The sequence below is a fragment of the Mirounga angustirostris genome, unplaced genomic scaffold, assembly GCF_029215605.1.
Source record: "Mirounga angustirostris isolate CCGP_5_RB_7025 unplaced genomic scaffold, mMirAng1.0.hap1 SCAF_3, whole genome shotgun sequence".
NCBI lineage: Eukaryota > Metazoa > Chordata > Mammalia > Carnivora > Phocidae > Mirounga > Mirounga angustirostris.
In genome coordinates, this window is record NW_026991711.1 from 27621154 (window position 1) to 27687926 (window position 66773).

Here is a 66773-nt window from a genome sequence, read left to right on the forward strand (position 1 = left end):
TATGACTTTATCTCAAAATACAGTTTGGAAAAACTGCCTTTCTGATTATTTATGTCTTGCCTTAATACTGTTTTGCTACCTCTATGTCATGAATATTAAAGTTCAAATTGGTTGACACTAACCCTCAGTGTCTAAGATCCATGCCCAGTGGAAACTCATGTACATGAGCTCTGATTCTGATCATAGCATCTCTCCTTATGGTAGTAGTTCACAGAAATCAAAAAGATATCAGGACAATTCACTCAAATAATAGCACAATGGATACCCTAATGAAAGAAAGAAAGAAAGAAAGAAAGAAAGAAAGAAAGAAAGAAAGAAAGAAAGAAAGAAGAAAGAAAGAAAGAAAAAAGAAAAGAAAGAGAAGGGAGGGGAGGGAAGGGAAGGAGAGAGACAGGAAGGAGAGGGAAGGAAGGAGGAAGGAAGGGAAGGAGAAAGGAAAGGGAAGGAAGAAGAAAGGAAAGGAAAGGGAAGGAAGGAGAAAGGAAAGGGAAGGAAGGAGAAAGGAAAGGGAAGGAAGGAGAAAGGAAAGGGAAGGAAGGAGAAAGGAAAGGGAAGGAGAAAGGAAAGGAAAGGCGAAAGGGGAAGGAAAGGAAAGGAAAGGAGAAAGGAAAGGAAAGGAGAGGAAAGGAAAGGAAGGAGAAAGGAAAGGAAAGGAGAAAGGAGAAAGGAAAGGAAAGGAGAAAGGGGAAGGAAAGGAAAGGAAAAGATAGGAAAGGAAAGGAGAGGAGAGGAGAGGAGAGGAGAGGAGAGGAGAGGAGAGGAAAGGAAAGGAAAGGAAAGGAAAGGAAAGGAAAGGAAAGGAAAGGAAAGGAAAGGAAAGGAAAGGAAAGGAAAGGAAAGGAGCCAAAATAATAATGATGATGATGATGATAGTAGTAGTAATAGTGGTAGCAACACAGTGGCTTTATTTGGGAGGTGAGGGGGGATTCTAATCTCATTGGACTCAAATTCTTAGGCTGTTAAAATAAACGAACTTAAACATCCCTTGACCTCTCTTTTATAGAGCATGAATCAGGTATGAACATTGCTGAGTACAAATTTAGCAACAGTCTCTCCAGGGAGAGTTTGCAAAGTACAGTACACCGCTGTTAACTCCCTCTGAAGAATGAATTTCCATTTCCGTCTCTGGTGCTTAAAGTTAAAGTCAGCCCAGTAGAATCCTCATTCCCCTTCCCTCATGGGAAAGTCACATTTCCTTCCAATCTCCTGTAAAAACTTTTCTAAACAACTGTCGACATTAGTTAGTGAAACTTCTAAACCTTCGGGCAAATAGCAGAGGACATGGGGAAGCTTTCGAACATCCTTATTTAAAATGTCACTGGAATCTTTCCCAGTTCTTTCTATTCTTTTTTTGTGTGTTTCTTTGATAACATACCCTGGAAATTCACAATGAAAAGCATTTTAATATTAGTGTTTCTGAAAAAAAAATGTGTAATATTTGATGTGAAAAACACAATATAATGGAAGAACTTCTTTAAACTGCTTTAAGAAAACTTAATAGCATTAAATAAACAGAACTATTTCCAGGAATAACAACAATTCTTAGATGGGTTTTTTTTCTCCTTTTAAAAAAATAAAATAGGGCGCCTGGGTGGCTCAGTTGGTTAAGTGACTGCCTTCGGCTCAGGTCATGATCCTGGAGTCCCAGGATCGAGTCCCGCATCGGGCTCCCTGCTCAGCAGGGGGTCTGCTTCTCCCTCTGACCCTCCCCCCTCATGTGCTCTCTCTCTCTCATTCTCTCTCTCAAATAAATAAATAAAATCTTTTAAAAAAATAAAAAAATAAAAAAATAAAAAATAAAATAAAGCATAAAGCTGTGTTTCATAAATCATCAAGATGTGTAAATAAAAGAAGCTATGTAACTTCCTGGATTAGAAAAAGAAGTCTTTTAAAAAAATTTATCTATTTGTAAGGATAAATATAGCATACCTGAAGTATAAATAATTATAAAGTCACAATTTATTCCTCGGATTGGCAATTTCCAAATTTTGAACAATTTCCAAATTTTCAACATTGTAAATAATATATAATTGAAGACTCTTTTCTTTAAGTTACAGGGATGATGAAAGGTATTTTTCTTCTGAAATGCTGTCATAACTAGTTTATAAATTTGAAGTTAAAAGCCAGAGATTTCATAATTAGATGATTAATGAGTTTGTTTCTTTAGTTCATGGGTCAGATAGGGGTCTGAGTTAAAGATTTCCTAGGGATTATGAAAAAAAATTCATCCTTCCACCTCCTTTTCTGCCTAAGAAAACCTAAGACACCCCTCCCTGTTTCCCAAACACAGCAGTCATTTGGAGATCTGGATTGAAAAAGGTCAGAGCCTCTTATTTTCCCATAGAGAACCTTCTACAAGCTTCCTTCCTGAAACTCAGAACTGATCACATAACTTTCCAGCTCAAATTCAGCCACACCAATATAACCTCTACAATCTCTACAAGTTGGCCCTTTCCGTATTCAGCTACTACACAACATCTCTCCTTCCTCCCGCCATCCCCCCCACCCCGCCCCATTGTCCTGACTTTACCCTTCCCAAGTACATTACAAGTTCCTAAACTGGCGTTCATCAACTACTATTCAAAACTGTTTTCTAAGCCTGGAATTCCCATCTTACCTTATGCTCCTTAGCTGCACCTTAAATTCCACTGTGAATCCCTTGCCCTCTAAGATGCCTTTGGTGATGCCCTTAGTCAGAATTAAATTCTGCTTTCCTTAAACTCTCATAGCACCTGTTTGACCACTGGTATACCTTGGATCTTCCCAGGATTCTAGGCTGTTTCATTACCTCCTCTTACCACAGACTCTCTCTGTGAGTCAAGTCCATCCATCCCCATGGTATTAGCTACTATTGAAATAAAACTGATTCCAAAAATTACATTTTCAGCTCCAAACACTCCTCTTAACATCCCAGTTAAAAGCTGCTCCTTGGGGACACCTGGCTGGCTCAGTAGTAGAATGTGCTACTCTTGATCTTGGGGTTGTGGGTTCAAGTCCCATGATGCATGTACAGATTACTTTAAAAAAATAAAATCTTTTAAAAACCAAGAGCAACAAATCCTGCTCCTTGGTCTGCATGCCCTGTATTGAATGCTATTATCTGCCTAGTCACTGGAACTATACTCAAAATCACTTTGACTTACGCCACTTCCTTATCCTTCCCATCCAATGGGTGTCCAAATCTGGTCAATTTAATCTCACAAATGGCTCCAGTATCTGTTCCCTTTACTCCATTCCCATGGTCAGACACCAGACTTTGTTCATTTCTTGCCTGTAATATTGCACCGAGCTCCTGGATTGTTTTCTCTTTCCAGTTAGCTCGTGTCTGTTTTGCCTTTCACTTATTGTTAGTTATCTTTCTGAAACAACAATATCACTGAGAAGGTCATTTCAAAGATGGGTAGAATTCAAGACCTGGATATGCAAGTAAGGATTTGCAACTAAGTGTATAGCCTTGGGAGAGAGAGATGTATCTCTTTAAGCTTCAGTTTCTTCAAGGGCCAAGGAATAAAAATGGTACCCATCTCATAGGATTTTTGTAATAACAGAGCAGTATAATGCACATAAAGCTTTCAAAATAAAATTCATTCTACAAAAATACTCTGCCAAAATCCTTCAAATATGAGCTCCTATTATATTATTATCATCATTATCCTCACTATCATACTGGCTAACCTCCTTAGTGTTGAAAGGGTGAATTATTAACCATCATTAAATAAAAAAAGATCTTTATTAAATAAATAAACTAATAAGAAGCAGGTTGATTGCAAATCAATGCTTGCAATTTGGAACATTTGCTCTTAGAACTCATAGTTGAAACTACTATTTATTCCTCTGTCCACAGTATTTTAATTTGTTGTTAGTTCTCTCCCAATGGGCTACACACAAGCCTCTTTTAGCTGTACTGATGGTGCTCCTTTGACATCCAAAGTCAATTCAACACATGTCAAGAACTTTATGTTTTAAGGCCCATCAATCCAAATATAAATTCCAAATTTGATAAAGTAAATTCAACTCTTTTGCTATGGTAAGGTAAGGGGCACTCAGAGCATTTAATGTATATTACTCTGCTGCCTTAAAAATCTAAGTTTTTCATTACCATATTCAAAAAGTTAAGACACTTCATGATCTGGCTTCATTGTACGTGTCCAGAGTTATCTCTCTCCACTACCCCAATTCTCCTGCCCAGTGCAAACACACTTTAACATGTCAGCTATACTTGTAAGATCTTATGTTTTCTTAACTTAATGTCTTGCCTTATGAGCCTTATGAGCCCAGAATCCTCTTCTTCCCTTGCTTTGCCTAGTAACACATTGTCTTATTCTCCTAGATCCATCTTAAATGTTTGTTCTACAATAAAACCATTCCCATGACTGATTTCCCTACCCACCTACAACTTTCTTTTGGACTCCCACGCACCATTTTATTCATCACAAACATGAATAAATCACATCACAGCATAGTTAACTTTATGTATCTGAGTGTTCCCTTGGTAGATCATTAGCTTCTTGAGGATCACTAATCTTTGTGCAAATAACGTCTAGGATAGCACCTGGTATATAGATATTAACTGGATGTTTGTTGAATGGAATAAATACTGTAGTGATATTTAGTACCTCTTTTATAAATTGACTTGAAGCTACTTCCAACCAAGTTTTCCCAACTAGATTGTCAGTTCCTAGATGGCAAAGACCATGTCTTATTCTTCTTTGTATTTCTCAGTGGGCCTATAGTATTTTCACCATAGTAGGTGTTCAACTTATTTGGATTAGTGGCTTAATAGCAATTGTTTTGACAATTTGGGGATGTTTAATTGTCAAGGATTTGAACAGATAAATGGGTATACCCAAGGTGGGTGGTACAGGAAAGGTAAAGAAGATAAACAAAATACCTGGTTTCACAATCCACTAACCGTACAGAAAATGAGGAAACTCTTGGCCCCATTTGGCAGTGTCAGTATATTCCCTTTTTGAGCATTCAAAACATCTAACTCATGTGCTAGACCCAGTGGAGGAAATAGGCATAATCTTCCCTTCCTACTCCCCCACCCCAGTAAGATACCTTCAAAGACCTTAGCACTTCTATTTCTTCATCAGATACACAAGTTAGCAATTCAATTTTGTTATACACAGGTAATTTCAAAGTACTTTAATTCAATTTAATATAGATGGGGAAACCAATGATGCTGCAAGCAAAGAATGTAATTTTTACTGAGGTGGGGTTAATTATTAAGCAATCTGAAGATCTGGATAAAATTAATGCTCTTCTAAGAAAATATGAATTAGCAAGATTTATTCAAGGAGAGTGAAATATGAATAAATGGGCAACCATACAGGCAATTGGAAAAGTTGCTAAAGATTTATCCCTGAAAGAATGTCAGGTACCAGTAATGTATAGGCTATTTTATCTATACCATAATTATAAGAAATTGTCATTCCTATGTTACTGAAACTATTCCAGGGCACATGAAGTGTTCTGGGGAGTAAAAGAATAAAGTTTCTCAATTAATTTTATGAAGATAGCAAAGATGTCTCACAAAAGAAAAACATAGATCAAACCCATTTATAGAGATAAATGCAAAAATCTTCAAAATAATATTAGAGAATTAAATGAGGTAACTGATTAAACCAAATGAATCATTACCACACAAGTTTTCTGTCCAGAACTCAAGAATAGGTCAACATATTTTAAAGGACTAGAGCATGTGATTATTTTGATATTTATGAAAAAGAGATTTAGTAAAATTTAATACCCATTTATAATAACAAATTTAAGTTAATTGAGAGTCAAAAGAAATTTCCTTAATAAAGAGTATATATCTAAACAGATGATAAGCATCAGAATGAAAAAATGAAATCTTAGAAAATTTCCACAGAATCAGAAACATATCAAGGATACCTTCTACATCCATTTGTTCTTTCAGTGATTATAGCCCACTATGTGGCTAGCTCTGGGGTGAACTGAAAACCTCTGCCTTCATGGAGCTTACATTCTAGAGACGAAGACAACAAATAAGATAATTAAATACAATGTATATTAGAAAAAATATATATTAGATAGTGATAAGTACTCAGAAGAAAGATAAAGCCATGAAGGGTTGCAGGAAGTGCTGGAGGGTATAATGGTTATAGTTTTAGAGGGGTAAGACAAAGGCCTTGCAGAGAAGATAGTATTGAAGTAAAGATGTGTAGGAAGTGAGGAAAAAGATCATAGATATTTGGAGGAAGAAGTCCTAAGAAGAGTGAAGAAAGGCCACGAAGAGGAGCAGAGAGGTTGAAGCAGGATGAACTACAGGAGGAGTTGAAAGAGACTGGGCTAGGGAGACAGTGAGGACAGATCATACAGTGAGTGCCTTGTAATTCATGGAGTGGACTTTGAGGGGAGCTTTTGCAGGGTTTTGAGTAGAGAAGTGACAAGAAAGGAAGAGAAGCATTCATGTGTTGTACACAGACCACACAGGGTCAAGGGCATAAGAAATTAGACCAGCTGGAAGGCTACTGCAATAAGGCAGGGGAGAGATGGAAGTGGTTTGAACTTAGAGTGGTCACAGTGGAAGTAAGTGATCCAATTCTACCTTAGAGTTTAAGCTGACAGGATTTCCTGATGGACTGGATGTGTGGTATGAGAGAAAGAGAGGAGTGGGCGCCTGGGTGGCTCAGTTGGTTAAGCGACTGCCTCCGGCTCAGGTCATGATCCCAGGGTCCTGGGATCGAGTCCCACATCGGGCTTCCGGCTCAGCAGGAAGCCTGCTTCTCCCTCTCCCACTCCCCCTGCTTGTGTTCCTGTTCTCACTGTCTCTGTCTCTGTCAAATAAATAAATAAAATCTTTAAAAAAAAAAAAAAAAAAAGAAAGAGAGGAGTGAAGAACCTTCTTCAGATTTTTGGCCATAGCAACCAAAAGAATAGAGGTACCCTAAAAAAGGAAGAAGAAGGAGGAGGAGGAGAATACAGTTACTCTGAGATAGAAAAGAATGAAAGAGAACCAGAATTGGGAGGAAATACTCAATGTTTAGTTTTGGACATACTAAGATTGAGATATCTATTAGATTCCAGGGGGGAGATATTGAGAATGCAGTTGAGTATAGGATTAGGTGGCTTAGAGGAAAAGTCTCTGTTAGACATATACTTGGGGTCATTGGCATGGAGACAGTATTTAGTCATGAGGCTGGATGACTGACTGAAACTAAATAGTACTGGGAGGCATTATGTTGTTTATTGGTGATAAGGGGAAGGAACAAGCAAAAGAGACAAGGAAGGAGCAGCCAGTGATAGAGGAAGAAAACTAGGACAGTGTGGTGTTTTGTAAACCTAGGAAAGAAATTATTTCAAGGAGCTAAGGAATAATCTATAGGGTCAAACGTTGCAGATGGGACAAAGAAGATGGAGTCTGGGAACTGACCACTGGATTCAACAATGTGTTGGTTACTAATGTTGACTGAAGCCATTTGTGGTAAAATGTTGGATTTAAAGAGAAAAATGGGAATAAAGACATTGGAAGCTGTGGGCATAAATAAAAGAAGCTTGCTTAAAAGGGAAGGAAAGAAACAAGTTGGTAACTAGAAGGAGAATTGGGGTCCAGAAAGGTTTTGTTTTAATATATGAGAAATGATAGTTTAATACGGGAGAAATTTTACTGACAATGATCCAGTTGAGGGGAGAAGTTGTTGAGGCATGGCAAAGGACTTCTAGATCATTGCTCATAAGCAGTGAAAGGGATTTAGAGAATAAGAAAAGATGCTGACCCTAGCTGGGAACAGGGACAGATTATTCAAAGAACTGGGAGAAAAGGTAAAGAATGATGGTGCCAGACACAGGTGTGTAGTTTACAGAAATTTATAGAACTTCTCCCCTGATTACTTCTCTTTTTTCAATGAAATATGAAGAAAATTACCAGCTGAGAGTGAGGATGGGGAAGTAGTTTTTGTTAAAGTTTGAGGAGAAGGAAAAGTTATGAAAGAATCATCTGGTTTCCTAGGTAATACAGAGTGAACATTGCTGGGCAGCCTTAAGAGTCTACTACATGTTAGTGATCATGCATTTTGTGAGACTAGACAACAGGGATATATGTTTTTCTCCAGTTCTGTCCAGATGTGCTGGTGCAAAAAAAAAAAAGAGTAGGTGGAGGGCTGTATTTAACCATGTTTATGGTTTAGTTGGATGAGCACAAAAACTGAGAAGGGGGCAAAGGAATTGAAGTTGTATGCAATTATAACAATTGACCAGGATTTAAGCTGAGTAAGAAGGAAAGCAAATACTAGAAGGACATAGATGTGCTGAATTAAAGTTGGCTACAAATTCTTTGCTACTCTGTCTTTTGAGCAGTGGAATTAAACCCCTCCCTCTACCATATTGAACCTAACCTGGCACGAGTGGTAGAAGTGGAATCCTAGGACTCACGACAGTCCCAGGGAAACTTCCAACCTGTAGTCAGCAACAACTGACTTGGATGTCCAACCCAGTCGAGTGTAAGATGATCATGGCCCTAGTCTACTTACATTTGCAACTGAATCCAAGACCACAAGTGAGAACTGCCCAGCTGAGCCAAATCCAATCAAAGAATTATGAGAGTAAAATTTTGTTTTAGGCCAAAAAATTAGGTATAGTGAGAAGGTGATGGGATCAATGGATTGTTTATCCCTGTGAGGGTGGAAGGATTGCTGAGGTTGGAGTACTAGAGGAAAAAAATTGGAAAGGTTATGGCTTGGTAGTTGAATTTATGAAACTGACATTATAGAGGGTTTCAGTTATTGGAAATGACAAGGTCTAGAGAGCACCAACCATAGAAATGTAGAAATGTAATACTAGTCACAAATGAAATATAAAATGTTCTAGGGGCCGCATTTCAAAAAGTAAAAAAATATATTTATATTTACCCTTATAACACATTTTAATTTGGACTAGCCACATTTCAAGTATTTAATAGCTACATGTGGCTAGTGACTACTATGTTGCACAGGGTAGGTCTAGAATAAGACCTTGGGGACCAGGTGGCTGAGTAGCGTGAAAGCAATAGATAGGATAAGTCAACAATTATGAAAAAAGTAACTTTGGAGAGAATGGGATATAAATATCCTATTAACAACTGCAAGAAAAATTGGTCATTAACTTAAAAAATATATAAAATATGTATGAAGAAAACTATAAAAGCGTATTAAAATATTCTAAAATTGGATTTTTTTAGGAAATGAAAAAAGCTACCATATTTATGAATGAGAAGCCTAAATATTTTTAGAAGTCCAATGCGCTATCCATTGCGCCACAGAGCCACCTGAGAAGCCTAAATATTTTTAAACATGTTTTCTTCATGAAATATTCGTCAATTTCTTTCTGTTCTGATAAAAATGTCATTTTGTTAGAGTTCTGTGCATTAATCCTAATAAGTACACAAAATTAGCAAAAAAGTTTTGAAACAGCATATAATGAGAGGAATTTGCTTTGCCAGATATAAATTATGGCATATAAGTAAGGTAATTGATTCTGCTGATACTAGTGCAGTAATAAAGACAAGGCCAACAAAGCAGAAGAGAATACAAAAATAGGCCATGCATGTATGAGTATTTATACTATATGTGGGGGAGAAAAACAACAACAACAAAAAGCCCCTCTTCCTCTATCCTCTTATGTTCAGTAACTAGAGCCTGTAAATTAAACTGACAAATGATAGATGAAGAGGGGAAAAAGTAGACAGCTTTTATTTGGTGGTAATATTTTAATTATTACATTTATGGAGGACTTCATAGGAAAGAAGTGAAGACCCAAAGAGGCTTATATGGAGAAGATAAAGGAAAGGGGGTTTGGGTTTCTAGGGTTGGTAAATTATGGGAAGGTAAACTCACGGGGGGAACTGATAGAGGATAAGGGTTATTTCAGGAAAGTTTATTTGTGCAGACCCATCTCAGTGCTTACTTTCTATCTCCAGTGATAATGGTTGTGTTACCTCCTCCTGGTGTGGGAATGAGCAGGGGGTAACCTGTGCCCTATTTTTAGGCATATACAGTCAGAGCTCATTTTTATTGCACTTCACAGATATGGTGTGGTTTTTGTTTTGTTTTGTTTTGTTTTTTACCAGTTGAAGATTTCTGGCAATTATGCATTGAGCAAGTCTATTGGTGCCATTTTCCAACAGTGTTTGTACATTTTATAACTATGGATCACATTTGGTAATTCTCACAATATTTCAACATTTTCATTATTATGTTTATTATGGTGAACTGTGATCAGTGACCTTTAATTCTACCATTGTAGTTGTTTTAGGATGCCATGAACCACACTGTGTAAGACAGCACACCTAATCGATAAAGGTTGTGTATATTCTGTTTCACCAACTTGCCATCCCCCCATCTCTCTCCCTCTCCTCAAGCCTCCCCATTCCCTGAGACACAACAATATTGAAATTAGGCCAGTTAATAACAGTACAATGGCTTTTAAGGGTTCAAGTGAAAGGAAGAATCACACATCTCCCACTTTAAATCCAAAGCTAGAAATGATTAAATTTAGTGAAAAAGGCACGTTGAAAGCTGAGATAGGCCAAAAGCTAGGGCTCTTTTGCCGGTTAGCCGAGTTATAAACACAGAAGAAACATTCTTAAAGGAAATTAAAAGTGCTACTCCAATGAACACCTAAATGATAAGAGAGCAAAACAGCCTTATTGCTGATATGGAGAAAGCTTTAGTGGTCTGGACAGATCAAAAGAGCCACAACATTTCCTTAAACCAAAGCAATAGCCTTTATCTACACAAAACAAGGCAACCAAACATGCACACCTTAACATACCAGCGGCAACCAAGAAATGTTACTGTGGCCCATTGACAGAAGGCTGTATGCACTATCAGCAAGATCCAGAGTAGATTAAACCAGCTGAGTCCAGTAAATGGGGATAGCAAACTGGAACAGGGAAAAAGGATTCCAAACGTCTGGGGAATTTCAGACTGAACCAAAAGCAAGGGACTCGAGCTCCAGATGGAACTGTCTACCAGTTCAAGCTGACCTACTAAGCCCTGAGCTGGAAAGCCAATTAGATCAGGAGCTCAACCCAAAAGCAACAGAGCTCAGAACTGAAAGAGAATTTACCCACAGCCCTTGGAAGAAAGACAGTGAACTCAAAGGGTTTTCAGGGTATCACGCCTCTGTTTCTCACATCCTGGAAGCCATCAGAAGTCTCTATCAGTCCCGCTGTTGCCACCAAATCTATTAAACAACAAACATTTAACTGAGTAAAGTTAGAGCTCAAATTGGCTTTATTCAACAATTTATGAATTGGGCAGCATCCCGGCTAGTAATAGAAAAGAGCTCTGCCAAGTTGTAGAAAAGGAAAGGTTTTTAAAGGAAAGGGGGTGGAAAAAGAATGTGTTGTTTCAGGCAAAGTCATCTTCCTAAGAGGCATGGAAGGTCTCTATCAGGCAGGTTAGCTCACTAGAGCTGATTAGGTAATTCCATGTGCACTGTTAAACGTTATATTCCTGTGGGTTTGAAACTACAGTTAGACTAGGGATTATGTCTTAGTTTGCTGACATGGGGTTTTACACAAGTGACTCCATTTTGGATCTGCTGTCTCCTTTTTAACATGTGATATTCTTAAACTGCTAAATATTTGTTTAAGCCCTGATACTGTAAACGGTACTATTCAAGACACCAAGAAAGGGAAGACCATTTTTGTCCTCAAAAATTGCATCTATCTTGAGAAATAAGAGGAAAAGAGGAACCCAAGGTCATGAATTGGCTTTACTTAGGGGTGTCATAAGACAAAACAAACTGTCAAAATGTTCTGTGGTCCCACTTCCCCTTCTATGCAATGGAAACATCGTGCATATAATTCCACAATACATGTAATGAATCATTCCATGCATGCCCACCTACAAATGTGTCCATCTCCTAGGCACCCCCACTCAGTACCGCCATATAAATGCCCACCTTGGATATAAATGACCATTTTGGATTTACAAACTGTCTCTCTGCTTTAAGGACATCTTCTGCAATTATAACTTGTTTGTCTAAACTAGTCTGACCCAAAACTGAAGAGATGAGCACGTGTCTGGTTGCAGGGCACACAACACAAATTGAAGGCATTTAATAAATAATTATAGTACAAGTTTTATGATCTTTATCAGCATCAAAGCAAAGATTGGTCTCTCCAAATTAGGAAATGCACTCTTAAATAAAACAAATAAAAATTAGCTCTAAGTGATAATGTGCTGTTGTAGAGCCCTCAGTTTTATTTGCTAAGCTGTACACTTACTTCGGTGTCCCTTGTTTGGTTTCTTTTTTTCTTTAAAGAATTTATTTATTTATTAGAGAGAGAGAGACAGCGAGAGAGGGAACACAAGCAGGGGGATTGGGAGAGGGAGAAGCAGGCTTCCTGCGAGCAGGGAGCCCCATGCGGGGCTCGATTCCAGGACCCCAGGATCATGACATGAGCCAAAGGCAGATGCTTAGCGACTGAGCCACCCAGGCACCCCACCTTGGTTTTCTAATAAGACTCTAAGACAGCTTCCAACTCTCTAGTTCTGCTTCTAACCGCTGAGGTAGCATCATGCTTAAACACTTAGATTTTAGTTTGAGAATGTGTATGCACATTGCTGCTTGCTTCGCTTACAGTATTGATTTTGGGATATACACATTTCGGGTATCCGAAGCTTCTGCAATCTAGGAAAAGACGTGCTCCGTCATCGATCTCATAATTATTACAAAAAGCTGTGGCAAGTCTCCACCGTTGATTGCTAGATAAGGTAGAGCTAATTAGAAAATAAGATTCAAGCTTCCAGCCAAACTCACCTCCCAAGTCAAAACCCAGCCAAGTGTAAATGCAGTAAAACATGATTTGCATTGAGCTGGAAGTAGTGACCATGATGGGGGGTGGGTGGGGAGGAAATGCACTGTCAGCTAATGTGGACCTCTTCTTTTTTAAAAAAATAAAAATAAAAAATCGGTTACTAAATTTTTCAACGTCACAGGCTCTCTACCGTTTTGTTTTTGTTTTGTTTTTTTGTCAGACATAGGCCCTAGTGAAACCAATATCTAATTTTACCATTATATCTTATAAAAGGAAACTTGATACCTTTTTTTTTTTACCCGGGAACTCTTGATTGCAAAGCTCTATTATTTGGTGAGGGGTAGTTTCTAGAAGGCAAAGAGTTAAAGACGTCACTTTAAATGACAAAAGCTAAACACTTTACCCCACTTTCAGTCTCTCATCTATTCATCCTTTTCATTGTGAACGATTTCAGCTTTCTAAGCTCTTCAACTACCTGCCCCTAATTTGTATTCCTAGGGAGAGGCCTGGCTGGTTATTTTGCATTTGTGTGCTAATGTTGATGAGCTTCCTTCTCTGGGGGAAGGGAGAGGAGGAAACCACAGAGCTGGATGGGGGTGGGAGTGAAGGTGCAGGCTTTGCCCAGAGAGTCATGCTGAATTTTAACCTTGAATGCCTCTTACAGAGCTTCTAACAAAGTCTTCCCGATTTTGAGAAATAGTATACCCTATTCAACTCCTGTGTATACACACATTTGAACCAAATGTTAGCCAAGAGTGAAATATGGATTTAGAAAAATTATGTGGTTATTATAATAATAACTAAAGGATAATAATATGCAAGCCCTTTCAAGCAAGATGCTTCAATGCTTCAGGAGAGCTCTTATAAGTCACGAAAGAGATAGACTTTACTGTTTTTGGTGGGAAAAAAAGGAAAGAAAGAGAATGGTAAATATTTTTTCAAAATAAAGGCAGAGCATTTTTTTCTGCATTGTTAATAGACTATGGAAAACAAAAGTTTCACAGAAAATCATTTTAATTAAAGTGATCATATCAGACATCTTTGGAGTTTACAAATATTAATGCCCTAATTTATTTCAACCCACTGTTTCATTGTGTTTCTGAGGGCACACCCATCAGACTAAATGAATTAAATACTTCTGATCTGCTATTTGTAAAGTGAAATAACAGTGTACTCTCATATTTATAATGGGGTAAATAACAGTGCAAAGAAGACAGCTCCACAATGAATAATTAGTACCTGTATTCTAGCTTTTAATTTACTCAAGGGGGTGCCGAAACACCCACTGGAGGAGTGGCTGTGACCCATGATGGAGGTGTACTCACTAACCAGCAAGTTAGGGGAAAATTTGATTTTTCTACCAGCTTTATCCAAATTCAGAATTCTAGTAATGGCATAGAGTATCACTGCTTTTGCCCGGATCAGTATTGTTAGAGGTCATTTTGTGTACCCTTTTTGAAAAAGAGAATAAATCATATCATTCGACATAAAAAACAAAATTTAAGATGTATTCCTGACAATGTTATCTGAGGGAAAGTGCAAAAGAATCTCGGGGGGAAGGGGGTAGACATTAGTTATAGGATATCACAAATTAGTGAACAGAATTCTGGAGTACAGATCAGAAACCAGAGATCAATGTTCAAACTTTGCATCTAATAGAGGATCCTCAAATAATCCTTTGACTCTGTGACTTGGCATGTCCTTGAACTCTCTGTCTCAGTGCTTTTATTTCTCAAATTAGGCCAACTGTAAAAGGCAGACTAACAAAAATGTTTTAAAAAGATTTAAATAGCTTTAAAAATATCAAAAAGGGGATTATTGTCTTTCTTCTACTAGTGCAAATAATTATTGGTTGATTTACTCCCATTTCCTCTATAGTTTTACTAATTTAACATAGTAATATTTACCCTCCATGCTGTGTTTATTTTCATCCTGGGAACATGCTTAATGGACTCATCTTGCAATCCCAGCAAGCTACACACAACAAATACAGTAATTCACAATAAATGAAAACAAATAACGTTTAGGTCTCAAGTCTCTGGTTAACCTGACATAGTCATCAAAAATACAAGAAAGAAATGTGCTTCTTATCTGATCATTCTAGTGTGCCCTGGGATGAGAGTCTAGGCAAAACTCTAAAATGGATCTTCCCAGTCAGATCGAGCCAAATGTCTGGCGTGTGGTCCTTTCCTCCATTGAATGAACTAAAAACTGACCATCCTCTTCATTCATTATTTATTCCATTATTTATTCAATAAATACTTGTTAACAAAATTTTGCCAGATAGTATGTCGCGAAGATCTATACTTTCATGGCATTGCAAACAAGTAGAAGAGGCACATATGTCATACTATTACAGACTACGTAATAAGCAAACCAGCAGGTGTGTGCCCAAGAAACTATGGAAGTTTACAGGATAGATAAGGAAAGAGCAAAAACAAAACAAAGCAAGACTCTGGAGGTGACAGAAAAAGTTTGACAGAGAACATTCTGAAGCTAGCAGCCCAGACATTCCAATATGGAAATTTTGATTCCTGGGCACATACAATCTCCCAAGAATAAAGATATTAGAGAAGCAAGCAAGGATAGAGAATAACTGTTTTCATTGGCATAACTGTTAGATTTGTAAGTGACCATCTGAGAAACAGTTTGCATCATTTGAAGTGCTTTCACGAAAATGAGCTATTTCCTAAGACCTCTCTTGGTCAGCATTGAACCAACACAATAAAGTTTGTTCCCATGTACCTTTAAAGCCTCATCCTCGAGGGAATACGGCTATCAGAGAGTGTTTATGGTAAATATCATGGGTCCATGCGTTGAAGTTACTGTCCTTTAATGAGGAGGAAAACACGTATTTTAAATTACAATTCGAGGTATATTAATAAACAGAACAACCATGTCCAGTGTTTCTGCCTACTTTTCTATCCCCATAGCGAGGTTCCATCTTACATTAACTTTGCTACACAAATTATGGTGACCTTTCAAATATATTCCCACTTCTTTTCTCTTTCCCACTATAGTCTATTCTTCTCCTGCTACCTGCACTATCTTTAAAAATAACAAATACAATACTCTCCTCTTCCCAGACCTCAGTGGGATCTCTGCTTTCTAGAAAATCAATCCCCAATCCCTTTACATTGATTAGCCTTCCCAGCCTCAACCCACCTGTCCCCCAGCCTCATCTCCTGAACCTCGCCACCAACTGCAAATTCAAGTCCTGTCCTCACTTATAATCCCTTTTCTTTCAGGACCTGCGACTTGAACAAGTGCTTTTCTTCACTGAAAATGCAGCTGCATTTTCCCCTCAATCACATCACTTCTATGAGGATTTCCCTAACTCCCTTGCCCTAGTTAGTCATGATTTCCTCATACTTCAAACATGACTCTATCAGAAAATTAATTTACAGGATAGCCAATAATACTTGCTTACGTGTGAGATTAAAAACAGCAAAAACCCAAAACCATTATCCGGTTTTTGTTCAGGTTCCAGGCACAGAGATTTAAAAACTCTTGGAATTTTATGAGTCTAGGAATGACTTTTGTTATTCATAAGGAGCCCCCTTTGCCATATCTGAGTTTATGCTAATGAAGAGACTCAAGGTGGGTCTTTAGTTTTAAGGGAGGGGCTGATCACAACACAAAGACCAAGTAGGTGATTCAAAGCCTACACTTGCAGTCTTATTTTGAACTCCAGGGAGAGTGGAGGGAATGGAGGTTGCATTCAATCTCGTGGCTGGTGACTTCATTAATCACACCTAATGAAACCTTGATAAAAACCCTGGGCATCCAAACTTAGTAGAGCTTCTTGCTTGGTGAACACATGGACGTGCTATGAGAGTACCATGATCCTGCCACACTGTTTACCATAGCAGCTGCTCTATTTCATGTTCCCACTAGCAACATGCATGCTCCAATTGCTCCGCATCTTTGCCAAGACTTGTTGTTGTTGTTGTTGTTATTTTAATCCTAGCCATTCTAATAGGTGTGAAAAGGTATTTCATCGTAGTTTGATTTGCATTTCCCTAATGATTAATGATGTCGATCATCCTTCCATGTGCTCATTGGCCTTTTGTATATCTTCTTTGGAAATTGCCTATTCAAATTATTTGCCCAATTTTAAATTGAGTTGTCTTTCTGTTATTGAATTGTGGGAATTCTTTATAGAGTCTAGATATGAAACCCTTATCAGATATATGGTTGACAAATATTTTCTACCTTTCCATGGGTAGAAACTCTTCTAAGAGTTTTGCAGTTTTAGTTCTTAAATTTGTTTCTAATTCATTTTGAGTTCATTTTTTATATGTTATAAAGATCCAACTTCTTTTTAAATTTTTTTTCAGGTGGATATCCAGTTTTCCCAGCACCATTTGTTGAAAAGATTGTTCTTTCCCCCATTAAGTTGTCATCATTGTTGAAAATCAATTGATAATTGAAATGAAGGTTAATTTCTGGGCTCTCAATTCTATTTTATTGGTCTATCTGTTTATCCTTATGCCATTACCATACTGTTTTGATTACTATAGTTCGTAGTAAGTTTAAAAATTGAGAAGTGTGAGCTCTTCAACTTTGTTATTTGTTTTCAAGATTGTTTTGGTTATTGAGTCTGTTGAAATTCCACATGAATTTTAGGATGGATTTTTCCATTTCTGCAAAAACAGTCTGGGGATTTTGATAGGTATTGTACTGAATTTGTATATCTCCTTGGATAATATACCCATCTTAACAATACTAAGCCTTCCAATCCATTAAACACGAGATCTCTTTCCATTTATGAATATTCGCTTTAATTTCTTTCAGTAATGTTTTATAGTTTTCAGTGTACTAATCTTGAACCTTCTTGGTTAAATTTATTCCTGAGTATTTTATTCTTTTTTGATGCTATTGTATATGGAATGTTTTAAAATTTTTCCTTTTGGATTGTTCACTGCTGGTGTAGAGAAATGCAAATGATTTTTCATTTGATTTTGTATCCTTTAACTTTGCTGAATTTATTAGCTTTCACTTTTTTTGGTGTGTGGATTCTGTGGGTTTTCCACATGTAAGATTAAGTCATCTACGCACAAAAATAGTTTTACTCCCTTTCCAATTTGCGGGACTTTCATTTATTTTTCTTGCCGTATTGCTCTGGTAGGTGTATAATTTTAAGAATAATTGTTATATCTTCTTGATGGCTTGTATCTTTTATCAGTATATAATGTCATTCTTTGTCTCTTAAGTTTTGCTTTTTTTTTTTTAAGTAATCTCTACACACATTGTGGGGCTCCAACTTACAACCCTGAGATCAAGAGTTGCATGCTCTACCAACTGAGGCAGCCAGTACCCCATTTGTCTCATAATCTTTTTGATTTAAAGTCTGTTTTGCCTGATAATAATATAGCCACTCCTACTCTGCTTTGGTTAATATATGCATGGAATATTTTTTTCAATTCTTTTCTTTTTTTCAATTTTTTTTTGTATTTAAAAAATTTTTAAGTAAGCTCTATGCCCAAAGTGGGGCTTGAACTCATGACCCTGAGATCGAGAGTCCCATGCTCCACTGAGTGAGTCAGCCAGGCGCCCCTCCATTCTTTTACTTTCAAACTCTTTGTGTCTTTGTATCTAAAGCAAGTCTCTTAGAAATAGAAAATCTTTTTTAAATGAAATATCTATTCTGCCAATTTCTGTCTTTTAATTGGAGAGTTTAATATGTATGTCTAAAGTAATTTGCTGATAAGGAAGGGCTTACTTCAACCAGTTATCCATCTTCGGTATGTCTTACATATTTTTTTAATTCAATTCCTCTATTAATGACTTTTTTGTGGTTAATATTTTGAAATGTACAATTTTAATTACTTTCCTTTGTTTTCTGTTTTGTTGTTGTCATTTTCTTAATGATTACCTTGGGAATTACAATTAACATCTTAAATTTATAACAATCTATTTAGACTAATACCAATTTAGTTTCAATAGTATGAAACTCTAACCTTACATGTCTCTGCCCACTCCCTTTATGTTATTGTTGTAACAGATTACATGTTACTATGTTGTATGGCTGTTAACATACATTTATAATCATTGTTTTACACATTTGCCTTTTAAGTCATAAAAGAAAAAAGAGAAGTCACAAAAGTAAAATAATATAGGGTTTTATATTTATCCATCTAGCTATCTTTAACACTGTTCTATATTTTGTCACATGGCTTCTAATTATTGTCTGCTATCCTTTCATTTTAGTCTGAAGGACTCCCTTTAGCATTTCTTTTAGGGCAGTCCATTGGTAACACACTCCTTTAATTTGTTTATCTGAGAATGTCTTAATTTCTCCTTTATTCTTGAAGGATAGTATTGCCAGATACAGAATTCTTGGTTAACAGTTTATTTTCCTTCAGTAGTTTAAGTGATATTATTCCATTGTTTTATGGCCTCCATGATTTCTGATGGAAAATCAGCTGCTAATTTTATTTATGATCCCTTGTATGTGACAAGTCCCTTCTCTCTTGCCACTTTCAGGATTCTCTTTTTGGCTTTGTCTTTTAACAATTTGGCTATAATCGATGTCTTGATATGGATCTCTTTGACTTTAATCCTGTTCAGAGTTTGTTCAGTTTTTTGAATGCATAGATTAATGTCTTGCATCACATTTGAGAAATTTCAGCCTTTATTTCTTCAAATATTTTTTCTCTCCCTTTTCTCTCTTTTCTCCTTCTGAGACTTCCATGATGCATATGTTGGCATATTTGATTGTGTCCTACAGGTTTTGTTCATTTTTCTTTATTCTTTTTTCTTTCTGACTCCTCAGACTGGGTAATTTCAATTTCCTTATCTTCAAGTTTACTAATTCTTCTGCTTGTTCATATCTACTTTCAAACCCCTCTAGTGGATTTATTTCAGCTATTACACTTTTCTGCTCCAGAAGATCTATTTCATTTCATCTTATGATTTTTATCTCTTCATTGACATTCTCCATTTGTTTAATTATTGTCATCCTAATTTTGTGTAGTTCTTTGTTCATGGTTTCCTTTAAATTAAGCATATTTAAGACAGTTGACTAGTCTTTGACTAGTAATTCCAATGTCTGAGCTTTCTCAAGAATAGTTTTGTCAAATTATATTATTATTATTATTATTGTGAATGAGCCATGTTTTCTTGTTTCTTTGTACACACTGATTTTATGTTGAGGACTGGACAGATTGAGTATTAAAATGCAGTTAAGTCTGGAAATTGGATTATCTCCCTCCTCAGAGATTACTTTTGTTCATTGTTGAGGGCTATGGTTGTCCATTTGTACAGTGGCTTTTCTTATTTTTGCAAGATTTCTATTCCTTGTTATATGTGACCACAAAACATTTTGTTCCATTATCTCTGTAGTCAGCCTATGAGCTATTTCCTTAAATATATATATATATATATATATATATATATATATATATATATATATATATATATAAAGGGTATATGTGGCTAAATCTTCCAGTAGAATCAGTTGCCAAGAACTTCACTGCAGTCTGAGTGGGACAAAACAAATTTAAGTATCTGAACTTGTTCCCCTGGGGAACTTCCAGATTTTCCAAAACATACAATCCTAAATATGTGAAAGATAATGTCCTTACTGCCCACTTTAGAATTGGTCAGTTGCTCTAGTATGGGCTGCCATCCCCTTGTCTGAGTGGTGCTGAAGAATGAGGTAGTTAGCTGGTTCATACAAGTCACTCTCTACCAAAGTTCAACAGCCTCTCCCTTTATCAAGTACTCCTCTGGTTATTGTAATGTCTGATCATGTTCCCAAGTTCCAAAATAAGTGATCCTGATGGGGTTTTTCCAGTCTAACTTATTATGCTTTTGGTGAAAGGATTAACTTTTGGGGCTTCCTGGTTTGCTATTTTTCATGACATTGCTCAATATATAGCATCTTAGATGTACATTTTACCATAATCTTAGGGTCAGTAAATCAATTTAATTGGTGTACACGGTGTGTGTTTTTGTGTATGTGTTTCTGTGTGTGTATTTCCCCAAATACCTTACCTTTTAAATTTCCAAAACTTTTATTAAAAGCCATTTTTAAGTAACCTCTACACCCATCATGGGGCTTGAACTCACAACCCCAAGATCAAAAGTCACATGCTCTACTGACTGAGCCAGCCAGGCACCCCTTTAACACTTTTTATAGACCAATTCATCTAAGAATCTTCAAATCTGTAAGTTTTAGTAAAATTTACAATAAATTCTTCTTGTAAACCCTAAGTGTTATTAATTTGCCTAACCATTAAGTGAAAGAGGTCACTTAACTGGATAGTATAGATATATTTCTTTTTATAAATCTTTCTTCATAAATAGAAGCAATAAGCTTTGTCTTGGTTTTAGTTTGGTTATACTGTGGTTTGAATCAGTCAAATGTTAATGCAGTTAAAATATATGTCAATCTTCATGCTGATGCAGGCTAAATGATTTTCTGTTTAGCACTCATTAACTATGCAGATCGTATCATCAATCTGTGGGAATTTTGTAGTGAGTACAAGATTTATTAATTTCTAGATAGCTATAAACAGATTTATTTGATTTAGAACTGTATATGTGTATTGAAAGCATATAAGAGATTTTGATAGTTTGGGAGCTAGAGTTAGCAAATCTTTATTCAGTACTGTTTGTGTGTTAAAGCAAAAATATGCCAATGTTTGGCTTATTGTGCCCTTAAACCTTGGGGAGATGATCTTATATGCTTTAATGTGTGATGTGGAAGGAACAGAGGCAGATATGAAGGAAAACTCTGTCTTATAATCATAAACAGGATTGGGCTCAGGTGTTTTAGCAAATGAGAAAGAAGTGGCTTTGAAGTTATAATGACTCACATGTCACCCTGGTTCTTTCATAAAGAATCTGAGAATTCTTATCCCTCATAGCAGCATGTGTTGGAGGACAAAATAGGATATATATATTTACATGTAAACCAATAGTTTGGTAATAAAGCCCTTATTATTTGTTTGCACTATGATAAGGATTGAAAGAAGTTTCATTTTATAGCTCCTGCTGTTCACTCATTTACTCAATTATTCAATCATTCATTAAAAATTTATTAAGAGCCTATTGTGTTTCAGGCATTAGGGATACAAAGATGAATACAATATGGTCCTTGAAACTTCTAAATTAGTTGGGAGCACAAAGTGGCACAAATGAAACAATTAGCTAATATGATAGTATTGAAGGGTGACTTAGAAGTGGTGCCTTTTTATGTATGAGAGCTTAACACCAAAGGAATCTATCCATTATGTAGGCAAAGTCTGAGCTATTTATAAGAGACTAAAAGAGGTGAATGCTTCAGCATTTTCTGGAAAAAAAATAAAATGAAATCTGTCTTGCTCATTAAGCCTAAATTTGCCTGATGCCTTATAGAAGCTACTTAAAGAGAAAGGTCCTGGAAAAGAGAGGTGACTGAACAGGATGGAGTCACTGGGAACAGAATTCTCTAACTTGGTTATTTTCATTATGGTATCTCTGAAATCAAAGGGAAATGAATTACCTAATCCTCTCTGTCTTTTCCTGGGCAGGTAGATTCAGTAGCAGCTGTTACTCATCATGCCAGGTGCAAATACTTATAAATGAAATTATTATACGAGTGTCATGGCTTCATTCTTCTCCTTGCTCATGTGAGTGCATAAGAACCAGATTTGGTGTGAAGAAGGCTTCCCAAAGGAGAAATGCCTGATGAGGATAATGGGAAACCAAGTAGGGTGGGCGAGGTATTCACCTGTGTGGTGGCCTGGTATCAGTGTCACTGCCTAGGAAGGGTTTCAAGTTGGGCTAGCCAACTTGTTTAGCCCCAGTAGGGTGAGGATAGCACCTACATGGTGATGGTGGTTGGGTGGGGGTGAGGGGTGCGAGTGGGGAAGATTGTCAGCTTGGTGTAAGGTGTAGAGTCCAAGCAAAGTAATGAAGTTTTCCATATGGAGAAAAGGCCTGATGCTGGTTTTGGAGCTGAAGCAGGTGAGGAGGGCTTCTACATGTGGGGGTGTCCCAGAGGGGGTATTATACCCTGATAAGAGGGATTATAGTGGTGATAGGATTTTTGTTCCATACAGTGTGATTGTTCAAATACATAAACATATGGCTAAAGTGAGATAGATTCTTACTTTCTGAAAAGGAAGTTATAAATAATGAAAGGGGAAAATTACAATTAATTCTGTGATGTTGGATTGGAAGAGGAGGTATTGGTGTGGACTCATGGATTTCAATGTAGAGAGACATATATAGAAATAAAAATGGATGTTAATGTGTATGTGTATCCATACATACATATATTCCCTACTTCTGTGAAAGGACCTGAGGATAATACCCCACAAGCAATGAATACATCTAGCACCCAAATCTGGGCTTCTAAATATCACTCTCTACACAAAGAAACCAGAGAGCCTTGAAGAAATAGCTGATTCTAGGACTTTTTTTCCAGAAAGCAATTGTACCAGAAGGTAAGGAAGTGATAAAAGAAAAATAATGTTAATATGTCAAATGAATGGATACAGAAGCCAGCCTTCATGGCCTCGCATTGGCCAAAATAAAGATAAAAATACATAATGATAGTAATGGATTATAAGTCATTGAACAAAGTAGAAATCTATGAGATGACACTGATATAATAAATGAGTAAACTGAAAATTTAGTGAGGAATAGGATATTTCCTACCTTCAAATAGTCTTTTTAATACTTTTAATTGCAAAGGAACAAAAATAACTTTATAGCAGGAAAATCTGTCAGATACCATCTTGATCAAGAGATTAAAGTGAACATCATTGTATGCTACTAGATAAGGTGCAACGAGAAATCAGAATTATTTTGTGATATGCCCATCAAAAATGCATAACTTGAATATAATGAAGAAGAAACAACAGCAAAACAGAAATTGAGGGCTATTCTGCAAAATAAGTGGCCTAGAATTTTCAAAAGTCTTGACAATTAAGCAAAAACTGAGGAACTCTTCCAGAATGAAGATGAAAGCGAAATGACATGTAAGTGAAATGTGTAATTCTGAATTGGATCCATTCTCATAAAGGAGATTATTGGGTCAGTTGACAAATTGAGGATTAGATGGTGCTAATGTACCAAGGTTAACTTCTTAATTTTGATGACTGTATTGAGCTTATGTGAGAAAATGTCTTATTTGTATGAAATATACACCCAGCATTTGGTGGTGATGGGATAGCAGATCAGCTACTAATTCTCAAACAGTTCAGGAAAAAAATTCTCTGTTCTGTACCTGCAACTCTTAGATATGTTTGAAATTCAAAATTAAATCATATTTTACTTTATTAAAAATAAGATCTGGGACTTTGTTGTCAAATTACCTTGTTTCATATCCCAGCTTCTGCTGTATGAGCTTGGTTAAATCCTGTAAACTCTCTGAGCTGTTGTTGCTTCCTCTGGGAAAGGGGTATCATAATAGTAACTTCTTAAAAGGGTCATTTTAAAATTTCAATGAAAAAGGACTTCACATAGTTTCTGGTTCTTAGGAATTATTTTTCTTCATTAGAGGTTATTTTCCTTACTCAGTTTTTTTTTTTTTTTAAGATTTTATTTATTTGACAGAGAGAGAAACAGCGAGTGAGGGAACACAAGCAGGGGGAGTGGGAGAGGGAGAAGCAGACTTCCCGCGGAGCAGGGAGCGGGATGCGGGGCTTGATCCCAGGACCCCGGGATCATGACCTGAGCCGAAGGCAGACGCTTAACGACTGAGCCACCCAGGCGCCCCTCCTTACTCAGTTTTATGGAATAAAATAAAGGGCTTAATTGGTTTATGTATAATTCACTACAAATTAGAACACATGTAGAGTTCAATTTTTCAAATTAAAGGGTGAAGCATTATGCATTCTTTAGTCACTTAATAAAGAATCTTATCTTTCACCTTCAATTTTGGATCCAAGATATGTTTTGGTTAGAATCTATCAGATGAATAATATAATTTAGTTTAACCATAATATAGTTTCATGTACTTTAAATGCCTCTATAATAACAATGTTGGATGCCACCAAGTTCACACACACATTTAGTGTCAGAAATATTCAAGCATTATGGATGTCACAGTGGCAGAAACTATGTTCAAATCAACAACAATAGATGACAAAATAAATTTTCATATTTATAAGTTTACATTTGCAATTGAGAAAATTCAACATACTGAAGAAGAGGAAAGATGTCTTTGGGTTTTGTTTTTGTTTTTGTTTTGCTGCCCTGACAAATTACCACAAACCTGGCCTTATCTCACAGTGCTTTAGATACAGATTTGGGCTTGTATCAATGGGCTTGGCTCGATTCTTTGCTCAGGGTATCATAAGGCTGAAATCACAGTTTTCTCCTGTATAGGATCCTGATTTGGAGGCTCTGGGGGAAAATTCCCTTCTAAGCTTGTTTAGATTGTTGGTGAAATCTGGTTCCTAGCGAATATAGATAGGACTGATGTTCCTGTTTCCTTGATGGCTAGTGTCTGGAAATCACCCTGAGCTCCTCTGGACCACCCACGTCCCTTCTTATGTAGCTCCTTCCATCTTCAAACAAACCTTGGTGGGTCAAGTCCTTTACACTTGGAATCGCTCTTATTTTCTCTTCTGCCACATCTAAAGAAAGTCCTTCCCTTTTAAAGGACTTCTATGGTTAGATCAGGCCAACCTGGATAATCTTTTTTTTTTTTAGGCCAGTGGTGCCATATAACATAACACAATCATGGGAGTGACATAGCATCACATTGACAGGCTCCAGCGACTATGGTGTGGAATCTTGAGGACCATCCCTAGAAATTCAGCCTACTGACAGAATTTATTCTGATTAAGGTCTACATACATGGGGGAAAACAAATAATGCATTATTCTGTAAGATGATACTTAATTTTTTACCGGCAATTTAGAGGCATATATTCTTTTTTTTTTTTTAAAGATTTTATTTATTTATTTGAGAGAGAGAGAATGAGAGAGCACATGAGAGGGGGGAGGGTCAGAGGGAGAAGCAGACTCCCCGCCGAGCAGGGAGCCCGATACTGGACTCGATCCCGGGACTCCAGGATCATGACCTGAGCCGAAGGCAGTCGCTTAACCAACTGAGCCACCCAGGCGCCCTAGAGGCATATATTCTTGACATGTTGGCAGCATAGGTATATATACATAAACGATAAGTGGAAAAAATTGAACCAGATAGGAAGAGAATCTTCCTCAACGTTATTTCTCTTGTATATCAGTACGACATAAGTAATTTTGAGGACATTTGAAATTATACACTCTGCATATATGTATATATGCTTCTACAGACAATACAAAATTATTTCAATTTTAACTTAGAAATTTAGGTTTGGTTAAAACAGAACTACACAGTATTAAATATTTAATGTATTTATTTCACATCTTCTCTGGTTCCCATTCTTAACTGTCAAATTGGCTAATTATTACCTATATGGATATAAAAGTCAGTGGAGGAAAAGAAAGATGGTTTACTGGAAGAGGCTTTTAGATGATTCTAGAGTTACTATCATCACAGTTGTCTATACCAAATTTGCCTTTGTTGCCACAGTGACTAATATTTCAAAATATTTCAGAGAATTGTATATTAGAAAGTGGAAAATGGTAACTCAACCAGGCAATTACAGATGCATGAAGCAGCATAAGCAGTGGTCCTTAATATAAACAATAACCAGCATGTCTAGGGGCTTTCATGCACATACCCCCAGGAGTGCCTGAACCTGGCCAGCCCCTCCCCCATGGTACTATAGCTCAGAGGCTTGGCTTAGGTGGGGTTGGAAATGCCCTAGAACGGCTCTTTGTTGATTTTCCCTCGTGCTAGAGCCTAGTGTTGCTGTGAAGCAAAGTGCTATTGAATTTGCTCACTCAGGCAGAACACTCAACAGGAAGGAAGGAAGCAGCCATTCTTTCTGGTCCTATTGTCTGACCACCCGGCTTAAGCAATCAAACAGCTCTGTGGCCATAGCTGGATGCTTGCAAGCCTGTCTTGGGTTTTTTTTTCTTTTACCCCTGGTGGGCACTGGGGAAGGGGGGCAGGGATGGATAGAAACTGGCTCTTTATGGTTTTCACTTATTTTTGATGATTTGATGACATCTTTTCATGACTCACTCTCAGGTACCCATTTTCTAACAGCAAAGTTTGAAAAGAGAGTAGATGAGTGTATGTTTTGGAAGTGGAGTAAAGATAGCAATATAATGGGCTTTCTCTACGGATGTATTCTGAAAATGGGAAGAAGTAAACATTTTACATCACTAATATATTTTGAGATTAGTCATCTTTTTTTTGAGATCAGTCACCATTTTTGAATAAGTTTTCAATGTGCTGCCAACTTTATGTCTTTAGACAAGTCATTTGTCCTCTGTACTTCAGTTTTGTTGTCCTTTTTAATTAATAGAATAAGGATAACAACCTAACCTTGCTTATTTCACAAGGATAGTATAATAATCAAATGTGTGAAGAACTGCTTAGAAATATATTGCATTATCCTAAAATATAACATTAGGATTCTCCTGAAGAAAAGAATGCTGCAATTAAAATAAATAACCAAGATGAGGAAGAAAACTTAATAACTTAAGAGCAACTGAATAAAAATAATAAATTTTGTCATTGACATATCTGTTTCGAAATTATTGACAGTTACTTTTAAAGTTTGAAAAGTTTCTCCCAAAACCGATAGCCTTGGGATTACCATAAGGAAGTGGTTAGTAGAAATCTACACTTGGCAGCATACTTCTTTGCATAATTCTCAATTTCTAAGTGCAGTTTTAAAATGCATTAGAAGGCCAAAACTTCATATGATTATTCTTCTTTTACATATGAATTTTAGGGGAAATGAAAATTTAAAAATCAAATACAATTTGAAGAGTAATTATAGTTAAATTTCGTGAGGGAAATGGTGCCTTCATTAACATGAGCTTTAAATTTAATTTCTTTTTCTTTTTAATAAGAATCCTAAGTAACTATAATGATTATAGTTATTCAGAAGTCATGAAGAGTTTAAATTACCCTGGGTTATTTGGGGACTTTCTGATAGTTTCTGAGGAAACCATTCCATAATCTCTCACAGAAGTAATCACTTTTAACATTAAATGGGGAGAATGGCAGTGGCTTTTGAGGAGTGAGGCAGTCATCAAGACTGGATGATATCCTCTAAGGAACACAGTTGAGGAAATATTCTCATTTGATTTGAATGGATTTTTCCCTTTTAGGGGCCAAATGTCAGGGGAAATCTGTGGCTAGCTTGTTAGTCTAGAATCGGAGGGTCTAGAGCAGAGTTCAGAAGGGAACAGTGAGATAGCACCTGCTGATTTTGATACCTCACCTCTTTGATTTGCCACTTCTATAGGATGGCAATGATGCCAGGCTTTCTTGGCTATGCCCACTATTCTTTACATTATCAATTCAGTATTTGGCACCATCCATGTAATTTTCCCAAGTAGAAGTCAAAGGCAGGTGTTTAGGAAAAAAACGGAGAACCCTTGAGTGGAGAATCTGTTTTACCTACTCCTTAAGGATATCTGGGCTATCAGAACAGTGAAGGGAGCTCATTGAAACTGACAGTGTTATAGAGATTAAAAGAGACTAGTAATTCCTCAAATGTAGGTTAGGCTTAGATATTCCCTTGTGCTATGATTTATAAGGGGGCTTGGAGAACATCCAGAACCTATTTACCCAGTTAACCCAGTGTCAAAACTTGATCATTTTGAGGTTATTCACATGGGTTATCATTCCTCTGGGTTAGGGTCACTTCTTTTTTTAGAATGAATTTGTTTCCCAGGCTCTCTTTCTTAGGGGTGAGTTGATACGAAAACACCAAAGCCTGCAGAGTAGTGAAAGAAAGTTGTACTGAAAAAGGAGAAAAGTTACCAGAGAGAAGAGAGAGGCATTGAAAAAGAGATTTTTTTTAAAGTAGGGTCCACGCCAGATGTGGGGCTCAAACTTACCACCCTGAAATCAAGAGTCACATGCTCTACTGACCAAACCCACTATGCACTGCAAGAGGTTTCTTTAAGATGCATTACAATGTACCTGGAGAGGCACAAACCGATTCTAATTAACTTGCCCACCAGAACAAAGTGTAATATATTTTTAAAAAATATTTTATTTATTTATTTTGACAGAGAGAGAGAGACAGCGAGAGAGGGAACACAAGCAGGGGGAGTGGGAGAGGGAGAAGCAGGCCTCCCGCTGAGCAAGGAGCCGGATGCGGGGCTCGATCCCAGGACCCTGAGATCATGACCCGAGCTGAAGGCAGACGCTTAACGGCTGAGCCACCCAGGCGCCCCAAGTTGGTTGCTTTCTATTACTCTGTCCTCTCAGGTCGCTGATTCATTCTTCTGCTTCCTCTAGTCTGTTATTTATTCTATCTAGTGTGTTTTAAATTTCAGTTATTTTGGTCTTCATCTCTGATTGGTTCCTTTTTATCTTTTCTATCTAATTGTTAAGAGTCTCACTAATGTTTTCCACTCTTTTCTCAAGGCCAGTCAGTATCTTTATGACCGTTACTTTAAATTCTCTATTAGACATACTTATCTCCATATCGTTAAGGTCTCTTGCCATGATTTTTTTCCTGTTCTTTCATTTGGGACATATTCTTTGTATCTTCATTTTGTTTAACTCTTTGTGTCTGTTTCTATGTGTTAGGAAGGTCAGCTTTGTCTCCTGTTTTTGAAAGTAGTGCCCTGCAGTGAATTGTTCCCTGTTCTCCAGACCTGGTGCTTCAGGGGTATCTCCTATATGTGCTGTGTGCACCCTTCTGTTGTGACTGAGCTGCTTTTACCTTCACTCCAGTTGTCTGCAATAGTCTTTCTTTGCCTGTTGTGGGCACGGTTTTGTCCCTGTGTTGTTAGTGGGCCAATCTAGTGCCACCCTGGGCTTGAGTTGAGTCAGACCAGGCATTTGCCAGAGGTGCAGTAGCACCAAACTGCAGATGCTTTCCCTGTGTTGTACCCTGAGAAGCTTTCATTGGTCAGTGCGGCCTGCAGTCAGACCAGCTGTCTGCTCTGCACCCACTACTGGGGCTACAATTGAAATGGTGTGTGTAGTTATCTTCCCCTCTCCCTGGGTCAGGAGTCACTTTAGAGTGGTGCTGTTCCCTGTCAGGGCTGCTTATACACTGCCAGGCTTGTGACATCACTTTGGATGGGCTCTGGTCAAGAGCATATTGGAGGGGGTAGTACCACAGGAGAACACGTGGGTGGGGGGCACAGTTAGCAAATTAGGCACAGCACTAGTTCCTGCAGGTGTCTGTGTGCCTAGGCTGGGAGAGAGGGGAGAGAAATGGTGCCTGTCAACTCCTTCATTCTTGGAGAAGTCTCCCAGTGATCCCTGGTCACCTACCACAAGCTCTGAGATTAGTTAACAAATCGTCCTGTATACCCCAGGTGTTTTTCAAACTGCTGCTTCTGTGCTGTATCTCTGTGGGGCTGTTTGTTGTGCTATCTCTTTAAGTGTGGGGACTTCACCCTCTTGGCTGTCCCAGAGCCAATCTCACTGATTTTTAAAGTTCTGGGTGTTAAGCCCATCTGATTGTAATAATTCCAGAAATTAGGGGATGCCTAGGTGGCTCAGTCAGTTAAGCAACTGACTCTTGATTTCAGCTCATGTCATGATCTCAGAGTCCTGGGATCAAGTCCTGCATCAGGCTCCACACTCAGCAGGGAGTCTGTTTGAGGATTCTCTCTGTCCTTGTCCCTCTGCCCCTGCCCCTGCTCATGCTTGCTCACTCTCTCTAAAATAAATAAATAAATGATAAAAAAAATTAATTCAAGAAATTAGGACCCTCTTCTTTTCAAAGCCAAATGTTATGGGGATTTTTCCTCCCTATGGAGGTTCCCTGTGCTGGGGTCCTGATATAAGGGTCTTTTTCTCTCCCCATTCTGTGCCCACAGTGTCCCTCCCTTCCATGGACAGTACTGCTGGTCTTTTTAGCTACCAACTGTCTCTGCCCTTCCTACTCTCTTCGATGTGGCCTCTTCTCTACATTTAGCTGTGGAGAGTCTATTCTGCCAGTCTTCATTTCACTATCTGGGTTATTTATACAATGTGGATGTTACCTAGTTGCATCCCTGGGTCAAGTTGAGTTTAAGGTCCTCCTACTCCACCATCTTCCCCTGAAGTTCTGAATGCTCTTTTAATACATATATTTAATATATATATATGTATATATATATATGATTTTGGGGGGGTGCTGAGTACAGTATACTTTATTGATGGTACATGACAAGATGGGGCTCCTCAAGCTCCTCGCCTTCTTCAGGGGGACTGGGATAGAAACTGTGGAGGACAGGAGATTCTCAGTGTGTTGGGGGATGAGTTGAGGCAAGGACTCTCCAGCAACTGAGGGCCTCTCTCTTCCTCTTGTTCTCGCTGGGGCTGGTGGTCCAGGGGGCTCTTACTCCTTGGAGGCCATGTGGACCATAACGTCCACCACCTGGCTGCTGTAGCTCAATTCATTGTGATACCAGGAAATGCGTTTGACAATATGGTCATTGAGAGCAATGCCAGCCCCAGCATCAAAGATGGAAGAGTGGGTGTCACTGTTAAAGTCACAGGAGACAACCTGGTCCTCAGTGTAGCCTAGGATGCCCTTGAGGGGGCCCTCCGATGCCTGCTTCACCACCTTCTTGATGTCATTCTATTTGGCAGCTTTCTCCAGGCAGTAGGTCAGATCTTTTTTTTTTTTTTTTAAAGATTTTATTTATTTATTTGAGACAGAGAGAATGAGAGAGACAGAGAGCACATGAGAGGGGGGAGGGTCAGAGGGGGGAGCAGACTCCCTGCAGAGCAGGGAGCCCGATGCGGGACTCGATCCCAGGACTCAAGGATCATGACCTGAGCCGAAGGTAGTCGCTTAACCAACTGAGCCACCCAGGTGCCCCAATAGGTCAGATCTATAACTGACACGTTGAGGGGAGGGACATGGAAGGCCATGCCAGTGAGCTTCCCATTCAGCTCAGGGATGACCTTGCTTACAGCTTTGGCAGGGTCAGTATAGAAGCAAGGATGATGCTCTGGGCAGCCCTTCAGCCATCACACCACAGCCTCACAGAGTGGCCATCCATGGTCTTCTGGGTGGCAGTGATGGCATGGACTGTGGTCATGATGCTGAAGTTGTCATGGATGACCTTGGTCAGAGGTGCCAAGCAGATTGTGGTGCAGGATGCATTGCTGACAATCCTGAGGGAGTTGTCACACTTCTCATGGTTCATGCCCATTACAAACATGGGGCATCAGCAGAAGGGGCAGAGATGATGATCCTCTTGGCCCCACACTTCAAGTGAGCCTCAGCCTTCTCCACAGTAATGAAGATCCCAGTGGACTCCACAACATACTCAGCACCAGTATCACCCCATTTGATGTTGGTGGGATCTCACTTCTGGAAGATGGAGATGGGTTTTCCACTGATGACAAGTTTCCTGTCCTCAGCCTTGACTGTGCCATGGAATTTGCCATGGGTGGAATCATACTCGAATATGTAGACCATGTAGTTGAGGTCAGTGAAGGGGTCATTGATGGTGACAATATCAACTTTGCCAGAGTTAAGACAGCCCTGGTGACTAGGCACCCAATACGGCCAAATCCATTTACTCTGACCTTCACCATCCTGACTCAGGGATGCAGCTGGCACTGCACCAGAAGATGTAGCTGTCTGTCCAATGGGGAGGAGTGAAGAGCCCTAACATGATTTTTAAAGTTAAATGAAATATGCAGAGCCCTCTGCTACATCACTGAATCAAATCTCTTTCTCTCTAGTGACAGTTGAAATATTTCAAGAGTTGTTTTGTTTAAGCTGCAAAACTCTAGTTTTCTCATCTCTGCCCTCCCATTATTGCCCTCTACATGCACAAAATGTCAATGTTCCTTAAAAGAATGCATTGAGGATTGGATGTAGTGATTTGGATAGGATTTTTCTATTGTGCCAAGGACAGCAAACATCCTCCTCTGTGGATGTGGAGACCACAGATCAATTCAGCAGCCCAATTGAGAGCAATTTGTGAATCTCTTATGACTTGGCAATTCCATTTCTATTGAATTGTTCTTTACAGTAACTTTGCACATGATTCACAGGAAGCCTGTTTTCAACTTAAAAGACTCTTAATACAAATTGCCTTCATCTTCCATTTCTGTTTCAAAATAGAATTTAAAAAATAGAAAAAATTAAATACTTTTAGCTATTTCTCCATATTAGTTAGCTTCACACCAACTCCCCTAAGCAAAACTTTTGCTGGGGGCAGAAATAAATTAAAATAAAATAAATTAGATTAAAACATTGGATTGGCTGCTTTAACAGAGTTAAAAAAGAAAGAGCCTGTCTGCCCCCATATCCAGTTGCCTCCCTCATGTAAAACCCCAAGATGGTGCGTAGTTCAGGGGAATAAAGTGTTCTGATCCATGAAGTCATATAAACATTCTCTGACCTCCAGTAGTAACTTGTTACAATAATCTCTTCACTGGCCTTCTAACATCTCTCATCTCCTTGACTTTTTACTATGCTCCCTTCCTCTATCCCCATTATTAGCAACTTTCTACAAACAATTTCTGTGCTCTGGCCCCCATGTTGCAGAGCAATGCTGGAAAGTTATGAGAAAGTGTTGACTGATCTGTCAAAATTCCTTTTCTGCTTCTAAAAACCTTTTATTAATAGTTTCTCTTCTATGTCTATAGTTTTCCTGTTTTATACCTCTCCTATAACCTTTTTTTTTCATTTATACATTTTATTTATTTTTAAATTTAAATTCAATTAATTAATATATAATGTATTATTAGTTTCAGAGGTAGAGGTGATTCATCAGTCTTATATAATACCCAGTGCTCATTACATCACGTGCCCTCCTTAATATCCATCACCCACTTACCCCATCCCCCACACCCTCCCCTCCAGCAACCCTCATTTTGTTTCCTATGATTAAGAGCCTCTTATGGTTTGTCTCCCTCTCTGATTTCCTCTTGTTTTATTTTTTCCTCTCTTCCCCTATGATCCTCTGTTTTGTTTCTTAAATTCCACATACCTGTCCTATAACCTTTTAGTCTACAATCCTGTTCTCTACCCTGTTGGCTGTCACTGAACATGTGTAATTTGTATCTATTTCTGAAATTCCAATGATTTTCAAATTTTGTTCCTCCTTAACTTTTCCCTTTCTGACTTCCATTCTGCCAATCTATTGAATGTTATTAATAATTAAGGAGATACCATAATTTTTTCTACTCTTCCTCCCATACACTTGCATATATATACAGAGACTACAACACTCAACAGGATATTCCACTAATGGAGGATAGTTGGAAAAAAGACAGGCAGGGGCAAGGGGCCCCTGTCCTAAGAGGAAACTACACTTAAAAGGAAAAAGACCCCATCTTGTTATTCTATACTACCCCGAAAATAGCCCTCTACCCTTTCCCATGTAAACAGCTACCTAATAGATAGATGAGCGCGTCAACCAAAACCTGATTGGGTGATAGGCGCATGGAGGGTTAATTGATTCAAACAGCCCACCAACAATCTCATAAAAACCCTTAGATTTAAACACCTGACTCCCTTGCCTTGTTTTGGGACACTGAAGGGCCACCCAGCTCCAAAACTCCAGGTAGGATTGGCTGAGGCCTCTGTTACAACTCTCTCCTGGTTCCATTTCTCCTTTTGTTGGGTCCTGATTTCTTCACTCTGACAGTGTTTTTCTCTCATGTACTTTCCAACAAACCTCCTACATGCAGATATATACCTTAGAATCTGTTATCTTGAGAATGCAGCCTAAAACAAATATTGAGTTACAATCCTAACCAGGTGAGAAATACATATTCCTTTGCTGATATAATCATTTGAGAAAGGACAATTTTGCCATAATTCAATTTTGACAGCTGGAAAAACTAGATTAGTTTTATTTTTAAGAATCACCACCATTAATTTACTCACTTATTCATTTGCTCCTCTAATACTTGTTGACTACCTCCACATGCCAGACTCTGTGCCAGGAAAATAGCCAAATAAATGAGAAAGTCTAAAGCTGCTTATTAAATAATAATATATTAGTATTCTTCCAGAAGAAATTATATACAGTAGTTTCCTCCAAGTTTAATGCTGCCAAAGTAGTTATAGTTATTTGTTTCTCCTAATTCCACAGGGGATATTCCATTAAAGTGATCTGCTGTTAGAAAACTCTATCAAGGATGTATAATCTAGACAAACCTAGGGAGAGACAAAATCATAAACACAAAGGACAATAATTATTAGAGTATTACTTATTACATATTTTTTCATTGTTATCACCAGAACTAAACTTGGACATCATATAATTTTATTCTGGTATCAGGAAAAAGAAGAAAATAATTTCGTGTTTTTGTATAATGTATACACATTAAAAATACTTGGCTATGACAAATTTCAAACATACACAAAAATTGATAGGGAAACATAAGCAATCTTCCTATAACCTTCAACCATCTTCCTTTGTGGCCAATCTTGTTTCGTCTATACCCATATCTGCTTCCCCTCTTCTCATATTACTTTGATGCAAATCTCAGCCATTGTATCTTTACATCTGTGTTTCAGTATATCTCTGTAAAAGCTAAGGACTCTTAAACCCAACATTCAGAATAAAGTTATCTGTCTGTAGAAGCAAGATATAGTGAGAGGATTGCTAAGGAATTGCCCAGAAGAGTTAGAAATTTTCCACATCCAAACATGTTCTTAATGAATGAGAATTGTAGGTATTGAGTGCCAAGAGGTAGCAGGTATGCTGGTGCTTATGCCAGCCCCTGTGAGAACTTTGGCTACTACTTGTAGCAAGATAGGAAGATAAGAAAGCTTTTAAGCAGAGCCGGGATAGAATATTACTCTCATAATTTTAAAAGGATTCCTCTGGTTGCTACTGTGTTGAAAATGGACTGTAGAAGTTCTGGAGCAGGAACAGAGAGACCAGTTAGGATGAAGTTTCTCATAATTTATTGTGCATATAAATCACAGAGAATCTTGTTAAAATGCAGATTATGTTTTACTAGATCAAGGATGAGGATTGAGATTCTGCATTTCTAACAAGCTTCCCGGTGATGCCCATGCCTGTCGTATACACACTAAACGTTATTTAGCGAGCAGTTAGAATATTACAGACATCCAAGTGTTAGATAATGTGGCTCAAAGTAGTAGAGGTGGAAAGTAGTAGGGTTATAAGAAATGATGGGATGGTAGGTTTATTTTTAAAATGTAACTAAAAGGATTCCCTGGTGGTTTGGATATGAGGCATGAAAAAAGACAAGTCAAAGCTCATTCCAAAGTTTTTAGCTTGAGACAACTGGAGGGGTGGGGAACATGGAGGAGGAGCGTTTTGGCAGGAAATCAGAAATAGGATTTTTGACATTTTAATCTTGAGACACCTGTTAAACCCACAAATGATGAAGATGAGTAGGTGATCGGATACATGAGTCTGAAGTTCAGGGAAGTGGTTAAGATTGCAGCTGAAATTTGTGGGTTTATATACAGTATTTAATGTCATGAGAATGCAGATCAGTTAGAGAATGAGTGCAGATAGAAATAAAAAGAGATTCTAGGAGTGAGCCTTGGGACCATCTGACATTTAGGGGTTGGAAAGATGAAGATAAACTAGCAAAAGAAACTAAGAAAATGCAGCCCCAACTTAGGAGAACCAAGATAGCGTGTGTCATGGAAAATAGTGATGAAAGTGAAATCAGCAAGACTACAGTGAGACTAACAAATACAACATCATTAGGCACAGATACAGGATGCCCCATAAATTTACATTTAATCTTGAGCATTTTAAATTAAAATTGAAATTGAAATTTCAGGTCATGAAGCTGTCTCAGAAACAGTCTGGAAGGAGGGACTATGTACTTTATAAAGCTGACATAGTATCTATATAGCGTATCATTTGTACTGAATTAGTCAATTCACTGAAACAACTAGACTTCAGTAAATAATTGGCTTGCATTTTCTTCTTATCTTGAAGAGACTGTTTAATTAAATAGTTATTTTGGCATTGTGCATAACTTAAAAATAAAACATATTTGTCCCATCAGGAAACATGTAACCTTTTATTGTTGGGTATTACATGATGTTTTAGTACTAATCACCTGGGATCTCTCTTGAATTCTACTGTGTGATCTTTGTCTGATCATCTGCCTCAGTTTCCTCACTAATAGGAGAAATTAATCCCTATCTTACCTAGGTCACAGAGTTGTTATAACAATGACATAAGATAACAGGCTTCTATGGAGATATCAGTATTACAGGAATAGTATATGTTTATGGAAATAATAATAATAAAAGAATCTCCTTTACCCAGCTTCTCAGTTGAGGTGATTCATAAGTTTATCTTATGAAATTTGTATTCTTTCCAATGTTACATGAAGGGCTCACAGGTGACTATCTTGAAGTTCTTTTACCATTACTTAATCATCTTGACTCATATGAACGCTAATTTCACATGGTGCAAGCTAATTCCTCAGAGTTTTTGATAGTAGGAAAGAGAAGATATTTGATATTCTAGAGTCAGCTGCTTTTTCTCATCATATTTCTAACATAACAAATAAGAATATTTCTATTGAGTCCTAAATAGGAAGACTCCATGTTTCTTTTCCATATCCAGAAACAAACTCTCTCCACTCCTGCCCCTGAGTCAATAAAATTCCATTTTAGGGCTCAGGATTTATCATAGGAAGATGGAAAATGAAAGAAGGAAAAGGTGAGAAGAAGCAGAAGCATCATAAAGGCATTTCTCCCTCCCTTTTTCTTCCTTCCTTGCTCATTACCTCTCTTCCAACCTTTTTTTAAAACAAGCAAAATTAGCCTTATGTGTTCCACACTAACAATGGGAAGTTGCAAGAAATAACTGGTGTATCAGTCAGAAAGAGCTAGGTTATGTGCAGCAACAAACAAGTCTCCAAATTCCTGTAACTCCACAGAAAACATTTTCCTCCCATAATTATTCTATATGTTTAAGCTGTTCTTCAGGGGGCCTTTACTCATGGTAATCACTCTGGGATTCAGGTTAGTGAAAATACCATCCTGATAAGAGCTTCCAGGATTATTAAGGCAGTGAAAGGGACACTGAGGATCATACATGAACACTTAAATTTTTTTCATGAAAATCACAGAGACTACTTTTGCACACATTTCTTTGACTAAAGAAGTCATTCATTTGTTCCTAACTTACCGTGTGCCAAGAAGGATGAGCATCAGATGGCCCATTTGTGACCACCACTACTATTTGGTGAAGGAGTGGGGTGATAATAATAGTTCTTACCTCATAGATAATTGTGAGGATTTATATTAACATGTAAGCATAGAGTAAGCTCTATTATATGAATTAAAATTTAAAAAATCATACAATAAATTTTCTTTTTACAGAACTAACAACTTACATGGAGACCATGATTGGCTAATATATTCTCTGGGAGACTTATGTGTTAAAAAAAAAAAAAAAAAAAGGCAGGTTTTTCTCAGTGCATTTCTTTTGCCCTGAATTATCCCAATAATTGTCTTAACTCCCCACTTCACTTAAGAAGTTCTTTCTAAAGCAAGGTTGTGGTTTGGTAAGTAGCCAATCATTTGGACAGTAAAGTAGACAATTCAAGCCATTGCATTAGGTAGGATAGCTGGAAAGCTGTAGGCCTGGCTGGAATGATGAGAGTGAAGAACTATAAAACCTTTATGCATCTGCACTTGATGGGTTAGATTGCTCTGTTTGGACCCTCTTGTCTTGCAATTTCCTTCTAATTAGATCCTTTTTTCCAGGTTATGCTAACCTGATGCACATGAAAAATAATGTGATCACAAAATATTCAAATCCTAGAAAAGCCTGTTGTTTTTCTAAACTATATGAAATATGGAAGGGGATTCAGACATATTATAAACATGGTGATTTGTAAAAACAAGCTAGAAAATAATAATTTTAACACATATAAAATCAAAGATGAATATAACCAGATATAGAAAACCAGTAAGAGTCTGAGGGTAATAGAATTTTGCTATATCAAAAAGGGAAAAACTATATTCTCAGGAAGTAAATATTATTTTTAGGTATTTTTTTCCCCAAACCTAAAGAAGTTTATAGTAATGTATTTTATTCCCAGAAATTAATAAAAATAAATCACACAATTCCCAGAAAACACAGTTCAAAAGTTGCCTTTACAGAAAGGAAATACTCTATTAGCAATTATTGCCAAAAGAAGAATTCATTTCCTTGAGTGAAAAATAAAACTGGAAAGTCAAAAAACTGATTTTTCTTTTTTAGATAAGGAGTATTTCTAACAATTCTTTGAAAGGCTTGAAGAGCTTATGAAATTAAAAATTTAACTTTTTTAAACAGAAGAGATCATTCTTTTTATTGTGCAGAGTTCTTAAATGATGGTAAGATTGGAAAAGAAGGTCAAATAGAGAACAAATATCATCTCACAGATATATTTTTTTTTATTACCAAAAATGAATGGACTGTCTGATCTAAATTCTTTCAGAAGAATGCCCTTTGAAAGATGTACATACAGCTGCTCCTGGTCTGTAAGAAGCTCCCCTTTTGAATCAGAGAAAAATTTATTGTCTTCAAGATGGTGTGTTCTTTTTTTTCCCTAATAGTCCTTTTATATCTTCCTTGCAATTGAAGATGCTAATTATTATAAGCTAATACACTCAGATTTTTATAAAAGCAAACGTTCTAAGTTTTAAATTCAAATCATATTGTTAAGAAGCATCCTTTTACTCATTTTTCTCCTCCTTGTCCTCCCTCTGCCCCTTATTCTATTTTCAATTCCTTTATTATTCACAGATCTATTCATAGATTTCCGTCCTTCAGAAGATTATGGTCTTCCAATGTTAAACCACTTAAATCTGTCCTTCTAATGGAAATGCTTTTTTTCAGTGGTTAAGAAGCACATTGCTCCTGACACGACTGAGTCTAAATTTCCTCCCTCGTTCTTTTATGTAGCTTTTATTTGTCTCACTGTCCATGTTTTTCTCCAAATGCCATTTTATGGTTTGCTTTCATAATAACATTGCCAATATTATAATACCTGTTATTTATATGATATTTTACAGCTTTATAAAGCACTTGCATTTCTTTGGTTTATTTATTACAATTTGCTTCTTCTAAATGGATTTGTTAAAACTTTTTTTCATGTGGAAAATGAGTCATAAATGAAGCATAATATTGTAGTAGACCATCTATTGCCAGAAATAGTTTTCTTTAAACTATTTTCAGAATTATATTAATCCTGGAGTTTAAATCATTTCTGAAATATATTAATCCTAGAATTTAAAGCCATAAAGCATTAATTGTTATCACAATTTTTCATCCTAAAGTTACTTTAGATAATCGTATGTTTGTTTCCTTTTTCTTTTTTTCCTACAGGCTGGCTACTGGGGATATCACCAGTTTCAGTTTGGAAGAACAATGCCAAGATGTTAGCTTTAAAAGATAAGCATTTCTTGGGGGATATCTCTGGGTATACATATGTGATGGTCACACACTGTATCGATTTTAAAGTGAATGCTAAAATTATGAATGGAATGTTAGTATTTTTTTTTATTCCATCAGGATTATCTTCTTAGTGCTAAAGAGTACTATCTCTTTATTGAGGAAAAATAAACATAAAAAAATTTCTTATAAAAACAAATCACTATAGTTTAATTTTCATTGTGAAAGCAGAACAAAGTAAATTTTAGTTTGTCCAAAGTAGTGGACACAGCTTGTGATATTTCTTTTATTTTAGGAAATTTGAGGAGAACATATTCATAGCTGAATTTGTGACACTGAAATCTCTCTTCAGACACTTGAGACACTGTGTCTACTATTAGAGTTAGTGGGAGGTGGGATTAGCCATGATGATGTGTTGGCTGTCGGATAGCACTTTTATGATCATTTTTCTAAGCACTTTCTCTTACTTTACCCTCCTAAGGATTTTCTGAGATATGTGCTGTGTACGAAATTATGCTTAACCTTAGCAGCTTAAACCATTTATTATCTCACAATTTCTGCGGGTCTGGAATCTGGAAGCAGCTTTTCTAAGAAGGAGAAGAGGCATCATCATCTAATAACCTAATCTCAGAAGGAACATACCATTACTTCTGTTGAATGCTGTTGGTCACAGACCTGCCCTGGTGTGATATGACAGGGGGCTCTATATGGGTGTGAACTCCAATAGGTGAAGATCACTGGAGGTCGTCTGGGAGTCTGGCTACCACAAAAGGCAATCAGACATTATAAAGATAAACCACCTGTGGCCCTGGGAAGCAATTGCCTTGTTGTAGATCATACACATAATTTTATGGTTTTGACTGTAGCAATAAATTTTCTACATGAGAAGCTCATGTTCTTCACAATTTTTTTCCCCCCTATAATCATCGGTTTCTACATCATGATAAAAAGGTACCAGTTAAAAAAATAAGTTACTGGATTCCATGAGACTTGTTTCAATTTCTGACTGGCTGGTTTTTGAAACAAAGTGAGGTCTGCTGTACCTGTGCCATTCTTCCCAGTCAGATATTGAACTAGGACACCATTTAGATAGAAAATGTCATACCCCCTGTGTAATTTTGGATCACACTCTCCTCCCTAGTTTCATTTTATTTTGTTTTATTTTATTTTATTCTATTTTATTTTATTTTTTAAAGATTTTATTTATTTATTTGACAGAGACAGAGATAGCGAGAGCAGGAACACAAGCAGCGGGAGGGGGAGAGGGAGAAGCAGGCTCCTCGCCGAGCAGGGAGCCCGATGCGGGACTCGATCCCAGGACCCTGGGATCATGACCTGAGCCGAAGGCAGACGCTTAACTACTGAGCCACCCAGGCACCCCCTAGTTTCATTTTATACATGAGCCAAACCAGAAACTGTACGATAGAAGGTTGTGACTGCAAAGGCCCTTTATGTCATGAGCGCAGAGATATTTAAGTTATACGAGAGAGCAATGCGAACGGTGTCTTTGAGAAAGCTTAAATGTAGTTAATGTTTTTATCTACAAAGCGGTAAGTGAAAAAATATGTGCTTATTATCAGGAGAACTTTCTGAATCGTTTAGTCAAGCCATTAAAGAACAAGCTCATATAACTAGGAACGGACCGTAATCAAATTATTTACATTTCCATCATAAGACTGCTATTGGCAACACACTGGGTTAGGCACTGTACTTCCTGCTAATTATTGTTTATACCTATCATGGCACTCTGAAATTGAATATTTACCTCTCTCAACAGCTCCCATTCCTCAGTACCTGTGATCCATGTTTGATGACTCCTAACATTGAAAGGATTTTCACATATCTGTATTCCTCACCATTTTCGTGCATGCATTTGCTCATCTGATAGATGCAAAGCAAATGTACTGTGCCAGGCATAGGGCTAGATGAGAGGAGACAAAGAGAAGAAGGCAGACCAGTTCCCTCCTCTCTGTGGGAGATATTCCTGAAGAAATAATTATAGAAAAATTTACTGGATTATAATCTTAAAAAATTGTATATTGGGAGAAGACCAAGGGTTGCAACATTGTACAAGGAGGGGGTTCTGACCTAATGTGCATGGGGGGAGAGCAGTTGACCCAGTCTTCCCTGAAGAGGTTTATAATGGCCAGAAGCTTACCTGAGGATCAATACAGGCAGACACTCAGGTATGTTTAAGGTTGGCTTTTTTGACATGCAATTAATTTAAGTGGGAATTCTACAGCCAAGTGCAAAGTTACAGATATTATGTTGCTATCCTTTGAACATTACTGTAAGTGATTAAGCATTGGCCAACTGTTCAACAAAAATAGGTAAAAATAAATTAATATACTTTGTTATTATAATTAATGTACTTATTTATTGATTTCATAAACTTTTGTTAAATATTGTCTCATAGTAGCCAAGAGAATGAGCCTTGGAATCAGAGAGATTTGGGGTTGAATCCTCATTTTGGCATTACTGTTTTGGGGAAGAACCTGAGGTTCTTTGGGGCTTAGTCTGTTCATCTGTAAAATGGAGACAATAATACATACTTTGAGAGTTGTAGAGATAATATAAAGTATAGTTGATCCTTAGACAACATGAGTTTGAATTGCATGGATCCACTTACCTGTGGATTTTTTTTTTTTATAAATACAGTAGAGCACTGTAAATGCATTTTCTCTTCTTTCTGATTTTCTTTTTAAAGATTTTATTTATTTATTTGAGAGAGTGAGAGAGAGAGAGAGAGCAGGAGAAGAGGGAGGGTGAAAGGAGAAGCAGACACCCTGCAGAGCGGGGAGCCTGTTGTGGGGCTCGATCCTGGGATTCTGGGAACATGACCCAAGCCAAAGGCAGACACTTAACTGACTCAGCCACCCAAGTGCCCCCTTTCTGATTTTCTTAATAATATTTTCCTTCCTCCAGCTTACTTTAATGAAAGGTATGTAACACATATAATATACAAAATATGTGCCAGTCAACTTGTTATGTTACTGATAAGTCTTCCAGTCAACACTAAGCTACTAGCAGTTGAATTTTTAGGGAGTCAAAAGTTACACACAGATTTTCAACTGCATGAGGCTTGGTGCCCCAACCCCTGCACTGTTTGAGTCAACTGTGTTTACCGACAGCTGGGGCATTGCTGGTCCTCAATACATGGTAGCTATCGTCATCATTATTATTGCTATTATTATTTACCAGGGTGAAAACTAAACCAGATAAACTTGAACCATAGGGCTTGTGCCATAATTCAATTGTGGAAATGCCATTAAAGTTTCAGGATCTTAATACAGAATTCTAGAACTACATTTGTAATTATCATTATCCCAGAATACTGGACTACTGTGTGCTCTGTACAGAATGTGGTAATATATTCTAATTCAATAATTAGAGGTATTGAAGAACCACAGGTTGTGCATAAAAGAACAGGAAATGACTAAATAGCCTTGATTTTGGAAACTTGTATTTATGGTTATGCTAATGTATGTAATTAGAAACTACTTAGTGAAACCAAGAGCAGTGGGACTTGGTGGGGAGAAGGAGGTGGAGGCTTTAAGAACATTGTCAGCCCTGCTACAAATCTTGGCCTAGTGTTGGTGACAGACAGTGAAAGGTGGTAAGCAGAGGTGTGGTGTGGGCAGATTGTGTTTTAGATGGCCCGCTGAGGGGGAGGGAAGTAGGGGTGGTGGAAGATGGAAGATGGCCTGAATGAGAAGCGGAGGAGCTGGTGATAGATGCCTTAATAGGCTAGGTGAAATTTGCTGAGGAACTCAACTAGTGAGGAAATTACAAAGCATTATTCTAATTATATTTTATTATTTTAATAATAGCTAGCAATGGCGATGGCCTGAACCATCAAGGCAGAAGTAAAATGAATTTTAGGAGACAAAACTGGAAGGAGGTTTGGATGAATTGGATGGAATAAAAGAACGAGGGTGTTTAAGTAAATGGATGACTCAGAGATAGCAATGGTATTGACAGAAAAACAAGGGAAGATTTGGAAAAATATATTTCAGGGGTGAATGTCAGCCAGACCTGTTGATTAAGTGCAAGGATGGAGGCAAATGAAAGACTCATGGAGACTCCTTTTGAGTAACAGAGTGTATTTAGAAGGGAAGTTTATAATTTCTGCTTTAATCCAATCTGTTGACTTTGAAATGCTTATGGGACAGCCAGGTGATTATAACGGGTAGATGCTGGATGATGTACATCAATCCTGAAGACAGAAGTCCGGAGGATATAAACGGATAGGTGACAGCTGACCATATGTGAAGGACATCTCTTAGGAAGCATTGATTGAGTGGGAAAGCAGTGCACCCTTAATTTCTCGGGTGCCCTTATTTATCAAGTCTGTTTGCTCACCAAGAAACATCTTTCAGATGGGTCCCCTTTACCACATTATCTCATCCCAGGATCCTGATTCAGGCCTTTTGCTCTCTCCATCTCAGAGAGCCTCCTGAAAACATTATCTGCCCCCAGTTTCCTCCTTTAGTGCCATTAGAATTTTCTTTCTGTAACGACAATCTGTGTGATCATTTAATTTGGTGAGTAAAGCCTGGTAATGCCTCTTCACTGGGTACAGAGCTTACACCCAACTTTGCAACATGACAATACAGGCCCATCTCATTCGACACCTTCCTATGTGCTCAAGTCCTCACCAAACTTAACAGCATCTCCTGCACACATCATGTATGCTGAGTATGCAGTAGTATCATGAGCTTACTCGGCCTTCAAGTTTCACTCAGATGCCATTCCGTGCTCTGACTTTTCCCCTGACTCTGGAATGCTCATCCCATTCCCAGTTCAGCCATGTATGTGTATGTGCACATTTACATCTGTGTTCACATTTTTGTGAGCCCTTCAAAGATAATTGCATTATCTTTTTCATCTTGCTGTCCCATTGCTGGCCCATAAAAATCATCCAGCACTTCCGTGAACTTTAAACATAATTGAAGCTTAAGTTGTAACTGGTGATTTTAAATAATATTAACAATGTCCAGAAAAAAAATGTCTCTTAGAACAGCATTAGGCACTTTTATTTCCCTTATTAGCTAAATAGAAAAAAGTTTTTCCTAATTATCTCAGGGCCATCTATCTTTGAAAGGATCAAATATAGGGGTGCCTGGGTGGCTCAGTTGGTTAAGCGTCTGACTCTTGATTTTGGCTCAGGTCCTGATCTGGGGTTCCTGGGATCAGGCCAGTGTCAGGCTCCATGCTCAGTGGGGAGTCTGATTCAGGATTCTCTCTCTCTCTCTCTCCCTCTGCCTCTGCCCCTCTCCCCGCTCGCACAAGCTCTCCCTCTCTCTCTCTCCAAAATAAATAAATGAATCTTTTAAAAAAATAAAAGGATCGGGGCACCTGGGTGGCTCAGTCGGTTAAGCAGCTGCATTCGGCTCAGGTCATGATCCTGGAGTCCCAGGATCGAGTCCCGCATCGGGCTCCCTGCTTGGCGGGGAGTCTGCTTCTCCCTCTGACCCTCCCCCCTCTCATGTGCTCTCTCTCTCTCTCTCAAATAAATAAATAAAATCTTTAAAATAAAAAAAAATCAAAAATAATAAAAGGATCAAATACAGTACTGAATAAGTTGGTATATATGTACACACACACATACATTTCATAGAAAATTAACACAGTGATTCAACAAATGAAAATAGCCTCTACAAAATAACTTATCACCTTCTCTTATTATAAAAACTGTACACATTCATTGTAGAAAAAATAGAAATGATGTAGTTCTAGCCCTACTTCTCTCCCTCTTCCTTCAGGCTGAGGGATGGGAAGAGCTCCTGTCTGTTGCTAACTAAAACAAACACCCTGCTCTCACCTTTATCATTAGAACTCGATTACATGACACAGTTTAGTGTACCATTTCTGTCCTCATGGAACGCAGACTGAGAGACCCCATCATTCCTCTCAGTTATCCCAATAGAACTCCAACTTGGTTTATGCAGCCACCCTTCTGCCTCCAGCTCATGTGACCCAGGAAAAGATTACCTCCATCTTCAGCTCCAGGGTGAGATCCTTACTGGCATGGGCCATCATGAAAGTCTCTTCCCCCTTACAAGAAATGAGCCTGGGAAACCAGGCTTAAAATAATCAGGGTACCTGGTGACTGCCATCATGCCACACTGGCTGGGCAGAGAACTCAAGCTATTCCCAGTCAGACGGCAGGGAGAAGTTTCATTTCATGGCTGAGGAATCACTTTTATCTCCTACCTCCTCTGCTGAAGCTGAACAAAGGAGAGGGCTCTCCTAGTTGTTGCTGGCAGCTATTTTGCAACCACCAGGGGAGCCAGCCTGAGGATGAAACTCACCCAAAAAAGAAGGCCAAGAGGGGCGCCTGGGTGGCTCAGTCGGTTAAGCGACTGCCTTCGGCTCAGGTCATGATCCTGGAGTCCCGGGATCGAGTCCCGCATCAGGCTCCCTGCTCGGCAGGGAGTCTGCTTCTCCCTCTGACCCTCCTCCCTCTGGTGCTCTCTCTCATTCTCTCTCTCGCAAAAAAAAAAAAAAAAAAAAAAAAGAAGAAGGCCAAGAGCATTGCCAAGACAAAACTGAAGATCTGATTGCACCGAGACTGGAGCCTGGCTTACTTCTAGATTCCTGTCCCATTAGATAAGGTGTTTCTTATTTTTAAAGCCCACTTGAGGAAATTCCTGATTCTTACAGCACAGAATTTCTGAACTGCTACGATTTTGCAATAGCTAATATTTATTGAGTGCTTACTATTTGACATGCACAGTATGGAGCACAATAAACCACAAGGTAGGGGCTATTATTAGCCTTATTGTACACACGAGGAAGCTAAGGCTTCGAAAATTTCATTAATTAGTCTTGGTCACATAACTGTTAAGTATTTCAGGTGTAATCCAAACCTGGGTTTGTCAGACTACAGCCTTCATCCTTTAGCACATGGTACTCTGTTTGATATGCGTTCACTTTTAGACAACTACAGCATGCCCATACCTCAGTAACTCACTTCCAAGCAACTGAGGCATTGCCAGAAGATTCACCTCCAGATTACCTCACATTCTGATAACAGAGATAAGACATGCGGAGATACAGAGTTCAGTGTCAGGCACAGGGTAACAGTAAAGAAATGCATGGTTAAAACTCAAGCAAGGGGGACAATCTAAAGGTGAGATTACTGTTCACCAAGGTGATGACCGCAGTAATTTATAGAAATCATGCAAATGCATTGGGAAAACAATCAGGTATGAAGTTCTAGGGCCCATGCCAAGGAAATGATTTGCAGATGATCTTACTTGGTGAGAATATGCCAATATCGTATTTTCAATACAAGTTTGAGATTATAAAGTGCAATCAGGACACAGATTAAAATTTGACTAAACCAAAGTCTTGTATTTACTTGACCTTTGTTTTAGCATCAATACATATGGGAGCTGAATTGAATTTCCAATCATGTCTGAATTACACCTTCAGAAGTTCAGTCTAGGACTTTGTTTCATCAGTCTTGCCTCCTCCAACAATAATTAGTATTTGCTCATAAACATAGATCTCTTGGTTCTGATTGAAATGATTTTTTTTTTAAGCGTTGGAAGGAGAAAATATTGGCCTGAATCTAGCATTTGTCTGGGGCTGCTGCTTAAGTGGTGCGACTGACTCAGATGAAGCAGCCTCACGTAGGCACTCTGACACAGAGAATTTCAGAGCCAAGTCTAATGACAGCATTTACTCTTAATATGGATGATGTGAGAACAGAAACATAATGTTTATTAGCAGCCCTTACGAAAACAGTAGCTAAAAGAAAGAGCAAAGAAGATGAAAACGGGAAGTACTCAGCAGAGAGCTCCCATTTTTCTTGTGAAATTAATTCACATTATAGGGTGTGCTGCCTTGAATGAATTTCCTTCCTTTTACACTCCCACTTAGCTTTCCTTTAAGTGTCAAATGAAGCGGGTGGTGGAAAATGCGGTGCACCAGTCATTTTGACATTCCTTTGGAAATTAGTCAGGCTTTGGTGGTACAGGTCGGCTCTACCAAGCAGGGGGGCTTTCAGCTTTGGGAATCTGGCAGGAGTTCAAGAGCAACGTGTTGCTTTGAACTCACTTGTTAGCTGTGCAAAATAAACACCATCCACCTTGCAATAAAAAAGCATCAGCAGGAGAAAAAAGAGAACATTCTAAACCCCTCCCTTGAGACTTCAAAACCCTCACTGGGGCTGCTAAATTAGGACAGGAAAAATAAGGCCTGCTTGTGAAAAGAAAGGAGGGGAAAAGGACTATCCTTCAACAAACACACACAAAAATTACAATCACTGAGAACTAATTATGTTTTCATGATCACAAATGCATTGAGAGTCTGAAAGCTCATGGACGCATCCTGATGCTGCTATAAAATGTTTCCTGGCTAATTATTTGCCAGTACAACTGTTCACTTCCTGTGGTGGATTTATGCTAAATCCTGTTATTAGTCTTGCTCTGCAATTGCCATTGTCTATGACTAGAAGCAAGGCTGAAAGGCTACAGTCAGCCTTTTATTACACAACATTGAATGGAGATTTGACCCAATGTCCGACCACTTCCCCCCTTTGGTTTTTATGTGAGCTCGCTGAGCCTTTTCCTATAAATCACAGGGTTCCAATGAACTTTTACTCTTTTTTCTCTCCTTTCAACTCTACTACTTTGTGTGTGTGAGTGCACACTTTAAAAATAAACCATGTCATTTCTTTTTCTCTTTAACAGTAGTTAAAACCTTTCATCGTACACAATTTCTACAGTTCTTGCTCCAAAAAGATATATGAAACCCATTTTTGATGACTTGGTTGAGGTCGGTGCTTGAAATGGGGAGCGGTAAAAATAAATAAGCAAAGCAATCGTTACGATAATTTACATTTTAGCAAGGATATACTCATAAATAAATGTAATATGCAAACTATCACAGCTATAGTAAAATGAAAAACTATAGTAGCTATTAAAAAATGAAATCCTTTCAGTAGAAATCCAACTAAACGTTTTCTAGAATATTTGATATGATGGGCATTATAAGCAAATTGGATTACACCTTAAATACAAATTCTCCTTCAAATAAAATAAATACAAGTATTGTGATTGATCTAAGAGAAGCTTTTGCAAAGATAGTTTGTCCTTTTTTTTTTTGGTTTGTACTATTCTAAATCTCCAAGATACAAATGTAGTATTCTTGATTTGTGGTGCTACTATATTCAAGAATTTAACCACTATATTTAAAAGCTATTCTCAGATTTAGAAATCAAATATTAAAGATTTATGGAAACTGTAGATTTTTAAGAACAAAGTAGATTATAAGAAGGAGAAAAGTTAGAGTGATTACAAAGACTTGATTTTCAGGTTATTTACTCCATTTTCCCCTCAGTTTTTAATGGTTGCATGCACATCTTCATTATTCACTCTTTCTTTAAAAATTGTTGTCAAAATTACATCTGCAAGAATTCACAGGAGTAATCCTTGTCAGGCTTTAAAATTTTCTCACAGATCTTTTCTAACATTCATTTAGATGATGTTAAACACTTTGAGAATCTATCTGCATTGCAAATACCCTTTGTCCCTGAAATTATGTTAGAAAAGTTCATCCAGAGGCACATATGTTCTGTCCAGATTTTTTCTTTTTCATTATAAAGTACTGTAGGCAACCAAAAACAGGCACTGGTTAAATAAATTATACCATAACCCAACTATGGGATACTATATTGCCTTTAAAAAGAAGAGGAGGAGGAGGAGGAAGAAGAAGAAGAAGGAGGAGGAGGAGGAGGAGGAGGAGGAGGAGGAGGAGGAGGAGGAGGAGGAGGAGAGAGAAAGAAAGAACAGAGAAAGACAGGGGTGGGTCTATAATGTGTGAAAAGATGACCATGATCACTTTTGAATGAAAAGAGTTAAGTAGCAAATAATATGTATAGAAAAATGTCATTAAAAAAACCAGCTCATGAATAGGCTGTTCCCGAGGACACAGAAAAGAAGGACATAAGGAGGCCATTGTCACCATTTGCCTAATAGAACCTGGTAGTATTTGCTTTTTTTCCAAAAGGCACTGTTCATTTAGTAATTTTTTTAAAAAATAATAATAATTAAAGGCAGAGCAGCACAACAAAAAGAAAATGTGCTCTAGACCCACACATCTTTGATTTGTGCTGGTGGTGGGTGTCAGCAAATCTTTTATTTCTTCAATAAATATATTGATTCTGTTGTGTCAGAAACCCATAAGGGGATGTTTTCTGAGGACACATCTCCTCTCCAAAATGGTCTGTGGAAAATGTCCAGCTATGGCCCAAGTCGTCCTTCAATCCGTATTTCCCTCCAATAAAAAGTGGAGATGGGTACTGAGAATGCTGGCTAAATTCCACAGCAGCAAATAACCCTGACCTTCTGAGGGCATGTGAGTGTCTCCTTCACACTCAGAATAGGGGTCAGAAGGATGTTTAGATAAAGAGAGGTAAAACTGTATCCCCTCAGTGGCCCATCACACTCCATTACTTCCAGAGCTCTTTTATTGTGCATGCATCCCTCTACCTCTCCACACACCCTCCCACACTCACATTCACTGCCCCACTCCCCACTTCCTCCCTATTCCTCTTCCAGTCCTGCAAAGGCCCTGATCTGATTCTTGTGTTGAGCGTGTCTTGATATGGATGGTACATTATTTTCTAAGAAGTCTAGGACCCTAGAGCATGAAATGGTGGAAAGAACTTGGGCATTGACTTTGAACCTTGACATTTTCCTGTTTCTATAACCCTATATGAGAGGTATTCTTAGATAAATTTTAGACATTTTAGCACACAAACCTGCCTATGCCAGGGTTAAGGTAATTTGTATAATAGTACCTCTCTTATAGGTTTGTGTAAAAAATAAATGCCTACCACCTTACCTAGCACACAGTGCTCAGTAAATGAAGATATTAATGTTACGAATGGCAGCTATCGATAGTTTGTCGGGTTTTTTTTAATATACTTATATAAGTTTCCCTGGGATTTTAGCAAATAAGTCTGAGGATCCAGCACTTTCTTTATTCTGTTTCTGGGGCCAGCTGTGTGGATTATATACTATACTTGAGGGTTGTATATTACATTTATTACTCTTTGTAAGTAACAGTGTCAATATATGCTCTTAGTGTTAATTTTTATGTAAAGTCACATATCTGAATTCCACTAATTGAACCAGGCACCTTCTTCCCTGATTCCTTGAACCTTGGAAAGATCATGACCCCCCAAATATCTCCCCAGTTAGGCTGAAAATAGCATCTGTAGAATATTTCCTTGATGTTAAAATATTCTCTCTGGGAAGTGATAATGAGTGCCAGCATATGAACCCATTAACATCATGGTAGGAGTTAGTTCAGATTTAGATTAGCTAGATTTAGCAAATTAGAAACCAAGGGGAAAAGTAACATATTTGTCAAAGTCCATTGCCCGGTAGGTGGATTTGTAGAGCATGGAAGTATAATTGACAGACCTAAGCTTGGAACCTGGCTCAAACCCTCCCTTGCGATGACTTTGAGTCTATAACTTAATCTCAGTTCCTTCATTTGTGAAAAGGGAGCAAAGACACCCACCTAAGAGTGTTGCTGTGAGGATAAAATATGAAAGATTTTTTTAAATCATAGATAGCACTTTGTAAATATTAGTTACTTTTTTTGTTCCATTAAGCCCAGGGCCTTACTTCCTATGATGGCTTGGCTTCAATTCAGAAGATATATACTTGAGAGCTGATTATATTCTAGACATTATAATAAGTATGAGAACACAACACATAAATGGATGGATGAAGGAATGACTGGAGCATTCAAGGAGCTCAAGTTGAGCCAGATGAATAAACACATGTTTATGCATCAGCGTGATAGGAGCTATGGGCAAGCACATGATTTGGGTGCAGGGAGCATGGACTAAGGGAAATACATTCAGAGGACAAGACCTTTGAAAATAAAGAACTATGGAGAAAGTGAACAAGAAAAGAGCGGGCCAGAATGTAAATAGAATGAACCACATGAGCAAAAACATTTTTGCTTTTGCATTTTAAAGGAAAAATGAAAATCCTGATGCTTTGGGAACACTGAGAATAGGTACAAGGGAAATCTGTACAGAATGTGGTTGGAATTAAGCTGAAGTAGATGTGGGTCATATTCTGAAAGGTCTTATATATCATGTTAAAGATTTGGGGGTTTAAACCGAAGGCACCAAGGAGAGATCATCATGCCAGGGATTGACAAGATCTGTTTTGAATTTTAGAGAGATCATTTTGAGTCTGGTGGATGGATTGGAAAGAGTTGAGTGGGGGCGCCTGGGTGGCTTAATCGTTAAGCGTCTGCCTTCGGCTCAGGTCGTGATCCCAGGGTCCTGGGATCGAGTCCCGCATCGGGCTCCCTGCTCAGCGGGAAGCCTGCTTCTCCCTCTCCCACTCCCCCTGCTTGTGTTCCCTCTCTCACTGTGTCTCTCTCTGTCAAATAAATAAAATCTTTAAAAAAAAAAAAGAAAGAGTTGAGTGAATGGGACCAACCTGATAACCGTACTTTCAACAGGGACCCAGTTCAGGTTTGGTCATTGAACGTTTAACAAATATTTATTGAGCACAATCAAGTGATTCAGAGACCAAGACAGGAGAACAATGAGAAAAATAAAAAGGCAGTGGAAGTAGGGATGAACAATCAGTTATGAAATAGATTGATATGTATAAGATTGAGGGAGAAAGGGGATAATTTGCAAGTACTTCATATATTCTCAGTGTGCATGCTCAATTATGTAAATTTAATGTATGGAAATAGCGTTATTCCTAGCACTGTGATTTGACTACTGGATTTCTAGAATAGAATTTTCCACTCGAAATATAAACATACACCATAAAATGAGCTCCTTTAAAATGCAATGTTTAAGTTACGTTTGGTGGAAATCATTTTCCTTTGTATAAAACAAACAAACCAAATCAGATTCTGCATATTATCCATATATCCCTTGTATCCACTAATTCTCTGTGGAGAAGTTGACAGAATTAATTTGTTAGAAATTGCTTGCAATTGCTTTGATTAATGATTTATTATTAATTTAATTTGAATTTATTTCCAAAAACGTATTAAAGAGAGCAATTCCTACCTAATATTATATCAAAATCATAATAATTATCATCATTTTAACAGTCAAAAGAGTCCTTTTTCAACTCACTGCAAAGCTCTGTCTAGTTACAGATACCATTACCATCCACTGAGTGACAACAATTGTTTTGGTCACTGAGGAAGAAGCAAAATGTGTAGGGCCCAGTCCTTTCCCCCAAAGGGATTATAGTCAGTGGGGATTCAGAGAAGAGGTCAGAAAACTTTTTCGGTAAAGAGCCAGATAGTAAATATTTTAGGCTTTGTGGGCAAAGAGGCAAAATCAAGAATATTATGTAAGAGAGTAAAATTTTCTACAAATTTTGCGTTGATAAAATTTTAAATAACAACAAAGTATAATTTTTGTAATATAGATCTACTAATAAGAAGAATACAATTCTTTTTGGGAGGTGATAACATTTCACTTAGGGTTAAAAATCAGTTCAAAATTAGTTTTTGGGCACCTGGGTGGCTCAGTCATTAAGTGTCTGCCTTCGGCTCAGGTCATGGTCCCAGGGTCCTGGGATCAAGCCCCGCATTGGGCTCACTGCTCAGTGGGGAGCCTGCTTCTCCCTCTCTGGCTCCCCCTGTTTGTGTTCCCTCTCTCAGTGTTTCTCTCTCTGCCAAATAAATAAATAAAATCTTAAAAAAAATTAGTTCTCTATCTTCAAAATTGATTGTAAATGTTTATTTGCTAATGCTGATTTGTAAAATGCGTATGAGATTTTATTTATTTCTCCCTTAAAAATGTCCTTTCAGACAGAAGTTATCCATTAGCATCTGACTTTAATTGAGCATATTCATCATTTGGAGGGCATTTATAGTATTCTATTAGATTCTTCTCTTGATATTTTCATTTTAGCATATGATCCCATTGCAGATTATTAACTTCCACTTGAATGTTGGAAGCTCCCCAATTACACATTTCAATGGATTTTTGAAATATGGAAATTTCCTCACACTTAAGTCATGTTTCAGAAATGTTATGGAGTCCAGAAGATATATCTACTACACATTTGTGTAGGAATGGAGATATTGCTCCTTACTTTAACCTTTGATAGAATGGGAAGTGAATAGAGTAGTTTGACGTGACTTGTGATTCAAACAGTGTTAGTTTTTGTCAAAATGACTTTACTGCAGTACAAGTTTCTCATACACTATTATTTGACCTATAATTTTAGGTTGAATTCATAAAGAAACAACATCAAGTCCGCAGCAAAAGCTAACTTCGAGGCCATTCAGTGTTTGAAAATAGTGGTTGAAGGTAATTCTCATCCATAAAAATTTAAAAATCTTGACCCTGAGCTTAAAAAGAAAGAAAAAAAAAGAAATCACAAACTTTCTCACTGTTATACCACCAGATTTCTGTGTGATAGGCCAAGTCCGAATATTCATCTCCTATTTATGACAAAAATTCATAGAACTGATGATGATGGTTAGCCCACAAGAGTGAATGGAGTTTGCTGTTGATGCTACTGGTTCAGAAGCATATGGTGGATTAATTTCTGCAAAGCTCTGCTGATGAAATCATACAATGAATAAACATAGGCTTTAAACATTTTACATTTTCACAAACTTTCCACATTTTTTCAACTAAATCATTTTCTGCTCCACGCACATTTTTACCACTATTAGTTTTAACACATCTTAGCAGATTCCAATTCAGGTTGTACTGAATTTGTGTTTTCTCAACACTTTTGAAAATATTCTTGCCTATAGTTGTTATGTGTTAATTCTTCATAAAGGCTAATTCTTCAGCCACTTCAAACTAAGCATTGCCTCCTCAAATGAAAAACAGCTGAACAACAAACATCTGTCGATTCATCAAAAGCCAAGTAAAATTATTCAAAATCATTTGCTTTGTATATTATTTGGCTATTGATGCTGCCCTCAATATTCTCAAGTTTTTGACTAAGCGTTCTCACCGATAGGTTACTACTCTTAAATAAGCTGGTTTTCTCCAGACATGTTACTTCGGCTATTGTATCAAAGTCAATTTAATTACATCACCCTCAATAAATATGTTTTCTTGCATGGCTAACAAATACAACGTTTTGGTTGCAGCTCATTGTAATACTTTATTTTGTGAAAAATTTCTGATAAGATGAGGTATTTTAACTTTTCTAATTTTCCTGCCTCCTGCTTTCCTGCAAGTTGAAAATATTGTAATTAGTACTTGGTCTAGTAATGTTGAAGCATGTTGTATTCTTTTGGTATAGCTATATTGTCTTTGAATAACAAAACAGCGCTTTGCCATTTAATTTCTTTTTTTTTTTAAGATCTTAAAGATTTTATTTATTTATTTGACAGAGAGAGAGAGCACAAGCAGGGGGAGTGGAAGAAGGAGAAGATGCTTAATGACTGAGCCACCCAGGTGCTGCTGCCATTTAATTTCATAACAAAATAATCCACACTCAACTGTGCCTTAAATTTGTGACATTCAAAGTCCACTTTTATTTTATTGTCTTGTTTTGACATGATGGATTTATGTTGGTAATAAAAATCAGAATAAAATGCCTCAGTACGGGGATATGTATGATACTTGCAGTGCTGTTGAGTTATAACTGTCACTGTTATTTGTACTGTGCTTAGCAGCAGTGTGAAGTGAAAGAGTGTGTCATAGATTGTCACAACTACTCACCTCTGCCTTTGTAGCATGAACACATCCAGACAATATTGGCTTTTTTATACTTTTTTAAAAAAGATTTAATTTTTTTTCTTATCTCTACCAACGTGGAGCTTGAACTTACAACCCTGAGATCGAGTCACATGCTCTACCGACTGAGCCAGCCAGTGCCCCCTTCCAGACAGTATTGAAATTAATGAGTGTAGCTGTGTGCCAATAAATCTTCATTTATAGACACTAAAATTTCACTTTCACATAATTTTTATGTGTTAGAAAATATTCTTCTTTTGATTTTTTAAACCACTTAAAAACATAAAACCTATTATTGGTTCATAAACCATATAAAAATAGGTGGCAGTCTGGATTTGGTCTTCAGGTGGTAGTTTGCTAATCCCCAGTTTAGAACAGTGCCTAGTACATAGTAGGTACTCAACAAATATTTGTGGTTGAATGAACAGTTTGCATACTATAGTGTACTTGGAGTCATACTCACTTATTAAAGCAGCAGTTACTGATATCCACCCCCTAATCTGACTTAGCGGGTTTGGCAGGTACATTTTTAACAAGTCCCGTTGGCCACCTGATGCTGGCAGTCCTCAGACCATTCACTGGAAAAACTGCTGTGTTTCTTAATTTCTTTAAAGCTTCTCTGATAATTTTCCTCCTTAAATACATTTTAATTAATCGTTGATTAAAAAATTGCAGTGCCTTAATTATTTTTTCAATGTTGAAAAATCTGGGGCACCTGACTAGCTCAGTCAGTAAAGCATGTGACTCGATCTCGGGGTTGTGAGTTCAAGCTCCACAATGGGTGTAGCAATTACTTAAATATAAAATCTTTAAAACAAATATTGAAAAATCCACCTTGATATTTGAATTAATTGTCTTCTGAGCAGAGGGTGTATAAATGTCATTGGACTATATGAATGTAATTATCAGTAGTAACAAAAAATTAAATATATATTTTATTTATATTTTATATATCAATATCTAATATCTAAACAGAAATTAAATATATTATATATGTTTTTTTATATATATATCTCAAGATGTATCTCAAGATGTAATGGTAAAAATCCTTCAAACCTGATAATTTGTCAGTCTCCCTTGGATCTGGGCAAGCACTTATCTAATTAAGGATGATTTACTAAACTTCATGGGCTGCTTTCCGGGACTCAGGTTTACGAAATGGGGAACAATTTCAGGTTTCATGAGAGATATGCAAACCCTATTTGCAAATCTGTTTTTTCATTATTTCAAATTACAATCAGCTTTGAAATATGCATGTAGGTTGTATGCCATATGTTGGGTATGACTTGAGAAGTTCTAAAATACCACACAGTTTTCTATGTGTTAGATGACAATGTCAGAAGGTTTTGTCTTCAACAAGCCTTAATTATCACACATTTCATTAAGAAAATGGATATTTGTACCATCAGCCCATGGAAAATTTAAACATTCTTAAGAGATTGTACTAAATGACTGTTAAGGGGACTTATAGTGCTGAGATTCTATAATTTCATGTGGCTTTATTTTTCCTGAATATCTGGTTCAGATGCTGAGGTCAAAACCAATGATAGAGGGAAAGCAATTTTCAATTATAGCGTGTAGAAAAAATAATGTTCATATGTCTGCAAAGTTTTAAGAGAAAAAAACGTAAAGATTTTGTACTTCATACTACATTAGATAGAGTATATATTGTATTCTATTGAAATACTAATGCAAGTTAGAGAATTGGAGGGAGTCCTAGAAATGATGGTGAGCAGTATTTCACCAGAGAAAACATCATGTCATTCAGCTATTTAAAATCACTTAGCCCTAAATTTTGGTGCAACCAGTACAAAACAGAAATATAACAAAGCTATATATGTGTCTGAATCGGACAGGAGGCTTTTACATTAATTTTGGATGACTGGTTAGAATTAACCTCAGAAATGTCTGTTGAGACTCAATAAAACCATAAAAAATAATAAATGACTCTCCAGCTTAGTGACTCCTAAATGAGAGTAGCCTGATGTAGTTTATCTGAAGACAGATAATTTATGTGATAAAAAACTTGGATGATTATATATTGAGGATTAATGTATTGGTAGAGACTGAGGAGACTATAACTCACTGTTCACCATGAGACTGAGAGGACTATATTAGACCCTTAATCCTATCTACCTGGCAGATATTACTGCACCATTTTATTGAAATGGATACAAAGCTTAGAGAGTTAGGATACTTGGTCAAGGTCATGTATAAGAGACAGGTCTTGGATCCAAAGCTCTTCTTCCCACCACATGCCATTCAAAATCTGATTTCTTGACCTTTACTTTGGATTGCATTGAGCAATTATTTTAGTGGATAATAAAGTTTCTGTTTTATAACTTTCATGAGTCATTTAGATATAAAATGATAAATGAGTCATGCTTTACTCCCTCCCTCCCTAACTTCCCCATCCTCTTCTTACCTCCCACATATTCATTAATACATTGCATCCAGGAAGGTAAAGTATTTTTTAAAAATATGAACTCCTGAGTCACCATGCCAATCAAATATAATAGTTATATGTCAAGTAGTATTTTCTCTTCTTGGTGTTGGTCATAGTATAAGGTTGGTTCTAATGTGTATCATTTGTTTATTCATTTTGACTACATTTGTTGGTTTCTTTCAAGATGATTGCTGCCTTTAGATTACTATTATTGAGATTAATTTCATACTTCAGTGTGGTAGTAGACAGAATAACAGTCTCCCAAAGATACCCACATCCTAATCCCTGGAAACTGCCAATATGTTGAACTTTACACAGTGAAAGGGATTTTTGCAGATGTGATTAAATTCAGAATCTTGAGATGGGGGTGGATTCCTGGATTATCTGCTTGGGCCCAATGTAGTCAAAAAAAGTCCTTAAAAGAGGGAGGTGGAAGGATGAGAGCCAGAGAAGAGATGTGATAGACTTTGCAGATAGAGAGAGGGGCCACATGTCAAGGAATGTATATGGCCTCCTGAAGCTGGAAAAACAAGGAAATGGACCCTTTTCTCCTACAACCTTTAGAGGAACGTGGCCCTGCAAACATTTTGGTTTTGGTCCAGTGAAATGCACTGCAGATTTCTGACCTCCAGAACTATGAAATAATAAATTAGTGCTGTTTTAAACAACTAAGTTTGTGGTAATTTGTTATAGCAGTGATAGGGAACTAATACATTCAGCAAATCCTCATACAAACAAATTTGATTGAGCAATATTTCACTAAGCTTGTATGTAGCTTGTATGTGGTCATCTCTGAAAAAATGACGTAGTTTTGGTAAAGACCTTGATAATTTTTTAGAATCATATTTCAAATGGAAACTTCAGGTTGCCAGTACTTTAATGAAGACTAATGGTTTGTAACTCTTTCAGGTCATGGATATCTTCTGCCTTACTATTTAAACCATCATCCTTGGAGCAGTGATATTGTAGACACAAATTAAATATGTTTCCCATGATGACACTTTCTTCCCAGGTTGATAAGTACCAATGAACACAATTTAAAAACCACAGTGTGCCAACCCTTATGTATGAAAGAGTCATATCCTATAAGACAATCTTTAGGAAAATTATAAAGCAAATGAGGTAAGGGTCAAAATTTTTGAGATTCAAAAATGTTTAATAACTACATTCTATTTTTATAAAATATATGAAATCTCAATTTTAGTATGGATATAAATTTTTAGATAGGGTAAAGTCAAATTTTAAATTAAATGGAATTAATTTGTTTAAATTAGAAGCAGGTAATGTTTAACATTTAAAAATCTTGTTTCTCTGTATTGGTTTAGAACCCCACTGCATAACTAAAAAGCATCTTTCTAAATCTAGTTTTGAAGCAATGGGCTAATGCAAAATTTCTGTAAAATCATAAAGAACAGAGTCAGTTTGGTACATAGGGAACTTAGATGGTATTAGTAATTGTTAAAATTTACTGAATGGTGAAAGCATTCTAAGCGCGTGTAAGTACAATGACCACTCCTTTTTCCCAATATTATAGAAGGCACAACTGAGGTGGAGAAAAGTTAAGTAATTTACTCAAGTTCATACAGCAAATATGTGACAGACCTAGTTTGTAAATGGTACCTTGGTATATAGCATGAGTCACCAACATGTAATGGCTATCTATACCCATGCTAAGAATTGACTTGGTGCTTTCAATACAATTTTCAATTTTAATAAAGCATATAACATAAATTAATAGTTGAAAATGGTTAAAAAAAAATCAGAGTACAAAATGGCATGCAATAAAATTGTCTCCTGACTCATACATTCTCATCCCCATACTCACCTCTAAGAATGTACACTTTCAACTACTGATATTTTTAGTTTTTCTGGTGGCTACATACAGAGATATAAATGATATGCTTATACTACTGTATCTTGTTTCATCAATTTTAGTGTGAAAATATCTTCCTTTTGCCCCATCCCTGATTTATAATTGAGTTGATACTGCATTCTGATCTCAACAAAATTTCCTCTCAGCACCTGAAAGGGTTTGTTCCGAAGACTTATTAGCACCCAGTATAGGTGATGAAAAATCTCTTAGTCTGTAGTGTGATGGTCCTTCTTCTGTTATAAACAGAACTTTTGTCCAGAACTTTTCAACATTCCTCTTTAACTTGATGTGCTGAAAATTTCACAAAGATATATTTTAGATAAGAGTCTTTTTTTCCCCCCCCATTCATCTTCCTGGAAACACAATGGGCTTTTTCAACCTAAAGTTGAAATAGTCACTACTTGGAAATTTTGTTCTAATAAATCTTATGTAATTTCCTGTCATCAATTTTTCTATTTCTTATCTTTTTGGAACGACTGTTAACTAAGTTTTAAATTTCTGGGAATGGTTCTCTATGTTGCTAATGTTTTCTTTTAATGTTTTATTTCTTTATTTCAGTGTTGCTTTACATTATATAAGATTTTCCTGACGTGAGCTTTTGCTCGATTTTTTTTTTTTTTTTTAAGTTTGGCAATCATATTTTTAGTTTCTAAGAACTCTCTTTTTTCTCTGGCTATTTCTGTGTTCATGAAATAAGCACTCAAATCTCTAATTAAAGATAAACCTTTTTTCTATTCTCTGAATTATTTATATTTCCTTACCTTACTCTTTTAAAAAACTTTTAAAACAAACTTAAAAAGAGAGCTAGATAGTGCTTTATAACTTTTAAGAATGTAGTTTCTGGGAGTTAGACTTCTAGCTTTAAATCTCAGCTCTATCATTTATTTACTATGTGGCTTTGGACAAATGATTATGCTTCTCATGTGACTTAGTTTCCTCAACTGTAAAATAGTAATTACAATAGTACCTATCTAACAGAGATTTTAATTCTAAAGGATTAAATCAGTAAAAAGAAGTAAAGACGTGGGCTGGTATCTATCATATAATAAATACTAATCCGTCGTAGTTGTAATTACTGCTTCTCCACATTGGCCTAGTGATCCATGTTTTTCTGTTCTTACTGAAAAATGAAGGCCTGATTTATTATAGGTGGCCAGTGGAGATAGAGGTAGCTGTGCTATAGATAGGTCAGTTTCCACAATTCTCCCCCAAATAAGAATGCTCCTCAGGATGCAAATGAGGTTTTCCAGCTCAGGTGACAGACTTCATCTCACTACAGTGTGGTGTTGTGTGCAGGAAGAAAGCCAGAGGTCAGCTGGGCCTTCAAAGGCTAGTGCAGGGGGTGTTTGATCTTCCTTATCCATACTGGAAGTCTTAGCTTTAAATGGGAAGTTTGTGAACTCCACCCCAGCTCCCCCTGCTCCCATAAAGCCTCACACTGTTTAGCCTGGAGGTAAATGCTGGGCGGCAATTCCAGTCTTTCTGCCTGCAGGAGGGCTGAGGACTGGGTTTGGGGAGGTGGAGCAAACTGTAGGCAGAAGTTCTTTTAATCCCCCTGTTTTAGCTCCATTCCTCACTCCCACTCTCCATGCTATAAACTCTGAGCCCGCAGCACTGCTGCCCAGAAGATTGGTTCCCACCAAGCTTCCTCACAGGCCTCTCTGGAATGTGGATTCTTTCCCTTTGTTTCTTTGGTCAGCAGATGTCCATTGCTCCTATCTTTCCAGAATTTGTTGAAATCTATTTGCTCTTGACTACACCTACTCTCGATCTTCCCTCTGTTGTTATCAGTTTATTCCCTTTTCCACTTACTTGGAGTCATTTCATTGTGAAGTGGGAACAAAGGTTGTGACTTCTGACAGAATAGTTGTGCTTAGAATAAAACGTTGACTCCACCCCTGTCTCATTTGATAAAACAATTCCCCATCCCTGTCTCATTTAACTTTCATGAACTTTTACAATTATACAATAAGGTACATGTTATTATTCCAATTTTATATATGAAAAATTTTAAAAGTTTCAGAGGTAGCTCAAGAATACATGACTAGTGAGTGTTAAATACCATTCAGATTCAAAGTCAGGTCTTCCTAATAATAAGAATTCCCAACCCTTTCCTTGAAAATACAAGAATGGGGACCCAATATGAGGAAAAACATTATGATGACTTAATATTAAGCATTTTGAAGAAAATAAAAATATTAATCATATAGATTTTGACACTATGTAGACAAATTACTAGGATTATTACATGAATTTTTAAAAATATAAGCTATGGTCTTCTATGTAGTGTTGGTTGGTGATGGCATTTGGATTCTCTAATAGTGGAATCCAAAACTCTGGGAGGAATTTGAGTTCTACGATTTGGAAGGTCTATGCTTTGTATTCTTCATTGCCCAATTCCAGCCAGTGTTTATTATTAGCTCAGGCAATAGAATCTAAGCCACAAGGAGATCTAGACTTCCCATTCCTCTCCAATGCCCTTTAGGTAGCAAAAGCCTTCAGTAATGTTTCTCCAGAAGCAAATGCAGTATGATGTGGAACGTACGTTAATTAATCCAGAACTACTACTATGGCAGGGGTCTGAATTATTATCCCAGATTCGCATTTTCTCTTTTAAAGACATGATGAGAAAAATGCTAAAAATATATCATGATTTTTATGGATTTGTAGCAAAAACATTACTACTAAACATAACAAGCCAAGAACTCCTTGGATTTCAATTTGAGAAATGAATATGCTGTTATTATTACTTTAAAAATTACCTGTTGTATTATCTGACAACAATCTCTCAGTAAATGCAATCTGAGAGGAAAAGGAGATTATCTCTGGGTTTCGACAAAATGCAACATTCAGTTGTTGAGTCTAACTCTATGGCTGAAAGAAATCATCAAAACATAGACCACTGATTCCTTTGTTATTTTTTGGATGAAATTTGTGATTTTAGCATTTATAAAGAAAAGATTGTGGAAGATAAAGCATGCATGTTTCTACTGATGATTAGTGGCTACAACTAGATGCCTTCTTTATGACCACATGAGCAGTAAGATCAAATCTTGTCTGTGATTAGTTCTTTCTGTTGATATAGTTTTGACATTTGAAAATCTTCAGCAGTTTGCGCATGAATCAAACTTGAAAAGCAGAAGTATAAGTAAGTATTCAGAGAAATAAATGGTAGAAAAAAAAGAGAATTTCCTAACCAACTCTGAAAATATCAATCTAGATTTCTAAGACAATGTATCGATACAATTTTAAGTCCCTATGGGTGCAAATTATTACTAGTGTCCTGTGCAGTGTCATTAAGATTTTTAAATACATATACAAAGGTCTGATTTTATTGCTCATCTGGTCGGTATGCTCAGCTAAATAAAGTTTTAGTGAATGAATGTTTGACTTTTCTCTTTCTTAGCTGAACTATTTTATTAGCCATCCTTTCTAATTATTAACATTGCTATTAATTTTCTTATTTAAATATAGAAATCTGTCTGTGCATGAGAAATAAGAAATGGGTCCCAATTTTTATAGTCAAGGACTATAGCTGAATTGAGAAATAATACCTATGTATTTAAACAACTAGGTCTGTAGCCACAATATGTCTGCCTGCATTCTTTATTTCTTTTAAGTGGTGTTTCTTGTGAAAGATTTTATTTGTATTGCCGCAGTCAGAGAAAAGTGCACTCAATGGCAAGCTGGACACGGAAAGTTTTCTGGAAGAATAAAAAGCACATGTTCTGACCATCACCACCTGTCTCAGTTCAGATTTGAACCCTAAATTTAAAACACCTAAGAAGCCTCTAAAATTTAATATTGCTAATTTACGCTACAGCAGCTTCTGATTCTAAGAAGATACCCAAGTTGCCAGGACTTGCTAGAAAATAGTTCAGTTACAGAATACAGAGGAAGCTAGATATCTTCACTTCCAACTCACATTGCAGTGGAATTAGTCTCTCTTATGTTCTGTAATGACTATAATTTTGTACCTATTTCAGGAAGGCTATTTATTATAGGATAAATTGGTGTCAATCAAAATGTGTTCAAATAGTTCATATCTGTTCCTATGGTAATACAATCAGGTCCCAAATAAATTCCCACTGTAATCTGCCTACATTCAAGTTGGGAAAAAAAAAAAACAACTTTATATTTGATTGATTTACTTCTAAGGCCATTCTTGACAATAAGATTGACCCCTTCCCCAAATTTAAAGTTCAAATGTGTTTCAGATTACCCTCTAAAACACAAACAACCCAGTTAACTTGTTTAAAACCTATTGATTCCCCACTAGGCAGCTCCACCTAGAAGAAACTGATTTCTACCTAACTATGTAAATTTTTGCCTTCTCCTGGCCAAACACACACAAATACACACACATACACACATACACACAGAGTGAATGTTTTCACATTGAAACTGAAGATGTAAATGAAGGCCTGCAGTCTCTGTCTGGTTCTAGTTACAAGGTCTGTTTGTTGACATCACAGATGAAGGCCTGCTGGGTCTCTGGCACTGTCTACTTCATTTCCCCTCTAATTAGGCTTTGCCCTCAATTAAGTTAATGATGCAACTTTTCCTATAGATCATTTGCCCTTTCAATCAATTAACAGAATATGAGGGTGCATCCCTCCTTGGCTTGGGATGCATTTGCCTGAGGGCAGACTGCTCAGCTCCCAGAAGTACCACATAAGCAAAAGCGAGATGTTTACTACCATATCACATATTATCCCTAAGAAAATCAGGCCTAATGGAAGCCTTCACAAAACCTCGTTTCAATACTGATGTCTGTCTGGGTAAAGAATTTATCTGAAATACTGGAGCAGGTCAAAAATATTGATGGATGTGTTGTGAATATAAGGCAGTTCAAAATAAATTTAGAGTCAATATTTTAAAAGAGTAAATAAAAACTTCTGTAAGGTCAAGTAGAATTAGGAAACACACACACACACACACTTAAGTGACCTAGACAAATCATCGAAGTTTTCAATATTAGAGGAAGAAATGAAAATGACCCCTCTCAGACAAGATCTCTTTTCTTAGCCTGTATTTAAAGATTACAGAATAGATTTTGAAATAACTTGGTTTTAAATAATAAAAATAACCATAATGAAATTATTGTAGAACTTAAATGTCATCTGTATCATTTGAGTGATGTAAAGATTAAGATTTGAAGATAAAGTTGACTAATGCTTTCTTGAAATGTGTGAAAATTAGGTTAAGAAAAGACAAATATGGAAGTTTTGCATTTTACTGAAAGGCAGGACTGCAACAGAGAAAAGTAGAAGAGAAATACTGACTCCACAGGGATGACGAATCTTTCTCAGAATATTGTTTGTTTGACAGAATGTGGTCATTCTGTTACTTATACAGAGGCATGTTTACCTGTAATATGTGATATCTACTTTTAATGAAATAGTACTTGGCTTCTGATAGAGACTTCTGATAAAGAGAAACACTTCCACTAAAAAGTTTTAGAAATAAATAAAATTAAATTTAAAAAAAGTTTTAGAAATATTACATTACTAAGAGCAGCTAAAGGAATGGGGTTCGCAGATTTTGCAGAAGAGAAGATTGAAGAAGACTATTGCAAATAATGTAAACATATACAGAGCAGTGCTGTTTAAGTGGACTTCCTATTTCACTGACTAGAGCAGGGAGGAGGCCTCTATTATAGCAAGAGACTTAGACACTAGAAAAGCATTATACCTGGAAGCATATCAACAATGAGCTGCATACACCGCATGTTGAGGATTCTTCTCCAAAGATACTGAATACAAAGGACATATATTTCATTGTTTGAAGGGAATAATATGAGAGACTTTTCTCCCCTTCAAAATTAAGGATTGGGTCACCCCTCAGGTTGCTTTCCTCGATACCTACGGACCTTTAATCTCTGCTCTATGCGTGCATACCCAGGTGAGTATTATTTGCTTTACACTGTAATCTCCAGCAAGGCAGAGTCATCTCAAACCCTGTGTATACACAGCATCACACCTGGAGAGAAGAGGTGGGATACACAGACAGCTTTAAATTTCATGCCGTATTTGGACTTGGGCCTGAAGAAAGCTAGGAGCCATGGAAGGTTTTACAGCTCTCTGCACTAACAAGTTCAGATAATGTACCTACCACTCCAGGGCTATTATGGCTTTAGATCTTCAACTAAGCCTCAGGTAAGACTGGAAACAATAATGGGCTCACCTGGTCGTTACATTCCTATCTATTCAAGCCCAGTGTGTCCAAACATTAACTCATTATTTCCCCTCAGAGACAATGTCCATCTTCTTTCTAATTTGCTCCATCAGAGCAAGAGAAGAGCAACAATCACCAACAGAGCACTTTTGGGATAAGAGCAATAGAGCCTACCTACCAAAGGTCCACTGAGACCTAGAAAGGGGAAAACAGCTCAAGCCACATAGCCATTAGAGGAGAGCAATGGTATCCCAGCACAGTTAGAAATTACTCGATAGCTCAGGCTCTTTCCACATAATCAAAGGTAAATGATAATTAATGAAAATGAGAAGAACAGCCATTTTCAAGTTACTTGGGGATATACGGTCCAGGTACAAGTATGAATCAGGGCA

The 66773-nt window shown here is 37.2% G+C and overlaps 1 long non-coding RNA gene and 1 pseudogene across 1 annotated transcript; one reads left to right on the forward strand and one right to left on the reverse strand.

Moving 5' to 3' along the window:
• Positions 1-31117: 31117 nt before the first annotated feature.
• On the reverse strand, positions 31118-34097 carry LOC123838694 (glyceraldehyde-3-phosphate dehydrogenase-like; annotated as a pseudogene).
• An 8082-nt stretch (positions 34098-42179) lies between these two features.
• On the forward strand, positions 42180-55807 carry LOC135363737 (uncharacterized). Its single transcript, XR_010409793.1, has 3 exons — positions 42180-42347; positions 54411-54493; positions 55540-55807. It is a non-coding gene; the product is annotated as an uncharacterized LOC135363737 (long non-coding RNA).
• Positions 55808-66773: the final 10966 nt, after the last annotated feature.